General features: G+C 37.9%; 1 protein-coding gene and 1 non-coding gene across 2 annotated transcripts; both read left to right on the top strand.

Annotated features, from left to right (window-relative positions):
• Nucleotides 1-4702: 4702 nt before the first annotated feature.
• On the top strand, nt 4703-36906 carry LOC111166939 (NXPE family member 2-like). The gene is given in 8 exon segments (XM_089915555.1): nt 4703-4869; nt 5009; nt 5896-6000; nt 26864-27597; nt 32933-33002; nt 34663-34876; nt 35257-35559; nt 35716-36906. Coding segments are annotated over 8 exon segments (1752 nt in total). The 5' UTR covers nt 4703-4777; the 3' UTR covers nt 35949-36906.
• Nucleotides 36907-41486: 4580 nt separating this feature from the next.
• Nucleotides 41487-41616, top strand: LOC115801610 (small nucleolar RNA SNORA3/SNORA45 family). Its single transcript, XR_004021910.1, has one exon. It is a non-coding gene; the product is annotated as a small nucleolar RNA SNORA3/SNORA45 family (small nucleolar RNA).
• The last annotated feature ends 30473 nt before the right edge of the window (nt 41617-72089 follow it).

A 72089-nucleotide genomic window follows, 5' to 3' on the forward strand; every position in this document is an offset into this window, starting at 1 on the left:
GGAGATTCTCAAATGCCATCTCAAAGGTCTCCTTCCTATACATTCCCTTTAACAACAATTTTTTTTTGGTTAGACACATGCTTTTTTATTTGCTTGCAGATTCTCACTGAAGTTTGTGCAGGTGGAGCAGCAAATGCTGTGATGCTTGGTAAATGCCTTTTTGTTGTTATTGTTAAAATTTTAATTTTATGAGAGTATAATTGATTTACAATGTGTTAGTTTCAGGTGTACAATAAAGTGATTCAGTTATAAATATACATTTATTCATTTTTTAAGATTCTTTTCTCATATAGATTATCACAGAATATTGAGTAGAGTTCCCTGTGCTATACAGTATGTCCTTGTTAGTTATCTATCTTGTACACAGCAGTGTGTGCATGTTCATCCCTTGCTCCTGATTTATCCCTCCCCACCACGTTTCCCCTTTGGTAACCAGAAGTTTGTTTTTGATATCTGTAAGTCTGTTTCTGTTTTGTAAATAAGTTCATTTGTATCATTTTAAAAATTATATTCCACATATGAGTAATATCATATGATATTTGTCTTTCTCTGTCTGACTTACTTCATTTAGTATGATAATCTCTAAGTCCATCCATATTGCTGCAAATGGCATTATTTCATTCTTTTTTTTTTTTTTTTTTTTTTTTTTTGTGGTACACGGCCTCTCACTGCTGTGGCCTCTCCCGTTGCGGAACACAGGCTCCGGACGCGCAGGCTCAGTGGCCATGGCTCATGTGCAGCCGCTCCAGGGCATGTGGGATCTTCCCGGACCGGGGTACGAACCCGTGTCCCCTGCATCGGCAGGCGGACTCTCAAACACTGCGCCACCAGGGAAGCCCTATTTCATTCATTTGTATAGCTGAGTGATATTACATTGTATATATGTACCATATCTTCTTTATCCATTCCTCTGTCAATGGACATTTAGGTTGTTTCCATGTCTTGACTATTGTAAATAATGCTTCAATGTTCATTGTTCATTGCAGCACTGTTTAGAATAGTCAAGACATGGAAGCAATTTTAACAACAGTTTAAGTAAAAATGCCTAGAAATTTGTTAGTGATACCAAAGGACATGTCAGCTAGTAGGTCACTATGACCTCTGATGGCCTAACGTGGGTACTGAGTATCAGGTATTTCAATATAAGTGGCAAGGATCCAGCGGACAATGAGGGTTGCCATCAACAGAGCTGCTTTCAAATAATTAAATCTCCACCTTCTTCTGTAGAGCTCCTCCTCTTTTTGAGGATCATTCTCTTTTGCTAATACCCATCACCACTCTTTTTTATTTGCCATCTATCAATCTTTCCCTTACATTGTAAAAGATTTTAGTATTGAGTTCATGACCCTCTTTCCCACCCCAAATCCTGCTCTCATTCTATGTGTTTTTAATAGTCACATGGATGACACCTCTGACATCTAAATCCTCATAGTTTCTTGTCTTTTCAATCCAGTGATCTTCCTCTTTACACCACTGTAATAACAGCTTGTCATTAGCCATAATTTCTCTGCCACTTCACTACTCCCGTTAGTGAGTACATCCTCCTTTTCTTCCTGTAGCCTCCACACTTTTTCACTTTTACTAATCTAATAAGTTATTCGATTGCTTAGACTGGGGTTCATAGGCAAATTTTTCTGTCAAGGGTCAGATAGTAAAAATTTCAGCCTTTTGGGTCGTATGATCTCTGTCACAATTACTCAAATCTGTTGTTTCAGGGAAAAAGCAGCCCTAGACAATATGTAAGCAAATGGGCATGGCTGTCTTCCAAGAAACACTTTATTTACAAAAACAGGTCACAGATCAGATTTGGTCCATGGCCATGGTTTATATTCTTCTCCTCTGAGCTTAGACTCAGGCCTAGACATGGACTTATACAAGAATAAGCAAAAAAAAAAAAAGAAAGAATAAGCAAATTATTTTACTTTTCTGAGTCTCCCTTTCTCCATCTGTGTATTGGGGATGATGCTTTCTAACTCTCCAAGTTTATGAGAATTAAATGAGACGATGTACTACCAGCATCATGTAATCGATAGCACACAGTACTCAGGAAATCCATGTTTTTTAAAAGGGGTACTAATAAAATCTTTTTTGTAGGCTGAGTTCTGAATGAGTTGAGGAATTAGAAAAAAGCAAATGGAGAACAATGCCTCACCCCAAAATTCACTGTTACTTATAAGAATGCCGTAATTGGAGACGGCGTCTTATATCTGTAGGCAAGCGGCCTTTCTAATACTGAACCCCAGAATCAGAGAAGCTTACCTACACCGCCCAGGCGGCACTAGACCAAGTCAGGCTTTCTCGAACAGGAAGAGGAGACTGGCTACCTTCTTATAAAAAATCATTAAGGTCCGTCCAAATGGATGGAAATATCAGGAGTGGGTTCTTAATGTTCTGCCTAGAGCAAATGTTCGTTGCCTTCCCCCACTGTTCCCAGACTGGAGGTTTATGTTCATGAAGTCAAGGCAACCTCTCCCACAAGGGTGTTGGCAGCACTCATAGTTTCCTGAGTGTGTGCCAGGGGAAGTTCTCTGAGTTTAGCTCAAACTTCTCTGTGAATGTATTCCAAAAGCAGACTAGAATAGATTTTAACCTCCCAGGGCCTATGCATGTGGCTAAAAAAGACCCTGCTAAGGGATTAAGATTCCTTGGCCATCTTTTCTTTTATCTTAAAAAAACTTTATGCCAATGTTGCATTTCCCAAGGGGTATGCTGCAGTTTAAATTGACAAAGTTGTCTAAGTTATTTACCAATTAAATGGCTTTAAACACCCCCCCACACACAGCAAATCATTGAGTAAAATTAACACTATTGGAAAATGTACTCTTGGACTACCTAAGTACCCTCTTTCCCGCAAATGTGGCCTCATACTACCCACGCCTTTGGGCAATAATTTTTAATTTGAGAAGTAAAAGCCAAGACTGTTATGTCAACCAAAAATCAGTTTTCCTTCACTAAATTTATTTCTTCTCAAATGAGTCTCCAGGATGCGGAGCCATACCCTGAAACCACCATGCCCATTCCTGTGGGCTGCATGCCCTCACAAGTCAAGGAAGCTCTAGCCTCAGCTCAATTGCTGACACGGTGACCTCAGGCCACTTTTGTAGCCCTTCTCCATATCCCAGGCTCTTTGTTACACTGGTGTGGTAGTATTTGTCCTGACTAGCTCAGCAAGTCTTATGAAAACAAAATGAGTTAATTATGTATTTTAGGGGTACAAAGCATGTGTCTGTTTACTATGCTATTATCTATGGGGCTATGGTAATTATGCTGTGGCTCAGAGCACACATTTATCATCAAAGATTTAGGGAGCCAAGAATTTTCACTTAGTTCTACACAAGAGAGAAGGTTTTTAGGGTTTAGTTTAAGGATACTGGACCCACTGTTATCATTGTCACAATACAGTAGTACAAGGCAGTAGAGAGAAACATGCCTTATGTGGTGCGGGGAAGGACTGCCTGGATCTATATCTCTTTTCTTTCAATACATTCCTTTAGAAATTATCTACTGTATCTCTGTGCCAATCTTCTGCATGCTGTGATCACAGCCCTGATATCCATACAGTTATATGGATACGTGCCTGGACAGATTGGTACAGATGCAAACAAACAAATGTTATATGTACATACATATATATGTGAAATATACATATGTATATCTATATACATATCTCTACCTAGGTATCTCTATCTCTATAGCTATCTCCATGCAGAGCAATGCAAATTGAGCATGGCTGATATAATATGGTGGTAACAGGCCACCTGGTAGGTGGCTGCATTGTGACTACTTTACCACTGTTAGTGACAATGATTCCCCACGTCCATAGAATTTGCTCTTTTGGACTCTCTCCTATGCTGTTACAGATGCAGGGTGCAGTGAGATTTAGACCTATGGCTCCTCCTCTTATGGCCTGAGATTGATTTTATTCATTCATTCATTCATTCATGCCACGGCTGCGCCCCGCCCCGCCGTATGAGGGACCTTAGTGTCCTGACCAGGGATCCAACACACGCCCCCTGCAGTGGAAGCGCGGAGTAGGCGTAACCACTGGACAGTCAGGGAAGTCCCCTGAGATTTAATTTAAATCATCATTGCTGGAGTGCTTAATGGATGCAGTTGTTTAGACCAAGGGAAAGTGTTTACAAAGAACACACTACAGGGCTTCCCTGGTGGCGCAGTGGTTGAGAGTCCGCCTGCCTATGAGGGGGACGGGGTTCTTGCCCAGGTCCGGGAAGATCCCACATGACGTGGAGCGGCTGGGCCCGTGAGCCATGGCCGCTGAGCCTGCGTGTCCGGAGCCTGTGCTCCGCAACGGGAGAGGCCACAACGGTGGGAGGCCCGCGTACCGCAAAAAAAAAAAAAAAAAGACCACACTCCAAATGTTGAGAAGAACCAGCCAAATCAAATCTCAGTCATTCAAGAACCGTGGACGAGGATTTCTGTTTTCCTTCTTTCCAGTTTTTCCGATACTTCTGCTACTGTGGAAGTGACTAATTCCACATGACAGCGAAACGAGGGCATAAGCAAAGGAAATTCACTACGTAAATAAGTAAATAAACAACTACGTAAGACCTCAACCAAAGGTGACCCTGCGCTGGGATTAGATATGTCCGTTCTCTAAAACGAACTCCCTCCTGGCTTCTTTCCCTGGCTCTGTGGAGTGAGCAGGGTCAGTTCATCGCTGGGGAGGGCTGTGATTCTACCTGGCACACTCTGGCCACAAATGGCATTTCAGCTTTTGATCAGTGAAGCTTATAGGGAGACTCCAGTCCCGAAGTAAATGCAAAGACTGCTTTATCCAAAGAAACTCTGGCCGGCTGTAATTCCTGTGAGAAAATATGAGAATATGATGGAGGAGATATTCATCCATAGGTACCGTACTGACAGACAGGAGGGAGAACCATAGACCAGTCAGTGCTTTTCAAATGGCGCATTGCAACCCTTTAGGGGATAGTAAAATTATCTTATTTGGGCATGAAAAATACTTTAAAAATGGAATAGAGCAGTATAGAGTAAAATAGAATAACTAGAAAATATCACAGTACATTGCACGCAGTAAGGATAAGGATTGTTTTATGAAACTTTGGGGTGTGTGTGTGTGTGTGTGTGTGTGTGTGTGTGTGTGTGTCTGTGTTCCCTGAAACGAGATTTGATATGATGTTCTTACTGTGGGTCCCAGGAAAAAGAAGTTTGGGAAACACTACTGTAATTTAACTCTTTGGCACATACTTTTGGTATTCTGGGTTTGCAAAACAAAAACTAAAATTCTGGCCACTCAACAATGACCTTCTCTAAAGAATACACTCTTGCCCTTTATGGCAATGTTTCTCAACTACTTTAGCATGAGGTGATTAAAAACCTGAGGCGGAAACAAGCTGCCTAAGAAAACAAAGGGGAGATTTAGAAGGAAGCCCCCAGAAGCATGTAAGACCAGGGAGAGTGGATACCAGATAATGCATATGTGCGTGCATGCGTGTGTGTGCGTGTGTGTGTGTATCTGAGAGAGATTTAGAGACCAGAATTCATCAGAAGGCAACAGAAAAAAAGTGTTTCTTAGGGTAAATAGTCACTAAAACCTTACTACACCTGCTGAGCCCCCCATGAGAGAAAAGGCTCAGAGCCCTGATGTGACTCCAAACGGAAGAGTTCATCTGAGAGTCAGGAACCAGGAGTTCTTTCCTGCCTCACCCAGTTCAGCTCTCTGCTTTGGGGAGGACAGTTGTTTCTGATTTCTAATAGAACATATGATGGAATTTCCTGGAAACCCAGAAGAGAGCAGTTGTACAGAACATAACCCTATTCTGGAAAAGTACTGAGGAGGAACCTAGGTATACACAGCAATGTTATGTTTATTTGATTTTTTAACGTGTGATTATTTCTCCTGTCCTCTCTTACAAGATTCTTGCTTTGTTTCCAAATGCTGTAGCTCGTAAATTACTGCTAATGTTGATGTTTATCTTGGTTTTCTGGGTCATTTAGTTCTCTTCCAAAGACCTTGAAAAGGTAGGAATTGTTTCCTTTTTCAGAATTTCAGAAAGGGTGACTTTGAATGCTCAGTGTGATCAATGCAAGAATTAAAAGTTAAAAGCATGTTATCTTAGCAACAGATGTGGATGAGAGGGCCCTCTGTTCAGCAGTTATTCCTTTGACACCATGTATTCTATTATTATTATTTTTTTTTTTAGTGGCAGGTGGATTTACTGCTGTCTCTGTAGTGTCTGGCCCTGCTAACCATCCCTTCTAAACATTCTCTCCGACCTTGGCCTCTGAGCCTCCAATCCAATTAAATCTCTGTGTCAGCCCCTGCTTTTTTCACAGGGTTTTTAAAAATCCTTTACATAGTTCAGTTCACATTTTTTGATTTTCCCTTTCTGCAGTCTTTTTAAAAAACTGATTTTGCTTTACTTTCTCCTCTTCTCAACCATTTAGTACAAATCCAATCTTTCGAAAATTCTGCTTTCATCATCTTCTTGGCCTGATCAAAAACTTTCACCAATGGCTTTCACAGATGGTAGTGCTGAGGAGATCAACTCCTTAGTTAGCCATTCAACCTTCCTCTAAATTTGAACCCAACTTCTTTTCAAAGTATCTATTTCACCTTTGTCTAATACAAACCCTCAGCTCCAAACAAGACGGACCACAAATCTAGGATGTTCAGACAATGATGTGAACTGATAAATAGTAGAGCTCTCAAACCACAGCTCAGAAGCTTTCTCTCTGTGAGCCCTCTCTGTAAATATGTGTTTTCTAGATTTCTTCCATCAATCCTCTTCTCGTTCATGCTTATACCCTTTAATTCATAGGCTCAGGTCCCACCCACCAACAATATTAGTGTTTCTTAAAGTGAGGTCTGGACACTCTCTGCACTGGAACACCTGTGTTTGTGCATGTGTGTGTAAAATGCAGATTCCTGTGCCCTACTCCAGAGCTGCTAAAAAGAAATCTTTGGACTTGAGACTAAAATAATGAAGTTTTGAAAACTCTAATCAGAAAAGATACATGCACCCCGATGTTCATAGCAACACTATTTACAATAGCCAAGACATGGAAGCAACCTAAGTGTCCATCCACAGATGAATGGATAAAGAAGATGTGGCACATTTATATAATGGAATATTACTCAGCCGTAAAAAAGAATGAAATAATGCCATTTGCAGCAACCTGGACAGACCTAGTGTTTATCATACTAAGTTCACTTTAGCAAGTCAGACAGAGAAAGACAAATATTATATGATATCATTTATTTGTGGAATCTAAAAAAATGATACAAATGAAGTTATTTACAAAACAGAAATAGGCTCACAGGCATAGAAAACAATCTTATGGTTACCAAAGAGGAAAGTGAGGTCGGGGGTGGGGTAAATTAGGAGTTTGGGATCAACAGATACACACTACTATATATACAATAGAGTGTCCAGTGGTTAAGACTCTGCGCTTCCACTGCAGGGGGCACAGGTTTGATCCCTGGTCGGGGGACTAAAGACCCAGCATGCCGTGTGGCACAGCCAAAAAAGAAAAAATAGATAAACAACGGGACCTACTGTACAGCACAGGGAACTATATCAATATCTTGTAATAATCTATAATGGAAGAGAATCTGAAAAAGAATATCTATATATAACTGAATCACTTTGCTATACACCAGAAACACAACATTGTAAATCAACTATACTTCAATAAAAAAATAAAATGATCAAGTTTTAACAAGTCCCCCAGCTGATTCACACGTCCACTGAAGTTTGAGAATCACTGCCTATGTACTTCCAGAGCTGAGATCTCTTCTGTGCCCCACTATTCAATGCGTTCATTGGTTATCTCCACCTCAGTTCCACTAGTGTTACCAACACAAAGAAAAGCACACTGAGTTAATGCTCCTCTTCAACACCCTCCTTGGCAAAACAGGATCACACAGAAACAAATTCTCTGCTCTTTCTCTCTCTCTCTCCTCTGTTGCCACAGCCCATTAGTCAACCAAGCCAAAACTCTCTCCACAAGCAATCAGCCACTAATCTCACAAATTCTACCTCCTAAATCTCTCTCAAATCTATCCGTTTATCTCCATCCCCAGAGCCTTGCTTTAGCCCAGTCCTTTGTCATTTCTCATCTATGGTGTGGAAATAGTCCTCTAATTAATTTCCCTGGCTCCCAGTCTAGGCCTGCTCTAATCATTCATTCAGCAAACGTTTGTTGAGTATAGATTGTGTGTCAGGGCTGAACTAGGTATTAGGGATACAGAGATATAGGACATCATCTTTATGTTCAGGAGTCTAAGATTATATTTCTAAAATAAAAATGCCATGCTCCCCACTTCAGAGGGAACATGGCAGGGACCAGAATTCCTGGCACAGTGTCTCGGTCAGGCATTTTTATTAAAGGGTACAGAAAGCCTGGCCCACGGCATTCTTGCACTGGCTGTTTCCTCTGCCCGTTCTTCCTCCAGGTTTTCACATGGCTAACACTCTTCCTTCAGGTGTTTGCTCAAATGTCATCCTCTTTATTTAGCACTAGAAACAGCCCTCACCCTACCTCTTAGTGTTTCCCTCATTCTGTTTGACTTTTAACTTTCTAAAATACTATATAATTTACTTATTTATGTTCATTGATTATTGTCTATCTTGGCCTGCTATAAGGTGATCTCCATAAGGGAAGGATTTTTATCTAAATTTATTTGTTGGTATATCCCAAGTGCCTAGAACAATGGCTGGCACATAGTAGGTGCCTAATAAATAACTGTTAAATTACAAAATAAGGACTGTTCAGTGATCCAGGTGAGAGGTAATAGTGACCTGAAATAAGGTACTAACAATGAGGTTGGAGAAAAGTCAATGAATTTGAGATAGAATTGACAGAAATAGATTGACTGTGGTGAGGGGGTGAGGAGGTGGAATTAAGCAGGAATTATTCTAGATATGTACAAGTACATGGCTGGTGATGCCATTCACTGAAGTATAGAACAGAGTAGGGGAAGTAGTTTTGGGAAAAAAAAGTAAGTTTAGATATGAACAGTTTATGTTTGAAGTACTTTTATGTCATCTAAATGGAAATGTTTCTTCAGTAGACTTGAATATAGAAATTTGAAGCTAAGAAAGACGTGGTTTAGGAAAATGGATTTAGGAATCATCAGAATATAAATGACAGCTTAACTCATTGGTGTCTGTGACAATTCCTTGAGTGAGCTACAGAATGAAAAGAAAAGGACCTACTGTATAGCACAGGGAACTCTACTCAATACTCTGTAGTGGCCTCTATGGGAAAAGCATATAAGAAAGAGTGGATATATGTATATGTATAACAGATTCACTTTGCTGTACACCTGAAACTAACACAACATTGTAAATCAACTATACCCCAATAAAAATTTTAAAAAAGAAAAAAAAGTTGTTAGTGCTATTGCCCTGAAGAACAAAAAAAGCACTGGTCTGAGAAGTGAGTGGTAGGAAAGAAAGTGATTGATGAGAACTCCTGAGAAGTTTAACTGGGTAGGGATAGGGAATAAGCAAAAGTTAGTAGAGCAGTTCTTTTTTTAATATGAGAGATACGTGAATGCATTTAAATTCTTATGGAAAGAAGTTAACAGAAAAATATTGGAAGCAGAAAAAAATGCTATGGTACAATTAAGTAGGGCAGGGTGACAGAAAGTTGAATTGCCATATGACTACTTTTTTAGATTTCTAAAGCTGAGGTTAAGGATCAAAAACAATTAGGTATTAGAGGAGTTGCCTCCTGGACATTGAGGACTACTTGGAGGATATCAGGATTTTTAATGATGAAGACTATAAGTCAGTTTCTTCAAAATTTTCAGGCAATGAGTAGAAGGTACCAATGACTAGAAAATGATGGATAAGATTATGTAGTAATTAGTGATATTTGGTCAGATATATCATGGAAAACAAAAGATCTTAGAGTTTTCTGAAAAATACTGTATGTATCAGTGTCTATATATATGAAATATATACGTATTTGAATTATATATTTATATTTATATGTATTTACTATATATTTATCTCTAATATATATTTGAAATATATATACCTCTAATATTTATATTTGAAAAAAATATATTTGAAACAGGTTGTTAAAAGAATGAGGCAACTGGGCTAAGAGAAATTGAGCATTGAATCCTGATCTACTATTATTGAATTATTATTGAATCCTGCTACTACTATTTTGAAGAGACTTTCCCCTTTATATGACTCATTTTAAGGGTCAGGCACAAAATTATTTGTTTTTCTTCACTCATATTTATGGTTCATATACTGTGTGGTTCCACTGCATAATATTCTTGAAATAATGGAGGAATGGCAAACAGATAAATGGTTTTCAGGGGTTAAGGGATTAAGGAGGGGTGGGCCTGGAAAGGAAGTAAGTGTGACTAAAAAGGGATACATGAAGGAGGCTGGTGGTGATGGAAATGTTCTGTATCTTGACTATATTCAGTGTCAATATGCTGGCTGTGATATTTTACTACAGCTTTACAAGACGTTATCATTGTGGAAACTGGATAAAGGGTATATGGAGTCTCTCTATTATTTCTGACAACTGCATGTGAATTTACAATTGTCTAAAAATAAAAAGTTTAGGTTGTCCCTCATTGCTATACTACTGCTCAAGTTAAAAATCTCATTATACACTGAATCTTACACAAACCATATTTCCCTTAAGAGTTTAGAACCTCAGGTGGTGGTCAGCTTGCCTTTATCAGACCTTGTCCAAATGTTCCTGCCTGATCTCAGGTGCCACAAGAATTCTAGGGAAACACATTAGGTTTCCCACTCAGGCTGAGAAACCTTCTTCTTGCCCCGTTTGTCTGGCTGAAGGACCAAAAGTAGGGATCCCATAGAATGGGAAAGGTTTGGGGAGATTGCAAAGACAAAGCTCAAAAGAGTTATCCCATAAAGTGGTGGATGAACTTCTGGGCTCAACTCTGCGTTTAGCATGTGTCACTCTTACCCTAAATAGCACACTGAAGGCTTAAGGAATTCAGTTACAGACTGGACCATTGCCCAGGTCCCGGAATGACCACTGGATGTTACATGCATGGGACAGATTCAAACAGCACAGCCAAAGGTTTTGAGAACTGAACAGACCTTGAAACTAGAGCCCACAAAAGGTGGGTTGGAACTTATGGCTTTAACCTAACTAGGTCGATTGCCTGATTTAAAAAAATCAACATTATCTTTAGGGTTTAAACAAGATCCAGGATCTCATAGCACAGTAGTTAAAATATCCAAATATAAGCCAAAACTATTCAACATATGAGGAACCAGGAAAATTACAACTTGCAGGAGAATAAGCAAAGTCACCAACCATTAGATAATGTAGATGTTGAAATTATCAAAAACTTTAAAACAGTAGTTATAATTGTATTAGTTTTCTACTGCTACTGTGACAAATTATCACAAACTTGGTGGCTTACATGATACAAATGTATTATCTTATGTTTCTTGAGGTCAAAATTCCAGAATGAACCTCACTGGCTTAAAATCAAGGTGCTGGCAGTGTGCACACCCTTCTGGACACTCTATGGGAGAGTTCATCTCCTTGCCTTTTCTAGCTTCTAGAGCTCGTCTGTTTTCTCTGACTCCTTCATCTTCAAAGCCAGCAACTTTGGGCCAAGTTCTTCTCACACCACCATCTCTTTGGTTCTCCCTCTTCTGCCTCTCTTTTTTACTTTTGAGGACTCTTGTGGTTACTTTTGACCCACCTGGATAACTCAGGATAATTCAGTGTTCCCTATTTTAAGGTCAGCTGATTAACAACCTTAATTTCACCTTTGATTTTAATTTCCTTTTGCCATGTAACCTAACAGATGCATAAGTTTTGTGCAATAGAAACACAGATACCTTATTCTTTTTCCTCAATAGGCAGGATTTTTTCTCCCTCTGGATTCTATCATGATTTTTCTCTTTGTCTTTGATTTTCTGTAGTTTGAGATGATATGCTTAGGTGTAGATTTTTGAAATTATTTATCATCTGTGGTGTTTTCTGTGTTTCCTGGGTCTATGGTTTGGTGTTTGTTATTAATTTTGGATAATTCTCAGCCATTATTATTTCAAATATTTCTTCTGTTCTTTTCTCTTTCTTTTGCTTCTGATGTTTCCAGCATGTGTATGTTATACTTTTTGTATTTGTCCCATAGTTCTTAGGTGTTCTGTTCCTTTTTGCCTTTGCTTTTCAGTTTGGGAAGTTTCTACTGACATACCTTCAAGCTCACTGGTTCTTTTCTTGGCTGTGTTTAGTCTACTAATAAGTTCATCAAAGTCATTCTTTGTTTCTCTTACAGTGTTTTTGGTTTCTAGCATTTCTTTTTGATTCTTTCTTAGAGTTTCCATATCTCTGCTTACATTACCTATTTGTTCCTGTATGTTGCCCACTTTTCCCATTAGAACCCTTAGCACATTAATTATAGTTATTTTTAATTCCTGGTCTGATAATTCCAAAGTCTCTACTATAGCTGAGTCTGGCTCTGATGTCCATATTGTTGCTTCAGACTGTGTGTTTTTTTGTTTGTTTTTTGCATGCCTTGTAATATTTTATTGAAAGCTGGACATGATCTATTGGGTAGCTGGATTTGGGTATTTTCCTTCCCTCAGGTTGATTAGGCTTTGGTAAACCCAAGTAATTTAAGTTCTGGTGAAATAGTTTCCCTTGAGGGCAAAGCTTGTTAAGGAGAAGAGAGTACTCTGGGTGTATTTCAAGATTGTTATAGAAGAATTAAAAAGAGAGAAAACAAATAAAATGGCAGCCCTAAGTCAAAACATATCAATAAATACATTAAATATAAGTAGTCCAAACATACCAATTTAAAGACAATGACTCAGAATTGATTAAAAAAACAGTGACCCAACCATAAATTATTTATAATACACCCATTTTAAATACAAGTAGGCTAAAAGTAAAATGACGGAAATAGATATGCCATGCAAATATCAACCAAAATAATGCTTGTATGGATTTACTAATAACAAAGTAGATTTCAGAAAAAGAAAAACTACCAGAAGTAAATAGGATCATTACATAATGATAAAAGAATAAATTCATCCTAAATTTATAACCACCATACATTTGTATACATCTGACAGCTTCAAAATATTTCAAGAAAAGCACATAAAAATGAAAGAAAAAAAGGACAAATCCAAAGTTAAGTTGTTGACTCCTACATTGCTCTCAGTAATTGATAGAACAAGTAGACAGAAAGTCAGTGTAGTGGGTTGAAAGGTGGCCCTCCCTTCCAAAAGATATGTCTGCCTGAAACCTCTGAATCTAACCTATTTAGAAAAATACTCTTTGCAGATGTAATTAAGTTAAAGATCTTGGGATGAGATCATCCTGGATTAGGGTGGACCCTAAAGCTAGTGACAAGTATCTTTTTAAAAGAGGAGAAGGGAGAAGACACACAAGGGGAAGGTGATGTGAAGATGATGGCAGAGATTGCAGTGATGCATCTATAGGTCAAGAATAGCAAGGATTGCTAGCATCCACCAGAAGCCAGGAGAGAGGCATGGAATATACTCTCCCTCAGAGCCTCCAGAAGGAATCATCTCTGTTGACATCTTGATTTTAGAATTCTGGCCTCCATAACTGTGAGATAATAAATTTATGTTGTTTTAAGCCACCAAGTTTGTGACAATTTGTTTTGGCTGCCCTAGGAATCTAATACAGTCAGCAAAAATATAGAAGAACTAAGGAATTCAATAACTGGGTCTGCTTGACATTTGTATAACATTTCACCCAACAACAGCAGAATACATGATTTTTTCAGTGCACATGAAACATTCATCAAGACAGAACATATCTAGAGTCATAAAACAAACCTTAACAGATTTTAAAATAATTGAAATTACACAAAGTGTGGTGTTTTTGTTGTTTTTGTTGTTGTTGTTTTTTTGCGGTATGCGGGCCTCTCACTGTTGTGGCCTCTCCCGTTGTGGAGCACAGGCTCCAGACGTGCAGACTCAGCGACCATGGCTTGTGGCCCCAGCCACTCTGCGGCATGTGGGATCTTCCCGGACCAGGGCACGAACGCATGTCCCCTGCATCAGCAGGCGGACTCTCAACCACTGCACCACCAGGGAAGCTCCAAAGTGTGTTTTTTGACATAATGAAATTATACTGGAAATCAGCAACAGAACAATAATTGGTAAATCTCTCAACATTTGGAAATTAAATGACACACTTCTATATAATCAACGAATCAAATAGTAAGTTTCAAGGGACCCTAGAGAACATTTTGAACTAAACAAAAATGGCAATATAACATTAATATTTGTTGTACACAGCTAAAGCAGTACTTAGAGTGAAATTTATAGCATTAAGTGGTTGTTCTAAAAAAGAAGAAAGGTACAAAATCAATAATCTAATTTTCCACCTTAAAGAACTATAAAAAGCAAGCAGAAAGAAGGAAATAATAAATATTGATATTACAGTAGAAATCATTAAAATTGAAAACAGAATACAATAGAGAATACAATAGAGAAAATCAATAGAACAAAAGTTGGTTCTTTAAAATGATTATTAGAAATGATAAAACTTTAGCCAAACTTATAAAGAAAAAAAAAAAAGAGAAGGCATAAATAACCAATATCAGAATTGACAAATGGAAGTCACAGACATTAAATGATGATATGGGAAAACCACAAAGAACTTTATGAATATAAATTTGAAAACTTAGATAAAATGGATGAATACCTTAAAGACCACAAACCACCAAAAGTCACCCAAGAATAAATAGATGTTCTGAATAGTCCTAAATCAATGAAATAAATAGAATTCATAGTTAAAACTCTTCTGAAAAAGAAGTGTCTAGGCTCAGATAGTTATATGGGAAAATTCTATCAAATACTTAAAAAATAAATAACATCAATTTTACACAATCTCTTTTTCCAAAGGATAGAAGAGAAAGGAAAGCTCCCAAATTATTTTATTAGGCCAGCATTATCCTGATGCCAAAACCAAAGACAGTACAAGGAAATAAAATAACAGACCAATATTCCTTATGAACATAGGTGCAAAAATTCTCAACAAAATACCAGCAAATCAAATATAGCAATATATAAGAAGAATAATATAGCATGACCAACTTGGTTTTATGCCAGGAATACAATTGCTGGTTCAATGTTTTAAAAAGTCAATCAGTATAATCAACCATGTCAACAGGCTACAGAAAAAGAAATACCTGATCATATCAATTTATACAGAAAAAAATATTTGACAAAATTCACAGTCATTTGTGACAAAACCTTTAGGAAGCTTGGAATGAAAAAGAGCTTCCTTAATTCATTAAAGGACATCCATAGAAAATATATAGCTAACATCATTCTTAATGGTGAAAGATTGAATATTTTATCCTTGAGATCGTAAAGAAGGCAAGGATGTTCCTTTTCACCACTTCTGTTTAACATCGTACTGGAAGGGCTAGCCATTGAAGTAAGAGAAGGAAAATGAAGTAAAGCACATGTAGGTTGGAAATGAAGAGCTAAAACTGTCCCTATTTGTGGATGACATGATTGTCTACATAGAAAATCCCAAAGAACCTACAAAAAAATTCTACAAGTACTTTGCAAGTTTATCAAGGTCATAGGATATAAGGTCAACTAAAATTCAATTGTATTTCTATATATTGTATTTTCAGCAATGAAAAATTAGAAATAAACAGTAAAAAATATCCCACGCAATACCATTTACAAGAAATTAAAAAGTGAAATCCTTTGATAAAATTCTAACAAAATGGGGCAGAATCTGTAGTCTGAAAACTATAAAATCCTGATGAAAAAAATTATAGACATATAAATGGAGAGACATATTGTGTTCATGGATTGGAAGACTCAATATTTAATATGTTAGCTGTCTCCAAACTACAGATTTTACACAATTTGAAACAAAATATTCACAGGAATTCTTGTTGATCTAGACAAGATGATTCTAAAATTTATATGGAAAAGCAAGGGAACTAGCATAGACAAAACAAGTTTTAAAAAGAAGAATAAAGTTGGAGGCCACACTAAAAAATTTCAAGACTTACTATAAAGCTACAATAGTTGACACAGTACAGAATTAATGAAGGGATGGATACAAAGACGAGTAAAACAGAATAGAAATTCCAGGAATGTAGCCATACAAATATGGCTACTTGATTTTTGATGAATGTAGAAAGGCAATTCAATGGAAAAATGAAAATTTTACAATATGGTTAAAACAATCAGCCATCCATATGGTAATAAATGAATATCAACCTAAACCTCACACCTTATACAAAAATTAACTAACTCAAGTGGATCAGAGATCTAAATATAAAGTCTAAATCCACAAAAGTTTTAAGGAAAACAGAAAATCTTAACAACCTGTAGTTAGTCAGATTTCTTAAGTATAAAACTAAAAATGCAACCCATAAAATTAAAAAGTGATAAATGGGACTTCATCAAAATTAAAACATTTTCCTTTGTGAAAGACACTGTTGAGAGAATGAAAAGACAAGCTACAGACTGGGAGAAAATACTTGCAAATCACACAATCAACAAAGCACTTGTATCCATAATATACAGCGAACCCTTAAATAACATGGGTTTGAACAGCACAGGTCCACTTACATGAGGATATTTTCAATAGTAAACATGACAGTACTACACGATCTGCTGTTGGTTGAATCCATGGATGTGGAACCAAGGATGTGGAGGAATTGCATATACCAAGGGCTGACTATAAGTTATACTCGGATTTTCGATTGTGTGGAGGGTTGGTACCCCAGCCCCCACATTGTTCAAGGGTCAACTGTATAAGAAACTCTCAAAATTCAACAGTAAGAAAGCAAACAATTCAATTAACAATTGGGCCCAAAAACTTGAATAGATCCTTTACCAAAGAGGATATATGGCTAGCAAATAAGCAAATTAAAACATATATAATCAATATGGTTTGCCATTAAGGAAATCCAAATAAAAACTCTGATGAGCTGTCCCTATGTACGTAGTAGAATGGCAAAAAATGCAACTAAAGAAAACCCTGCAATATCAACTGCTGGTAAGAATGTGGAACTCCTGGAACTCTCATTGCTGGTGAGAATGCCAAAAAATATACCCACTCTGGAAAACAGTCTGGCTGTTTCTTGTAAAGTTAAAGATACACGTACTTACCATATACCCTTGTAATTCCCACTCAGGTATTTCCTGTAGAGCAGGTCTCTCAACTGTAGAACTATTGATATTTTGGTCCAATCAGTTTTTGTTGTTGGGGGCTGTCCTGTGCATTTTCAGATAATGCACCTTGACTTCTACCCACTAGATGATAGTAGCAACTCTTCAGCCTCCCCACCCCGCAACAAACTCCCACTCTGCTTTAGTTGTGACAATCAAAAATGTCCCTCAGAGATAGCCAAAAATCATATGAAAAGATGCTCAACATCATTAATTATCAGAGAAATGCAAATCAAAACTACAATGAGGTATTACCTCACATTGGTCAGAATGGCCATCATCAAAATGTCTACAAACAATAAATGCTGGAGAGGCTGTAGAGAAAAGGGAACCCTCTTACACTGTTGGTGGGAATGTAAATTGGTAACAGCCACTATGGAGAACAGTATGGAGGTTCATTAAAAAACTAAACATAGAGCTACCATATGGTCCAGCAATCCCACTCCTAGGTATATATCCAGAGAAAACCATAATTTGAAAAGATAAATGCACCCCAATGTTCATTGCAGCAGTATCTACAATAGCCAGGACAGGTAACCAACCTAAATGTCCATCAATGGATGAATGGATAAAGAAGATGTGGTACATATATACATTGGAATATTACTCAGCCATAAAAAGAACCAAAAAATTCCACTTGCAGCAGCAAGGATGGACCTAGAAATTATCATACTAAGTGAAGTAAGTCAGATGGAAAAAGACAAATATTATATGATATCACTCATATGTGGAATCTAATTTTTTAAAAAAATGATATAAATGAACTTGTTTACAAGACAGAAATAGACTCACAGATTTCAAAAACAAACTTACAGTGACCAAAGGGGAAATGTGGAGGGGAGGGATAAATTAGGAGCTAGGGATTAACATACACACACTACCATATATAAAATAGATAACCAACAAGGACCTACTGTATAGCACAGGGATATTCTGTAATAACCTATATGGGAAAAGAATCTGGAAAAGAATGAATATATGTATATGTATGACTGAATCACTATGCTGTATGCCTGAAACTAACACAACATTGTAAATCAACTGTACTCCAATAAAATTAAAAAAAAAAAGACTCCCCCAACAAAACCCCCCAAACCCAAAAATGTCCCTCAGGCATTGCCAAAGCTTCCCTTCAGGGCAAAATCATAAAGCAATGAGAACTCATATTCACACAAAACCTGTGCACGAATGTTCATAGCAGCTCTATTCATAATTGCCCCAAACTGGATACAGCCCAAATGTTCTTTAGTAAGCCAATTGATAAACAAACTCGTACATCCATACAATGGAATGTTGCTCAGCAATGCAAATGAACAAACTACTGACACACAGCAATATGGACAAATCTCAAGGGCAATACGCTGATGGAAAGAAGCTGGTCTCAAAAGGTCACATAGGGACTTCCCTGGTGGCGCAGTGGTTAAGAATCCACCTGGGTATGCAGGGGACTCGGGTTCGATCCCTGGTCTGGGAAGATCCCACATGCTGTGGAGCAACTAAGCCCGTGAGCAACAGCTACTGAGCCTGTGCTCTAGAACCCACGAGCCACAGCTACTGAGGCCATGCACCACAACTACTGAAGCCTGCACTCCCTAAAGCCCACATGCAGCAACTACTGAGCCTGCGTGCTGCAACTACTGAAGCCCTCATGACTACACCCCATGCTCCGCAACAAGAGAAGCCACTGCAATGAGAAACCCATGCACCACAACGAAGAATAGCCCCCGCTCACGGCAACTAGAGAAAACCCGCACACAGCAACGAAGACCCAACTGCAGCCGAAAAAAAAAAAGATCACATACATGATTCCATTTATGTGACATTTATGGAAAAAAGGTGAAACTATAGCTATGGAGGATAGATCAGTGGTTGCCAAAGGTTAGGGGAGGAGGGAGCATGTTATTACAAAGGGCCAGTGTTTGGGGATGATGAAACTGGTCTCTTTTCTGATTGTGATGGTGCTTACACAAATCTAGACCGTGTCGAAACTCATAGAATTGTACATTAAACAAAGTCAATTTTACTGTATTTTAGTTAAATGAAACAAAACAAAAACAGCATATATACCTGAGGTCTGCTCACACCAGTTCCTGTCTTACCTAAATTTGGTGAATCTAGTTAGAATCAGGATGTACTTGAAAATGAGGTGATTGGAAACAAGACAAAGGTGTAGAATCTGCCCTTGTCTCTCAACATCATGCCTTTCCATGACTCTTGCCTCTAACACTTCCTTTGTTACTCCAATGCCTTATGCAAAATACCAAGGTATGCTTGAACTAAAAAGAGAAACTGTATCCCAATTTCCAAAGAGATGATAGTTAGGGGTAGGTAAGGCTCTCATTCTGGAGTAAAAAATTTTTAAAGAGCCAGTGATTTGCTATTTTTAAAAGGCACACCTGAAACTAAATAAGTTTATTCTATTATTACCTCTCAACACAAATGTCCCATGTGTAAAGAACCCTACTTTAAGAGTGAGGAAATGAGGCTTCATCGAATGCATAATCACAAAAGTAGTAAATGGTGATACCAGGAATCAAGACTTACTGCTCTTTTTATGGTAGTATGTAATCACTGTATCAGGGTTGAAAGAGACGTTTTAATTTTCTAGGAATATCTCATGTCTTATTAAGCTATCTATCCTGAGTCCTCAGCAACCTCACTCTCAGAGTAATACTAAGCCTGGGTTCCAGCGTCTCAGGCATGACCTCCGGCTAGTGGAGAAGATCCCCACCTCTTTAACTTCAGAGTTTGTCTCCTCAATCATTAAGCACCCAGTGTTGGGAAGTGAATCCTGAAAACAAGAATCCTGATAAAACCAAGAATAAACACACCTTAGCCCTGAGTAATCAGATGAAAACTCCGCTCTGGAAGTCCCATGTCAAGAAGAATAAGTTACAGTTCTTCAAAATCTTCCACAATGTCTTTATCATCTGTTAGCCTAGACGCTCCTTTAATTTGGTTGTTATTGGGATCTTTTTAACATAAGAACTTTAGGATATTTGTTTTTATAAAGGAATCAGGAAGCAGAATTGCATAGCTATAATTAATGAAAACCATTGTCAGAAAGAAGGAAACCAGGATGGCTGATTCTGCTTATTATTTTGTTCCTCAGAGCTGCTCCAAGCCCTTTAAATATTTAGGTTAGACTTTTTGCTCTTTTTTCTTTTCTCTTTGACATTAATTTCTTCTTGACTCAAAGAATTGTTCTTGATGGAAGGTTAATTGTTCTGGACGTATGGCCACAGTTTACAAATATGTAGTAAAGATAAAGTTTTTTTTCTGAAAGGAAAAAAATCTCAGTGCCAAGAATAGCTCTGCCTAAAAATCCTCCTATTCTCTATCTAGTAATCTTCCTCTCATCTTTTGAGAATCAAAATGTCATCAGCTGTGTGAAGCAATTCTTTTAAAAAATTATTTATTTATTTGTTTTTTTGTTTATTTATTTATGGCTGTGTTGGGTCTTCATTGCTGTGCATGGGCTTTCTCTAGTTGTGGCAAGCGGGGGCTACTCTTCATTGCAGTGCATGGGCTTCTCATTGTGGTGGCTTCTCTTGTTGCAGAGCACTGGCTCTAGGCATGCGGGTTTCAGTAGTTGTGGCACGTGGTCTCCGTAGTTGTGGCTCACGGGCTCTAGAGTGCAGGCTCAGTAGTTGTGGCGCATGGGCTTAATTGCTCCGCGGCATGTGGGATCTTCCTACACCAGGGCTCAAACCCGTGTCTCCTGCACTGGCAGGCGGATTCTTAACCACTGCACCACCAGGGAAGCCCCCGTGAAGCAATTCTTTAAGGAAAAAAAAAACTTTATTGAGATATATCTTACATAACATACTATTCATCTATTTAAAGTATATAATTCAATGATGTTGGGTACATTACATTATTAATTGTAAAAATTGTGGTTAAATATGACATAAAACTTTAACATTTTCACCATTTTAAAGTGTATAGTACAATGGCATTAATAACATTTATAATCACCACTATCTATTTCCAAAACATTTTCATTGCTCCAAATAGAAACTCTGTGACCATTAAACAATAATTCTCATTTTCCCCTCACGAAGCCATTTTTAACAGTCTGAGGCCAAGTTTGCAGCAATCTCTTTTAGATGCCCATGGAGTTCTACTTATATATCTTTCAAATTATTCACTTTTTGTAATAATAAGTTTACACATTTGTTCCTTTCACTAGATTGGTTTTTATGGGTATATAATCATATCAGCTGCAAATAATAATTGTGTACTTCCTTTCACAATTAATCAGAAATAATTAGTTAAATTAAAATTATTATTAAGATCAGTAAAGAGGGCAAAGAGTATCTTTACCATAAGAACCAGTAGAGTAGATCTTTCTATCCACTTGATTGAATCTAGATAGACAAAAGAATGACAAAATCCAGTCATATAAAATATGAAAAACGGATTCTAAAGTTTATATGGAGAGGCAAAACCCCCAGGGTAGGCAAATCAATATTAAAGAACAGTCAGAGGACTGACACTACCTGACTTCAAGAATTACTATAAAGCTACAGTAATCGAGGCAGTATGATATTATTGGTGAAAGAATGATGAACAAGTCAAGGGAACAGAAAAGAGACTCCAGAAACAGACCCACACAAATAAAGTCAGCTGATGCTTGACAATGGAGCAAAGACAGCCTTTTCAATAACTGGTACTGGAACAACTGGTCACCAATCCATACAAAAACAGTAAATAAATCTAGACCCAGAGCTTACACCCTTTCCAAAAGTTAACTAAAAATGAATCATAGACCTAAATGTAAAATGCAAAACTATAAAACTTCTAGGAGATAACAAAGGAGAAAACCTAACTGACCTTGGGTATGGAGATGACTTTTTAGATATCATACCAAAGGCACAATCCATGAAGGAAATAACTCATAATCTGGACATCTTTAAAATTAAAAGCTTGTGCTCTATGAAAGGCAAGGGAATGAGAAGAAAAGCTGCAGACAGAGAAAGTATTTGCAAAAGATACATCTGACAAAGAACTGTTATCCAAAATATACAAAGAACCCTTTTTTTCCCCTCTAGGATAATTTGGCATATTTTCATGTGGAAAAAAATTAGAAACCACTCGATACATACATAATACACACACACACGGAAACTGACGCATCTACCTGTAGAATCTGAAATATGAGCTTTTAGATAGGGCTGTAGCTGTAGATAGCACATCAGTTCCCACACTGAAAGATTCCCTTATTTATCTCAAAATTGCCGTGGGAAATGCTAGCTGTGCAATACTCACCATCTTCTCCCGAGGGAAGAGTCTACCATTGCTTAAACATGAAATTTATCTTTACTACACACATATCCTTTGCCAAACCCATCTGAAAAGCTATTTATTTGGAAGGTTTATTTGATCAATCTACTTTGTAGCCAAAACAACTTCTAGTCCTGCAGTCAAATTTTGGAGCATATTTTCAAGCAGAACTGGATTCCATACGTTAAAAGATAAATACGAACTAAAACTTAGTAAAACAACCCATAGTAACCACATCAAGATGAAAGTTTCACTGCTAAGCTATGTCAAAATTATACTTATGTAAAAGGCACAAAATACACATATATTAAAAATTTATGGTCAAAATAAACCAGCTAAGCTGTTTAATTTATTCCCTTCTTGTCAACCAAAGAACTTCTCTAGTGTGTAGTACAATTTAGTGGTTAAGACTACAGGTTCTGGAGCCCACCTCCCTGCTTTTGAATCACACTTCCCACCACTTGCTAGCTCTGCATCCCTGGCCAAGTTATTTAACTTTCTCAGGGCCTCAGTTTCACTTTCTGTAGAAGAGGGGAAGCAGTTCTACTAGTTTCATAGGGTTGTTGTGAGGATAAATTAGAAAATACAATTAAAATGGTTAGAACAGCATCAACGCATAGAAAACATTTGCTAATCATTATTGTTAATAATACTATAATTTTTCATTTTATTCCCCAATTTCCATCTAAGTCTTCCAACTTAAAATATAAAATTGTTGTTAAGGGGAGATTGGGTGTGTCTTGCTTTTGTCTCCACATGTCTCCACAGCTAACACAATACAGGGTGCATAGCATGGATTCACTACATATTTTATGGAAGAAGAAAGGGAGGGAAGGAAAAAAAGAGAAATGAAGGAGGAAGGGAGCAAAGGAGGGAAAAAAGAGGAGGGGAAGGGAGGGGAAAGGAGAAGAAAGGAGAGGAGAGAAAATAAAGGAGTAAAACTGAAAATGTATAGTCAGGAGTAGAAAACCAATAGTAATATGGCATGAGTTCATGTTTGGTAGTAGAACTCTCTTAATAATTTCACAGGTAACTTGATTGTTCTTTATCTAAATCTACTTATTTAATACTTTTGATATATATGTACGATCACAACTGTTTGAATACATTACAAGTGTGCTTTCTGGTTAACTTTCCAAATATTTTAAAGCATTTAGTTCATTTGGTTTATACACACACATTGAAAGGTATGAGGAGAAACACAGAATGAAGCATAAATTCATGTACACAGGCTAATTCAAAGTTAAGCTTTTAGACTTGTTTACCCTAAAACCCACTTCCGGCTTTCCGACCAATACAGAGGTGCCTGAAGGCTGGTTGGATTGGTGAGGACTGAGGCAGCTTCTGGAATTTCTGAGCAGCTCTAGTCAGTACAAGATTGCTCCAGTAGTCTTCAGTTACATGGACAGTCTGCTGTGGCAAACAGATGTCTCACTATTGGATCCTCCAACCTGGCTCAGTGACCATATTATTGGGTTTGCCTTTGAGTACTTTGCCAACAGTCAGTTTCATGACCGCTCTGACAACGTCTGCTTTATCAGCCCTGAAGTCAACCAGTTCATCAAGTGCACGGGCAACCCAGTTATTTTAAAAAAAAATTTCATAGGTAGATATTAACCAAACCATTAGGTGTTTAATTTGTTAATTTAAATATGCTATGATCTTAACAAGAAGTAACAAAATTGTTATTCTATTTAAGAGAAAAAAATTTTTTGGAAGCAATTATTTACCAGATAGTGAAATTATGATCATACATGATAATAAAAAAGGATGACAATAATGTAATAAAATGTAAAAATAAATTCAAAACATGTAATTATCCTGCTAATTTAACTAAATCTAATTAGAATGAATTTGGGTAGTCTAAGTGATCTAGTTTGGCTGACCAGATTTTTCCTTAATAAAATAGTCGATTTCTCTCTTCACTTTGTACCTGATAAACTTAGTACAAATATACTTGTTTATAATTTGAAGTGATGTATTTTCATGATTTCCCGGTAGTGCTAATTCCTATAGAACAAATATTTTCTCAAAATATTTCTCCAATATTTTCTCAAAATTGATAGTGTATTTTTATCCACTAAATAAACATTTTCTTGTTTAAAAAAATAGAATTGAATACTTAGATAATGAAAGTTTGGAGAACCGCCTAAGATTAGAAGCAATAGAATTATGTCACAAAGGAATTTTTCAGTGGTTTAACTATAAATTTAAATACTTTTAAAAATGTCAGGATATGAACTGATAAAATATTTTCTGCAAAATTGAGAGACTAAATGTTAAGATGTTTGTTATATAAAGAATTGATGTCAACCGAGAAATTTAAAAAACTTTGAAATCAAAATTAAAAAATCAACAAAGGAAATAAACCATATTGAAGAGAAGAGATATATTAGTAAAACCAGTGTTTGAGGGAAAATAAAGTTGAAACACACTAGTATTAAAATAAATGTAATTTAAAACAATAGTACGTCTCCATTTTCACCTGTCACATTTGCAAATAATTTATTTTATTTTTTAACATCTTTATTGGAGTATAATTGCTTTACAATGGTGTGTTAGTTTCTCTTTATAAGAAAGTGAATCAGCTATACATATATATATATATATATATATATATATATCCCCATATCGCCTCCCTCTTGCATCTCCCTCCCACCCTCCCTATCCCACCCCTCTAGGTGGTCACAAAGCACCAAGCTGATCTCCCTCAGCTATATGGCTGCTTCCCACTAGCTATCTATTTTACATTTGGTAATGTATATATGTCAATGATACTCACTTTGTCCCAGCTTACCCTTCCCTGTCCCCGTGTCCTCAAGTCCATTCTCTACGACCGCTTCTTTATTCCTGTCCTGCCCTTGCAAATAGTTTTAATGACAATGTTTTATAATTTAACCACCAGTATTTAAAGTGATGAATTTTGTAAGGGAGACTTAATTGAGATATCCAACTCCTTTCTCTTGGTGAGCAGACAGCTATCCAAACTCCTCAGTCAGAAAATGGATTTTGTATGACTCTTTTATTCAGGCAACGATCCAATTATTAGAATATGATATATGTGATGTTATATAATTGTTTTGGCATAACTAAATATCTTGTTCCAGAAAAATCTTTGACTATAGTTATGACAGGGGAAATAAGACACCTGGGCTTCAAGCCTTTCTGTATAAATATTAAACAGCAGTCGACTTAAAAAGCAAAACAAAGCAAAACACAAACAAGCCAATTAAGAAACAAATAGGGGTGGTTTCCAGACCCAGCTTCACCTATGTCATTTTAGGCCATGGCTAAATGTACTTCCATGGAGCTTGAGAGATTCCTGGGACCTGAACAGACTTAAATTGGTAGTAATATTTCCTCCAATTACCTCATTGTCCAGGTGAATTCATGGCATTCATTGTCAGCTAAACAAACTTTGGATATGACTAAATATGTCTCTCAGTACTCTTGTTAAGGAGCATTATACATAACTCTTACACTTTGCTGCAATGATAAAAGAGACACTGGTGTGGCATGACAGCTAGTCTTACATATTGCTGGTGGCAATATAAACTCTTGAGAATATATTTGACAGTCAAGAAGAATAAAAATGTTTATATTTATACTTTGGTTGATTGATAACTTAATTCAATAATATATGATCTGGTACTTCCATCCCTAGGAATCCATCATAAGGAAGTAATCCATCATAAGGAAGTAATCTTGTACATGAAAAGTTGGAAAATATCCAAATGTGATGTAAAATGGAGATGAATAGCTATAATCCAATTGTCCAATATCATTGGCCACACAACCCATTTTACATCCTCTTGATGGAGTATCATGTAATCATTAAAAATGATCATGAAACGTATGTAACAATATTAAAACGTTTATAAACCATGGTATTATCTGCGAAAAAGTATTAGAACTATATTTTTAGTATGATTACAACTAGATAAAATATATGTATAGAAGGAAAAAAAAGGACATAATAATTAAAAAATACTATAAAGATAGCAAAGCTTATGTAGGATCATATTTTTAAAAATATGCTGTTTTCCATATTGTCTATAATATGGCTATATGATTTGCATAAAGAAAAATAGGCCAGATAAGGAGATGGTGAAGGGAAACACAAAAATCCAATCATCAAATAGTATATAATTATTCTATATATTTAATTTTTAAGCCAATGACTTCTAGAAGAAATCATCAGCTGGCAGCACAGGAAGTCACATTTCATGGAAATTGATCCTGTGATTCCAAAACTGAAAACTGGTTAGAATCCATTTTTGATATGTGATTGCATCTACTGAAATGTATGTAAACTAAACCATAATAATTTATGTTGAAAAACAAGCCATATTATTTGCTGATAATATAACCCTTTTCTCTTAGTACTTCAGTTCTTGTTCAGCTTGAGAAACCCTATCTCTCTGAATCATTGGAACACCTTCAGAAAGTCCTTCTACCCAGAAGCACCACTGGATCCAGAATTTTCACCAACAGAGACTGAGCTGAGAATAAAGGGGATCATGGAGAAGCTAGACCAGCTGATCCCACCCAGACCCTTCTCCCACGTGAGCTCCACCACCAGCGCCACACACAGCAAAGCCACCCTTCTCAGCCCTCAAGACACATACTGCAGGGAGGATCAGCTAGACGTCCTGCTGGAGGTGAGGGACCACTTGGGACGCAGGAAGGAATATGGCAGGGATTTCCTGAGGGCCAGGATGTCCTCCCCAGCTCTGAAGGCAGGCACTTCGGGAAAGGTGACAGACTTCAACAATGGCACCTACCTCGTCAGCTTCACCCTGCTCTGGGAGGGCCGGGTGTCTCTGTCTGTCCTGCTCATCCTCCTCAGTGAAGGGGTGTTGGCTCTCTGGAGGGCAAGGAACCAAGGCTATGACAGGGTGATCTTCACAGACCAGTTTGCCAATGGCACCTCCCATGTCAATACTGATCACGCCCTGGTTTTAAATTCAAGTGCTGAACTGTGCGAGAACCTGAACTATCGTGACCAGTAAGCCTTCTACTGCGTGAAGCCTCCATGTGTTCCCTGTGAGGCACTGACCCACGTGACCACCAGGAATGCAAATATTTCCTATCTTAGAGAGAAAGAATGGATCATTTTCCGCAGGTAAACGGGCCTTCAAACACAATCATCAATACAAAGAGGGAGACTTAGTTTCAGAACAACACTGCCTAATAACTTCTCTTAATCAAGCTCCCTTATGTTGACTAGTTTATAATCAGAGATTCAGTGCAGATGGTAATATATTCACAGGGTCCCATACAGGTCACCTCTACAACTGTGGTTTTATTCATCCTGAACTATTTGCTAAAAGGAGTACAACCAATGAAGCAATTCATGTAGGTCTATAGTTCTCCAGAGTTTGTAATACTTCCAGATTCAGGAATTTTCTGGAGACCAGTATTTTCTATAATGTGTTCCATGGAATACCAATCCTATAGAGTGTTAATGGATGCTATGCAAAAATAATAAAAAAGAACAACAACAACAACAAAAAACCCCAAAACAAACAACAAACCCAAGGGGAAGGAATGCTATCATTATTTAGTCTACCTCACCCTTTACATCAAATGAATCACCAAATCCTGTGAATTGTACCTCCCAAGTATCTCCTGAACCAAGCCATTTCACTCTATTGCTGTTGCCTCTATCCTTGTATAAACTATCATCCTACCTCAATTAGATTATTACAACAATCTCCAGAGATGTTTCCTTGCTCACAGCCTTGTTTCCTTCCTATCCACTCCACACCCAGACTAATGTTTTACTTGCTCAAAACAATATGATCCCATTGCTCTAAGGATGAAATTCAAACTCTTTAATATGTTTACAAGGACTTACCTAGCTCTGAAGCCCCTTATCTCACCTTTCTGCTGTCTTGCTCTCTGTCAAATTGAACTCCTTTAATTTCACAAACGGACTGTGGTGTCTCTCAGCTCTGGCATTTCACAAGCCTTCATCTAAACACCATTTCCTCTGTGTTTGGGTAAAATGCTAGTCCCATACTCTTCCACTGAATTCTATTCTTCCCCAATCATAATACTCATTACACTATTAAATTTCAGATATATATTTTATACCCTCTGTTAAATTGTAAGCTCTGTGAGGCAATAACTGTAACTATTTTTTTCACCATTCATTCATTCAATTTATAAATAGCACATTTTATATTCCAGACACAGCTCTAGGGGTTGATAATTTAACATTGTAGTTGGGTAGAAAGACAACAAACCAATAAACAAATAGATTTGTAGTATAAAGTCGTCAGAATAAGAAGAGATCTGAATGTGATGGTGAATGCTATTTTAAAAGTGTGGTCAGGTAAGACCTGTCTTGAGCACCAATCTGAGGATGGGTCACTTGAACAGTAACCTGAATGAAATGAAGAAGAGAGTCTTGTGAATTATGGGGGGAACACTATTTCAGGAAGAGGAATAGAACCTGAAGCAATGGCATGCTAGAATATTCCAGGAACCATGAGGAGGACCAGGGAGGCTGGAATGCAATAAGAGAGGGAGAAAGGAGGTCAGGCGAGTAGGCAGAGCCTTAGAGTATCCCTTAACTTTAGTCTCTATTCCTTCAAGTGGGATGGAACACAAATCATTTCCCAAAATTACTTGACTGTGGACCACTTATTTATTTATGTATTTATTGGCTGCACTGCGCGGCATGCAGGATCTTAGTTCCCCAACCAGGGATCAAACCTGTGCTCCCTGCATTGGGAGCACAGAGTCCTAACCACTGGACTGCCATGGAAGTCCTGGACCACCTATTTAATGGATCATTTTCAGGGATTGTGGTTACATAGTCGGTAAATGCTGCTGTAGAAAGGCCTTGGTTTTCGAGAAGAGCAAGTTGGATATCACAATATCCTGGAAATTCAAGTTCAAACCCAATTCAAACATTATGATGACACAAGGGGAGGGGGTAGGATACAACAGACTTTGCCTGGCTACAGGATTGCCTTTCCACTCCTAGGTCACCTTTACTTCTTTTTGTTTTCTTGGTCAAGGTGTGAAAAAACCCATTTATCCTATGGCTCAGCCAAAAGAGGCTGGACTTTTTCAAATAAATATTTTACTGAAAACTAAAGGAGACATAATCATGGAGACATAAAGGCCTAAATAATTGCAAAGACAGAGACCTCCCTGTCTTGAAGGTCTCAGAACCATGTCTTAACGCTATGGGCAGAGACTACCTGTGCTGATTCCATATTCCATGTTGGCCACATCTGCTCCCTCTTGAGATGGTCCTCCTTGCAGCTTGGGTTGGAGGAGCTCTCCTTGCACACTCTCCTGGCTGCTCTCAGGAAATGCTAAGTCCCTGGTCTGGCAGATCTGCAGATCTGTATTTTGGGTCTAATCATGCTTCTCAAGTAAGCTATGTTCCTGACAATAATCTGCCTGACCCCATTTTACTTCCCAAAAGACACATTTACTTCCTGGATCCCCTGCTCTATACAAACCATCTATTCTCCCCTGCCTCCATACCCCCCCTGCCTGTCCCCCCCCCCACCAATGCATGGAAGTAGATATCTCAATCTTCTCAAAGGTGATTTAGTGCCCACACAAGGAACAGTTGGCTTCATTGGTGATTCTGGATCCAAGAACTCTCACGGATCATTCTATCACTAAGCTCTAGTGCCCCTTCTTAGGCCCACGCCAGGTTCTGTGGCATCTTTCTTTCCCACAAGTCCAGGGACTAAGCCTGTTTCTCTTTCACTTGTCACAAAGTAAATACATTTTCCTACCAGGGTTCTCTCTCCCAACCCTAACTGCAGAGTCAATCAGATGCTACCTCCTCAGACACTCACTTCTTCAAAGTTAAAAAAGTCTTTTTTCTTCTTAATTTAAGAGTTTTATTGAAAATCATGATAGGAAAATAAACAAGGGGTATCACATGAGAACACATCACACAGGCAACAAGTTGTTGACAATTCTTTCCGTTTCTGTTATGTTTCTAATACTATGGACCCCTTCTGAAATGTGATACACAAGCACACTCAATACTAAGACAAGACACATTGAAATGATTGCCTTTATACCACGAGTATATTTTTTTTTGTTTTTTTTGTTTTTTTGTTTTTTTGTGTGTGTTTTTTGCGGTACGCAGGCCTCTCACTGCTGTGGCCTCTCCTGTTGCAGAGCACAGGCTCCGGATGCGCAGGCTCAGCGGCCATGGCTCACGGGCCCAGCTGCTCCGCGGCATGTGGGATCTTCCCGGGCTGGGGCACGAACCTGTGTCCCCTGCAAAGGTGGGCGGACTCTCAACCACTGCGCCACCAGGGAAGCCCCATGAGTACATATTTTTAATCCTAATTTTAAGGTCCCATCAAAGTTTGGCTTTGGTAACCAAATTTACGAGGTAGCTGGCTATTGGTCTCTTTTGTCAACTTCAACCTTACCTGGAATGGATGTAGAAGAATCAATGTTTCAAGTTTTAAAGTTCAAGTTTTCCACTGAGACAAATTTTAATTTGTGCCAAATAGAGGTCTGATAGGCGCCTCAGTAAGATACTCTGGAGCGACTATGGTTGGCCAGTGTCGGTAGCGTCTAGTAAGTGGCAGTCAGAACTGGAATCCTATCCCCTATTCTAAAGTCGGTAGGCTGTAGCACAGTCTCCCATGACTCCATCGCTCTATGCAGCCATCACTGTCCAGATACCCCAGCCTCTCTGCTTTCCAGCCCTCAGATGCCCTTGATAAAGAAAATATTTTTCACTTGACCTAAAAAAATCCTTTCCTGGGATTCCAGCAATCCCTCTCAATTTTTGAAAATGTGTCCTTTGTCCCTCCTGGAGATCTCTGTGGCTCTGGGCCTGGAAGTCCTTCCTTCCCCCAGATGGATTTCATTCTGATGAAATGAATTTGACTGATCAGTAAAGTGACCATCTTAATTGGTAAGACCTATACCTTGAGGTGAAACTCACTGTGCCAGGGCCTTGAAATATTATAGTGAATAAGATTTGACCTACTTATTCACTATAATATTTCAAGGCCCTGGCACAGTGAGCTCTCAAGGAGATAACAGAGAACAGAAAATAGACTCCTGGGGGGATTTGTGAAGGAGAGTGCAGGGAGGAGAGGCTGGAGAAGTAGATACTCGTAGGAAGTGTTATGCCAGTTGAGGACCTTGGTCCTTATCCTGCAGGTTGATGATGGAAAGTTATGGAAAGATTTGGTGTGGGGGAATAAAACAGGCAGCACAGAGGATGTATTTAGGTGGGATAACCCAAAGGCGCAGAAAGGCAATATTATAACAATCTAGGACATAGTTCTCAAAGTAATGTCCTTGTATCAGCAGCCTCAGCATCACTTGAGAGTTTGTTGGAAACCCAAATTTGTGGGCCCCGCCCCAGAACTAATTTTTTCTAGCTTTATTGAGGTATGATTGATAAATAAAAATTGTATATATTGAAGGTGTACAACATGATGTTTTGATACACATGTACGTTGTAGAACAATTACTAAAATCAAGCTGATTAACATATCCATCACCTCACATAATTTGCATTTTTGTGTGTGTGGTGAGAACTCTTAATATCTACTTTCTTAGCAGATTTCAAGTATGCAATACATTATTATTAACTATACTCACCATGCTGTACATTAGATCCCCAGAACTTAGTCATCTTCTAACTGAAAGTTTGTACCCTTTAACCAACATCTCCCCACTTCCCCAACCTTCAACTCTTGGCAACCACCATTCTGTTTCTACTCTCTGAGTTCAGATTTTGTAGATTCCACATAAAAGTGAGATCATGCAGTATTTGTCTTTCTATATCTGGCTTATTTCATTTAGCAAAATGTCCTCCAAGGTCATCCATATTGTTGCAAATGGCAGGACTTTCTTAAGGCTATGGTACATATAAACCATATTTTTCTCTACCCACTTATCCATTGATAGACACTTAGGTTGTTCCCATATCATGGCTATTGCGAATAATGCTGCTATGACCATGGAAATACAGAGATCTCTTCAAGTGCCCAGAACTATCGAATCAGAAGCTCTGAAGAGGAAATCCAGCAATCTGAGTTGTAACAAGCACTCTAGATGATTTTGATGCACGGTCGAGTTAGAGAAGTACCTGCCTAGGAAAATGTCCATGAAGAACTGAATTACTACGAGTGGTAAATGTGGAAAGGGTGGCTTGTGGTAGAAAATCATTTGGAAGGTAAAATCAAAGAGATATATATTTGATTAATTGCACAAAGAAGGTGAGTGACTCTCTGGATCTCTGCATTCTTGTCATCAGTAGGAGAACAGTTTTATAGAATCTTGGACCGTCTGTTTCCTGCAAAATATCTAAAATATATCAAAATAAAGAAAAAAGTATTTGTAGAGAGTTGAGAGTGGTTTGATCCCTCTAAGTCCCCCATGATTCATTGTTACTTTAATGTCTGGACAGCTATCAGGCTATTTTACTTTCCCATTTCTTGAAGGTCCAACATGGGGCTTGAAATAATGAAGGACTTTACCTCCATTGAGGTCTTGCCATGTAACAAGTCTATTGTGTTCATAATTTATCCATTTAAAGGACATTCTTACTTTAAGAGCTATTTCTTGAACATTAACCTTTTCAATCTTTCATTTCCTGAAATAAATAGTATTAATCATCTTGGGTTTTGCAGAAGGGGTTTTATTCTTGGAAATATTTTCATATCAATTTAAACCAATTTTCATCTTGAGTCAGATATAAAAGGCTAGGTAACCCTTCATTTCAGCTGCCTTCTCTCAAAATGTACAGGTTATTTGTACTTGTATTTCAATTTGGGATTTGTTCCTGAAAAGCCAATAATTGGATACTGGTGAAAATGTCTCAAATGAACTACAGAGCTAGAAAATCTCTCTTTCAGCCAAACCATCTCAGTTAAAGTTCTATGAACTAGCAATTCCTGTGAATATTTTAAATTTTATCACATAAACTTCAGTGGGCAATACAAAGCCATCTCATTTATCAAAGTGATGTTTCTGCTATCCTGAAAGTAAAGTCAACTTCAGGAAAGCAAATTACTTCTGTTTTAACAGTCAACGGGGTATGCATTTATCCATTGCCCTTTTCTCATATATTTAGCACATGTTTATTGAGGACCTACTATAGGCAAAGAACTTTGCTAAATCCTGTGGAGATATAAATGGATCAGGAAACCAGACCTAAAGCTCACAGTCTATGGGAAAGACAGATCCCTTCTCTGCCATGGCAACCATTGTCCATACCCAGCATTTACACCAAAGAAAGTTCTTTGACCCTTGAAGCCACTTGAGTCCTCTTAACACCCCTGTGGTGTCTCTCTTGCCTGGACAGTAATTTCTAGTAAAGTCAGGCAGTTTCTTATAAGACAGTGCCAGACTTATTTTAGGAGCCTTTTATAAACCTGATATAATTCGATATGGATAAACTTAAGTCCCTAAACATATACCCCAAATCTGAACAATGTAGGTAGATGACAAAAAGATGTGTTTTTAAAGTGGCAAAATAAAAAATGGCCTGAGCCACACATGGATGGAAAGCTTGATACGAGTCAGTGAATTCAGCTTAGGGCACTTCAAAGTGGAATATCCAGAATAAGCAGATAATGTTTCTCTCTTTTTCTGCACTAATCAGACCACACAGAATATTAAGTTCAGTTCTGGGCACAAGAGAGAAACATTGAAGGAGTTTTCCTATTAACTAGAAAACATGGTTCTGATACATACAAAATAAACAACGTGTAATAGTCATTTTGTAAAGGTGTTCAAGCTTTCTCCATGGATAAGGAGTTTGAGGAGGAGAAGATGTCCAGTCCCCCCTGGCCAGTGTCATGGGTATGATATTCAGCTGGGCTACCGAGTCCTGCTCTTTTGCCACCACACATTTCCCCCTGATTTTGGCTAGCTGTCTCACAACTGAGTGACATTAGGGACAAGATGAAGCCCCGGGAAACATTGCAAATGCACAAAGAAAAAAATTTAACCCCAGTCTAGGAAATACCATTCATTATTGGGATTATTCAAAAGTGAGAAATTTTAATTCATCCCTTAACATGAACTTATTAAATAAATATTTGGGAAGAGAGGATGGCAGAGACAGAGAAGGGTGGAGGGAAAAGGGGAAAAAGAGGAAAGTGTTTCTGAAATAATTTGTGATAATAAAAGTTGCTGACTGTGGGAGTTTTTATTGCCAGAGAATGAGAACATAGAAGCAAAATGTCAGCTTGGCAAGAAGACGACTTTTCCCAGCGGTAGCGGTTATACTGTAAAAAGAAGGTGGATTGCAGCATTTTGCAAACAGATCGAGTTAAATGAAACAAAAAATATAAATGACTGCTTGAAGAGAAAACTTACTTACCTCATGGGAGATTCAACACTGCGTCAGTGGATTCACTACTTACCAAAAGTGGTTAAAAAGTATGTATTTTATTTTTATTTTGAAACTATAGTTGCCTTCAGAGGTTATTTTTATAGTAGAATTCTTTGCTTCCCTTTTCTGATGTTTATTATTTTTCAAAATTTGCCAAATATTTGGATTTGGGCTTTTAATAAAAAGTTAAATTTTATTTTCTTCATTCACAAATATTAACATTTTCTTCCTCTTTCTCTATGCTGATAATAAGTTCAAAATTTTGCTAAGATTTGAATGCATCTGTTAAAGTTCCCTTCCTCCCACAGGCAGCAGTGCTCTTAGAGTTAGAAGTGACCTTGGCTAGAATTTTACAAATACGTGCATTAAAAATGATATCATTATTTTCCTTTTGCTAAAAGATTTATTGATTTTTTTTCCCATCAGCCTTAAAATGTTTTGATCATCATGGAGCTGGGATCTTTAAAACACATGTGCTTCTGGATGCTGAAAGACATATTTTGATTCAGTGGAAAAAGCATGGTCATCCATTTATTACCAAAAATCTGTTCTCAGTGAAGGATGAAAATTATATCCTATGGGAAATTGACTGGGTAGCAGGAGACAATGACACAGCCATTGTCATCACTCTCGGTCAGCACTTCAGGCCCCTCCCCATCAAAATCTTTATCCGCAGGGCCCTCAATGTTCAAAAGGCCATTGAACATCTATTCTTGTGAAGCCCAGAGATCCTGAAAACTGAAAACTCCAGGGGGATGTCTCAAAATGCAGAGATGTTTAGTGACTTTGAAAACTGAAAACACCAGGGGGATGTCTCAAAATGCAGAGATGTTTAGTGACTTTGAAAACTGAAAACACCAGGGGGATGTCTCAAAATGCAGAGATGTTTAGTGACTTTGAAAACTGAAAACACCAGGGGGATGTCTCAAAATGCAGAGATGTTTAGTGACTTTCATGGTTATATTCAGAATCTTATCATGAGGGATGTTTTTGTGGATCTCAACGTGGGTATTATTGATGCCTGGGACATGACTATTGCATATAACACTGATAATGTTCATCCACCTGATTATGTGATTGGAAATCAGATTAACATGTTCTTAAACTACATTTGCTAGAGGAAAAATACAAAAAAAGCCAGTACCAGCCATTCTCTATAGATGACCTCACTTATACTGCAAGGATGGTTTAATGAAATCCAAGGTAGGAGGAAAGAAAATAAAAATAATTTCTGTTAAAATATAAATTACATAAAATTACATAAAATTACGTAACATAAAAATTACCATTTACGTAACATAAAAATTACCATTTAAACCATTTTAAGTGTACAATTCAGTGGCACTAACGACATTCACAATATTGTGCAACCACCATCTTGATCTATCCCCAGAATTTTTCATCATCCCAAACAGAAACTTCGTATCCATTGAACAATAATTCCCCTCCCCCCAGGCAACCACCATTCTACTTTCTGTCTTTATGAATTAAACCATTCTAGGTAGCTCATATAAGTGGAATTGTATAGTATTTATTCTTTGTACTGGCTTATTCCACTTAGTATAATGTCTTTAAGGTTCATCCATGTTGTAGCATATGTCAGAATTCCCTTCCTTTTTTAAAGCTGAATAATGTTCCATTGTATTATGTGTATATCACATTTTGTTTATCCATTCATCTGTTGATGGACACTTGGGTTGTTTCCATCTTTTGGATATTGTGAATAATGCTACTATGAAGAGGAAACCAAATTTGAAAGATTGTTTCCAGTACTGAGTATGATGACAGAACAGCAAAACATCATCATTCATAGTTTGATTTTAAGAAATGTAAGGCCTGGAAAGGAGCAGTCTAAATGATTCAAGTTTACAGAAAATGTGAAATGTAGGAGAAAACTTAGTGAAATCATAAAAACAGTCTTTGTGCTTAAGATAATTATTTGAAATTTGGTAAACAGTTTTTCTCTAGATTTCAGTAAGAATCAGAGATCACAGTCCAAACCCACAAACTCATTGAGACAAACCAACTAGTATTATGTCAATGTACAGACCCTACAACCCTGGTTCTAGCTGATCTTAAAAGTATGAGATGAGATCCCCTCCAGAGGACCTCAAACGACTTTATAAGCTTTGTCTCTAAACTGTCCTCTCAGAATAAAAGTATCCTCCATTTCTATTAATATACTTGAGGTCACATGAGTGGAAATATTGTTACTCCAGGGTGATTTCTTTGTTTGGACTGTGTTTCTTAGGGAGAGGAAGTGAAATTATAGTACTGTAACATCAGTATAAAGGTCAATCCATACAGCTTAGGACAAGGCTCCTCTAAATAAGGACACACACATTAGAAATCTTTTCTTTTGGTTCTAATTCTTCACATAGGAAACTTTCAAAATAAACCTAATCGTTCTTCCAATCATTGCACTCTTAAATGTTTATATGACTTATCATTGTCCCACCAAAGTTACTTTAAGTTCGTTTAACCTAGTTCTGAGTTGATAGAGTTTCCAGTTTTGTTACCAAAACACTGAAGTGTGTCTGTGTCATTCCACAGCATGTTTCTACCCCATTTCTCTCCTCAACAAATTGAATGCTCTAATTTAAATGTGATAAATCAGCATCGAAAAATGAGGGTCTATTACTTCACTTGTTCTAAAGCTGAACTGTACAATATTATAGCCATTAGTCACATGTGGCTGTTTAAATTAAAATTAAATTAAATTAAAAATCATTTCCTTGGTTGCACTAATCATATTTCATGTTCAGTAGCCACATGTGGCTAGTGGCACTGTACTGACAGCACAATATTTACTTACATTTGTTTCTGGAGACTATTTTTTAACGTTTTGTTGTAGTATTTGAATGTGTTTTTAATAATAAGGCCAATGATATATTGTAGTTTTTTACGGTGAGTAAAAGAATTATTAAATGTTGCTAAGTGTCAAACTCTTGACTTTTAAGCCATTTTCTTCTGGTTCAGTCTTTTAAAGAAATCTTGGTATCTATATAGTTCATAATTCTTTGGCCTTGAAGTGATAGCCTCAGATTATTACAGATATTGACTATGTTGCTTGTGTATTTACAAGACTTGTGCAAGCCATTTGAAATGTAAAGATGTTCTTTACTGGTATTATCAAGTCTCTTTCAAAAGCCCATGTATGTACAAGGAATGAAACTAGAAATCAATAACAAAAGGAAAACAGGAAAATTCACAAATACATAGAATTAAACAGTGGACTCTTTTTTTAAACATCTTTATTAGAGTATAATTGCTTTACAATGGTGTGTCAGTTTCTGCTTTATAACAAAGTGAATCAGTTATACATATATATATATGTCCCCATATCTCTTCCCTCTTGCATCTCCCTCCCTCCCACTTTCCCTATCCCACCACTCTAGGTGGTCACAAAGCACTGAGCTAATCTCCCTGTGCTATGCAGCTGCTTCCCACTAGCTATCTATTTTACATTTGATAGTGTATATATGTCCATGTCACTCTATCACTTTGTCCCAGCTTACCCTTCCCCCTCCCCGTATCCTCAAGCCCATTCTCTCGTAGGTCTGCATCTTTATTCCTGTCTTGCCCCTAGGTTCTTCTGACCATTTTCTTTCTTTCTTTCTTTTATTTTTTAGATTCCATACATATATGTTAGCATGTGGTATTTGTTTTTCTCTTTCTGGCTTACTTCACTCTGTATGACAGTCTCTATGCCCATCCACCTCACTACAAATAACTCAGTTTCATTCCTTTTTATGGCTGAGTAATATTCCATTGTGTATAAGTGCTACATCTTCTTTATCCATTCATCTGTTGCTGGACACTTAGGTTGCTTCCATGTCCTGGCTATTGTAAATAGAGCTGCAATTAACATTTTGGTACATGACTCTTTTTGAATTATGGTTTTCTCAGGGTATATGCCCAGTAGTGGGATGGCTGGGTTGTATGATAGTTCTATTTTTAGGTTTTTAAGGAACCTCCATACTGTTCTCCATAGTGGGTATATCAATTTACATTCCCACCAACAGTGCAAGAGGGTTCCCTTTTCTCCACGCCCTCTCAAGCATTTATTGTTTCTAGCTTTTTTGATGATGGCCATTCTGACCAGTGTGAGATGATATCTCATTGTAGTTTAAACAATGGACTCAAACAATTACTGGATCAAAGAAGAAATCACAAGGGGATTTAGAAAATATTTGGAGGCAAGTGAAATAGAAACCACTATATGTCAAAACTTATGCAATACAGTGAAAGCAGTGCTAAGAGAGAAGTTTATTGTGGTAAATATTTACACTAAAAAAAGAAGGAAGTTCTCAAATCAACAAACTAAACCCAAAGTGAGTAGAAGAAAGAAAAGTATAAGGACTAGAGCAGAGGTAAATGAAAGAGGTAAAAGGAAAACAATAGAGAAAAAATCAACAAAAGCAAGAGTTGATTTTTTTTTGAAAATATGAAAAAAGTTGACAAGTGCTTAGCTAGGCTAAGAAAAAAAGAAGAATCAAATGAAGTTAAAAAGGAAAGAGAGGACACTACAACTGATGTTACAGAAATAGAAAAGATTATGAGACTGCTATGAACAATCATCAACCAACAAGTTGGACAACCTAGAAGAAATAAATAAATCCCTAGAAACATACAACCTACCAAGACTGAATCATGAAGAAATAATAAATCTGAACAGACCTGTAACTACGCTGAATACAAACAGTTCTTTAAAGCAGTAATCAAAAACTTCTCAACAAAGAGAAGCCCAGGACAAGATGGCTTAACTGGAGAATTCTACCAAAGATTTAAAGAAGAAATAATACCAATCCTTCTCAAATCGTCCCAAAGAATAAAAGAGGAGGGAACATTCCCTCTGAGTGTTCAATGAAGCCAACATTACCAGATACCAAAACCAGACAAAGACACAACAACAACGACAACAGAAACCACTACAGATCAATATCCTTGATGAACAGTAATACAAAAATCCTAAACACAATAGTAGCAAACTGAATTCAACAGCATATTCAAAGAATCATACATCATGATCATACATAATTTATATCTGGAAACAAGGATAGTTCAACATACAAAAATCAATCAGTGTAATGTACCACATTGATAAAAACTTGATTTTCTCAATCAGTGCAGAAAAAATATTTGACATAATTCAACACCATTTCATGATAAAAACATTAAACAAACTAGGAATAGAAGGAAACTACTTCAACATAATAAAAGCCATATTTGAAAAGCCCACAGCTAACACCATATTCAACATGGAAAGACTGAAAGCTTTTCCTCTAGAATCAGGAACAAGGCAAAGATTCAACATAGTATAGGACATTCTAGCCTGAGCAATTAGATAAGAAAAAGAAATAAAAGACATACAAATTGGGAAAGAAGAAACAAAATTACCTCCATTTCCAGGTGACATGATCTTATATATAGAAAATCCTAAAGATTCTACAAAAATACCTGTTAGAACTAATAAACAAATTCAGCAAAGTTGTAGTATACAAAAATCAACACTCAAAAATCAGTTGCAGGCTTCCCTTGTGGCGCAGTGATTGAGAGTCCGCCTGCTGATGCAGGGGATGCAGGTTCGTGCCCCGGTCCGGGAAGATCCTGCATGCCGCAGAGCGGCTAGGCTCGTGAGCCATGGTCGCAGAGCCTGCACGTCCGGAGCCTGTGTTCCACAACGGGAGAGGCCACAACGGTGAGAGGCCCGCGAACCTCCCCCCCACAAAAAGAAAACAGTCCTATTTACTATAGACTCAAAAAGGAATTCAATATTTTGGAACAAACTTAATCAAGGAGGTGAAAGACTCGTACACTAAAAAATACAAAACATTGTTAAAAAAATTCAGAGAGGTTACAGATAAATGGAAAGGCATTGCATACTTGTGGATTGTAAGACTTAATATCAAAATGTTCATACTTCCCAATGCAATCTACAGACTCAATGCAATACTTATCAAAATTCCAATGGTATTTTTTTGTGGAGATAGAAAAAAAGTTCTAAAATTCATATGGAATCTCAAGGGACCCTGAATAGCCAAAACAATCTTGCAAAAAAAAAAAGTTGGAAGACTCAGACTTCCTGATTTCAAAATGATACTACAGAGCAGTAATAATTAAGGTGGTGTGGTACTGGCATAAAGATAGATATATAAGCCAATGGAACAGGATAGAGAGTATAGAAATAATCCCTTGCATATATGGTCAAATGATTTTTACCAAGGGTGCCAAGCCTAAACAGTAGGGAAAGAACACCAAGGGTGTTGTGGAAACTGGATGTCCACATACAACACAATGAAGTTGGACCCTTATCTTACACTGCATACAAAAATTAACTCAAAATTGATTAAAGACCTAAACTATTATCCTTCTAGAAGAAAACATAGGGGAAATCTTTAGGACTTTAGATTTGCCAATGATTTCTTTGATGTGACACCAAAAGCACAAATAACAAAATAAACAGACAAATGGGACTATACCACGAACTTAAAAACTTATGCATGCCAAAGGAAACAATGCATGAAAAGATAGTCTAAAGAATGGGAGAAAATAATTGTAAATCACACATCTGACAAAGGTTAATATCCACAATATATAAGGAATAGCTACAACTCAAAAAAAAAAAAATACCCTGATTATAAAGCGGGCAAAGGATCGAGGCTAGAGTCACGCTTGGGTATCAGCCATTGTCTTAGTGTGCTAGAGTCCTCAAAGAGTAGCTGCTGACCTTATTCACTGGCTGTGGCCCTCATGGCATAGTCAGTCACCAGTTTAGTGACATGCATCAGAGAAAAAAAATGGGCAAAGGAATCGAATAGATATTTCTCCAAAGAAGATATACAAATGTCCAATAAGCATATGAAAAGATGCTCAACATCAGTGATCATTAGGGAAATGCAAATCAAAACCAAAATGAGACATCACTTCACACCTATCAGAATGGCCACTATCAAAACAAGTGTTGGTGAGGATGCAGAGAGAAGTTGGAACTCTTGTGCACTCTTAGTGGGAATGTAAAATGGTGCAGTTATTGTGGAAAACAGTATGGAGGTTACTCAAAAAATTAAAAATAGATTTACCATATGACCCACTGATCCTGTTTCTGGGTATATCCAGAAGGACTGAAATCAGGATCTTAAAGAGATATGTGCACTCTCATGTTCATTGCAGCATTATTCACAATAGCCAAGATGTGGAAACAATCCAAATGCGCACCAGCAAATAAATGAATAATGTGATATATACATGCAATGGAACATAATGGAAGTCTTAAGAAAAAAAGGAAATCCTGTCACATGCTACAACATGGATGAACCTCAAGGAAATTATGCTAAGTAAAATAAGCCAGTCACAAAAGGACACATAGTGTATGATTCCACTCATATGAAGTATCTAAAGTAATCAAAATCATAGAAACAGAAAGTACAAATGTGGTTACCAAGGTGGGAGGAGAGGGAACCAGTATTTAGTGGGTGTAGAGTTCTGGTGTTGCAAGACAGAAGTTCTAGAGACCTGTTATACAACAATGTGAATATACTTAATGCTACTGAACTGAACATTTAAAAATGGTTAAGGTGGTAAATTTAATGTTATGTGTTTTTTATGTGACGTATATTCTTTCCCTTTCATAGCAAATAAACAACAATGTTGAGATCCAGAGCAGTTCATTTCTTTGCTTAACATGTTAAAATGAAATAGTCTCAGTTGCTCAGTAGCTGTTAGTGACTTGAATTCTTAATTTTCTTTCATAATAAGTCAACATTAGGAGGCATATTGTTAAAAAAGAAAACTGTCCTGTTAGTAAAGCAGCATGTGAATTGGCTTCAGGTAAAGTCTTACTGCACACATAGCTGATGTCTTAGTAGGAGTAATCCCAATGCCCTTTTCCATTCTACACCACAGCTCACAAAATAACATATGAAAATTCTTCCTCTACAGCACGTTTTCAATGACAACCAGAAGCAAAAAATCAAGTGCTTCAGCCTCTTAGAAATGCTGCACAGATGCCAAGAGCTTATCATACCCTACATATCAATCACTTCAACTTACTGTAAAGCAAAATGTGTTCTAGTATACACCTTACAATTCACATTATGTGCTATTGATATTGTGTTTGCACAACAGTATCATTTGACAAAGGAATTTTGCCCACAGTTCCATCTGATTTAGCACTAACCGTATTTGTCATTAACTTGTGGTTGGCTTTATAAACTTCTCATCAGTGGTTTGACATGTACCTTTTTTCATTATCAGGAGTTCAATGCTGAATGATACCTTAGTAATTCTAATCTTTCCTTTGACTTCATTGATAGAATTCATCAAGTTTGTACTGGAAGGCAATATTTTGTTCCTACTCTGGAAAAAAGCAGATTGCTTTAGCAGAGAGGTGACTGTGCTTTCTCTGACGATCATATAAAATCTTTAATGGCTTTAGTCCTCTGTGTTAGACAGGAGCTTTTTTTTTTATATATATAGGTGATAGAAATCCACCTCAAAGTAGCCTAAGGAGGGGTGGGAAGGAACGTATTGACTCATAACTAAAAAGTACAGAAAAGGCAGAAAAATTGAGGAATGTTGCCTCCAGATGCTAAAAGAGCATTGTTAGGACTCTGTCTCTCCCTTACCACCTCTTGGCTCTGTGTTTCTCTGGCGGTTTCATTTTCAGGCAGGATGTTTACATGTGATAGCTGAAAGGTTGCATGATCCTTGTGACTTGGGATCCCAGAAGAATAGAACCCTCTTCTAGTGCCTATATATAGATAAAAAACATAGAGAAGACTCTGGTTTTCCTGTTTAGGTCACATGTCCATGTTGGGCCCAATGACAGTGGCCCAGGGTATAAATGATTTTGATTATCAAGCCTAGACCATATGCCCACACCTATGGCCAGATTCTATTGCTAGAAGTGAAGGAAAGAATATAAACATGGGCTTCCTGGTGGCACAGTGGTTGAGAGTCCGTCTGCCGATGCAGGGGACACGGGTTTGTGCCCCAGTCCGGGAGGATCCCACATGCCGCGGGGCGGCTGGGCCCGCGAGCCATGGCCGTTGAGCCTTCACGTCCGGGGCCTCTGCTCTGCAACGGAAGAGGACCCTCTCACAACGATGAGAGGCCCGTGTACCGAAAAAAAAAAAAAAAAGAATATAAACAAAGCATATTTTTCTTTTACTGCAGATGTATTTTTTTAACATCTTTATTGGAGCATAATTGCTTTACAGTGGTGTGTTAGTTTCTGTTGTATAATAAAGTGAATCAGCTATACATAAACATATATCCCCATATCTCCTGCCTCTTGTGTCTCCCTCCCACCCTCCCTATCCCACCCCTCTAGGTGGTCACAAAGCACGGAGCTGATCTCCCTGTGCTATGCAGCTGCTTCCCACTGGCTATCTATTTTACATTTGGTAGTGTATATATGTCCATGCCACTCTCTCACTTCGTCCCAGCTTCCCCTTCCCCTTCCCCGTGTCCTCAAGTCCACTCTCTACATCTGTGTCTTTATTCCTGTCCACTGCAGATGTATTTGATGAAGTCTCATAAAAAATAATAAAAATAAAAAATAATACCCAAGGGGCAAATAGATTACTGATTTTGTAAAATTTAATTATCAGAGATTTGTGGTTGTATTTTTTTGTACTTTCTTTTTTACTTAATTGCATAAAATCACCACATTCGCAGACATTTGGAAAGAAGCTCTTCACTTTATGTCTAAAATTATTTTGAGTTGAAGTATTTGTCACTAATCTTCCCACTACATTTAATTTCAATAATCCACTCTTAAACCTTTGAGTTATTTATTTGCGTAGTGAGAATCTAAAATTATATAATAGAAACCAATAAAATATAAATTTAACATAAACAAAAATACCCTGAAATGATATAAAAATATGTTTGCGCATCCCAAACTGCTCCATGTTAACTGAATACTAGTCAAAATTAAGTGACCAAACAGACCTTATGACTCATGCACCACCTTTGAGTAAGAGATTTTTATTAAGAATATGGAGAAATTTGGGGAAAATCATAATTTTGCCTGATAATTATATCACGTCTTTCATGGCTTTAGTCCTCTCTATTAGACAAGACTTTTTTTAAACGGGTGATAGAAATCAACCTCAAACTAGCCTAAGGAGGGGTAGGATAAAATGCATTTCATTTCAAATCTATGAAATATAAGTAAAGAAAATATCTAAGTGTTTTTCTTTGAGAACTACTCAAACACCTCCTGACCTCTTGCTAAACTACCACAAGCCACACTCTGAGAATTAGTGCTTTCTCCTACAAGGGTATTTTCAAAGTCACCTCCTCCAAGAGCTTGGGTACCACAACTATCTGTGAAGCTTATAAAAGACGTTGATTGACAGACTTAATTCTGACTAACCAAATAAGGCTTTTCCTGGGTGATGCTCAGAAGTCTCTATTTTTAAATAGTCACTGTAACATACCCATCTTGGCATCTGGCAATGGGATTAATTTAGGAATCACACCCTAAAGTATTCTCTCTCCACTCTATTCCCTGAGGTCAAGCAACTTAACTTGTCCATTTGCCCTGTCTGTATCCCTCCTTGGTTCTCATCTAAACCTATCACATGGCTGAGTCCTCACCACAGGATACTGTGGGAAGCAGCCCCCCAAAGAGGGGGGGCTCATAATCCTTGTGGAAGTTTTATCAGCAGGTAGGACAAGGAAAAGCAGCTTTAGTGGGGCCTGATCACCAGGCAGTTTGTCTCCATCCTCACCTGTTCTGGATCCAATAAAACTAGTTGTCTATGCCTCCTCTTCTACTGCACTTCATGAAAAAAGGAATTCTGGTGCTCAAGGAAGGTCACTCCATTTCCTACATAAAAGTTACCCTAGGAATAGGGGAGGGGTGATGAGGGATGAAATAAAAATGCTCTGAAATATAGGTGGGTATATGTTTCTTGTCTCTTCTATTCATCTCTGTCTTCATTATCTGGGTCTCGGATATATTACACAGTATGTCCTTCCTGCAAAGTACAACCTGGGCAGAGAAATAAGTAAGTGGCACTTTTCAAGGATTTGGCCAGCATATATTGAGATGCAAGCTGAGGGCTTCCTGGTGGCCAAGCAGGGAATGGTCAGTGCTGCTTCTATAGTCTTAAGCAATTCAGCCCTGACCCCCAAGCTGCAAATCTCACTAAGCCAAATGAGAGCTCTGTGATTGAAAAGATCTGCCCTACTCAGAAGGCTGTTTGGTATCAGGTCATTGTCACTAGGTTATACACTTAGGGAGGAGGTAGGTGGTGTTCCATACTTTAAGCAGTTGGTGAAAGTATTCCTTCCACCTGCAAAGAGCACTTTCAATAAGGAGAATGGAAATAAATCAATAGGCTCTGCCTTTTTGCATATCTGCTGCTAGTTTAGGAATCAGCAAATTGATGGCTGTCAGCCAAACCCAGCCTGCAGCCTGTATTTATACAGCCTGGGGGACAGCGGCTAAGTGTGGTTTTTGCCTTTTTAGGTTTGTAAAAATAAAACAAAGAAGAATATATGACCCACAAAACCTAAGATAGTTACCATCTGGCCCTTTACCGAAAAATTTGCTGACCTTTGGCTTAGAGTCCTTTTAGACTGGTGTACCTGGTAACTTCCTGGCTGGCCCTGCTCTTAATTGGACTCTCCCTGGACCTACCATGAAGACCAACGGAGAGTCATTTCTGACCTAGTTCACATACCTGTCCTCCATTTACCAAATCCCACTGGTGTGCAAGTAAATGTTCAACAACCAGCAATCAGAACAAAAAAGCCCTGATTTGTAGCATCTGCCGGTTTCTGTGGTGTAAATACTCCCCTCCATGGCTGGTTTCAAGCTACCAGCATGATGTTACTGAGCACAGAATTGGGAAGAAAGGCACACATCACATCTCACTAGATGGTAGGAGCTGACTCCAGCAACCACTGCCCAGTCCTGAGAGGTGTGAGGCATCTGGAGTACTGGAAAGAGAATCATTCCCTGGTTAAATATTCTTAAATTCAAATCAAGTCATCACTACTTAACTAGTTGGATGACCTTCAAAAATTCACTTAACGTCAACGAGCTTGTTTTTTCGTGTGCAAATTTGAAATAATGCTACATTATTATCTCAGAGAGAAGGATTTGGGAAGAGTGAGAATAGGTACAAGCAAACATACCACACAGCTTTTGGGACACACCTTCCCCACTTTTCCTCCACTGGCCCCATAGTAGGGTGGAGGTTTCCTCTTCCCTCCTCCATCTTCTCTACAGCTCACTCTGCTTAGGCCAGGACTGGATAGGAGTCCAGTGGACCCTCCTTCTGGGTCTGTTGTGGAGGTGTTTGGGCCCCAGGAAAAGTTTGAGGTCTGAGAGAGTTGGCTGGGGCCTTATGAGCAGGACAAGCGCAAAACTTTGGGTGGGTTGTCCTGAGGATGTCCTTCAAAAGAGAAAATAGTCACTGGATTCCACTTTAAGGGCTGAGTTCCAGTCTTATTTTGCTCTGTATCTACCATGGCTGGCACAATTGCATGGAAATAGGAGCCATTCAATATATAATTGCTGGATGAGTGAGTGAATGCTGATTGTATCTGCCAATAAATGAAGGCAATCCTGATCAAATACTGATTAAGAGACTGGGCTGTGAACAGTCTGAATTTGAATACAGCTTTGTCCCTTACAAGCTCTGTATCTTTGGACAACTTACTTAACCTCTCTGGACTTCAGTTTCATCATCTATAAAACAGAAAATAGTATCTACTTTCAAGAACTGATTTAAAGTATTTACTAAAATAAGTCTGGAACAATATAAGTGCTCAACAATGTAAGCTATTATTATCTTTCTCATCAAAGTCAATGTTAACAACTAACACTCATTGATACCCCCTATGCCTCATGCTCTTCTTTTAATCTATTAGTCGGTTCATCATTTCAAGGAAAGGAGGCCACAATACAATAGAACCACTCTAATATGTCATGATGCCTAATTTTAATAGAACAGATTCATCGTTGCCAAATATTTCTATTCTTTTGGTCTCTCATGCTCATCCGATTTAAGAAGCAAAGGCTGTGATGAAATCAAAACAAGTCTGAATTATAGCAGCAAAAGATGTTAAATCCTGATGCCCACTCTTGCCTCTGAAATGTTCTCTGCCTCACAGACATGTCTGCTCTTATCTCATCTATGTCACTATTCTTAATTCTTAGACTTTATACCTTGGGTAAGATATAGGAGAGATAATGGTTAAGAAACAGAATGTTCTTCTGTAAATATTATGATATGGTCATTTTGATGCTTTGTGGAAGCGGTAGTATGGGGTAGCATTCGACTTTTAGCCTTTATTTCTCCCAGTAACTAATGTGAGAAATGAATCTTCTCCCAGGATGGCCAGCCTTCACCCCATACCTGGACATAGTCTCATTCCTGACCCGTAGTCCAAATATTTTACTAATGCCAACTTTATTGTGGGCAACTTGCTGTTAAATCCTGCAATTAATCTTTGGTTTATAATTAAGTAACTGGATTTAGATTTTGGCTTAAATTTGTGGCTTTCTTGCTTTTGAGTTGGGCTGTACCTTGTGTAACAACTGGCACCATAAAATACCCAATGTCTTGAACCACTTTGGCTTAGGACAGTTGCCTTGCTCCATTAGCAAAACAGTAGACAATATTCTGGGAAATGTGGCATAATTCTTCAAATTTTCATCCATAAAAATAGAAGAAATAATCCTTATTGATGTCACTAGTGGAAAAAAGTATAACAGAAATCAAAGGCCATTTCAAAACTAAGAAATGAATCAAGAGTCGGACATGGAATAAAGTAAGGGCAAGGTAACTCTCAGAGTTGGGACTTGCAGATAGGTTACAGGTGATGGATGAATTTGGTAGCAATTTTACTCACACATAAAAGCTTTTGAAAGAACCAAGCTAGTCTGCCTCTGTTTCTTTCTTTCTCTCTCTCTCTCCCTCACCCCTTTCCTCCCTCCCTCTCCCCTCTCTTTCTCTGTTTCTCTCTTTTCGTCTCTGTCTCTCTGACTCTCTCTCTCCTCCCTTTTGGTGGACAGGGATATGTAAATGTCAAAATGTAGCCTAAAACCAACTTTTAAAAATTTTATCTACATTCTAAAAATGGTCCTGAGGTTATTTGTGTTTGCCTTTTGATTTACTTATATCCAATACTTTTCCATCCCTGCAATGTCTGACATTTCTTAACAGTTTTTTTCCTAGTCCCCTACACTCGATATCACACACTATTCTTTTTACGTTGGAAGGTAATTCTGAGTTCACCTCTCTCCTGATTTTTTTTTGCAGGCTTCTAGCAGCCATGAATAAACTTTCACATGTAATACTTAACTCTTTTTATAAACAGAAATTGTACAATAAAAACTGAGGTCCCCTTCCATTTAGGGGTCCGAAAAGGAATTCAAGGGGCTCTCACTGGTCAAATATGGGGCAATGTGAACTCCGAAAAGAATGACTGCAATTGTTTGAAGCACATTGAATATATAAAAGTCTCCGAGTTTATGGGACAGAGGGAGAGGGAGTGAGAGAGAGAAGAAATCTCATTTATCATCACTGGAGGTAGGAAGCACAGAAACACCTTACTCTAAATGTTGATAATTAAAGTTAAAGAATTCGCATTCATCTTGCTTTTCCTGTGTGAATTATATTCAGGGAAATCAAAGAGCTTGAACTGATGAAGGAAAGTTCTACTTAACAGAATTGTTCCAGGGAATAAATGTGGAAAGAATTAGAAAATCACCAGCTTTTAAGCTCCTAATGAATTTGTCTATTTAGATAATAATTATTAATAGATGCTAAAGTAATTACAGATATTCACAAAGTGCCCAAACATTGCCCCACAAATTACTTACTGGCTGTAAGAGGAAAGTGCATCTACATAATGGCGAAGTCAGCCTGCCACCACCCAAACCCACTCAGCATCACTACAAGCGGGACAGTAGGCAACTACATGCCTTCTGAACACTTCATGCAACATGAAGTGTTTTTGTCCAAAATGTTGAACCAGAATCTAATTGAGCCTTCAGATCTATTTCTAGTTTATAGGAAACCTAGAAGTGTAATGAAACAAATTAACTAACACCTTGGGGAAGCAATAAGAAAATTCAGAAGATGGGTTATTCTGCAGAACAACTGCCTCATTTTTCAACAAGTCAATGTCAAAAAAGCAAAGGAAGTTGTGAGATAACTGTTCTAGACTAAAAGAGATTTAAGAAGTAGAATGGTGGTTGCCAGGTGTGGGGGGTGGAGCAATGTGAAGTTGTTCAGTGGGTATAAAGTTTCAGTTACACCAGATGAATAAATTCCAGAGAACTTCTGTACAATATCATGCCTATAGTTAATCCTACAACGTGCAATTAAAAAATTAAGAGAGTAGATCTCATGTTAACACACACACACACACACACACACCACAAACTAAACAAAAATAACCAATTTGCACAAGGAAACTTTTAGAGGTGATGGATATGTTTATTACGTTGATTTTGGTGATAGCTTCATGAGTGTTACATATTTTGTTCCAGATAAATTTATAAAGTCTAGTCGAAACAACCCCCATTATACTCTGATCTAATTCACTCTGACTTGTTTTTTAAAGATGACTTGTTTTTCTGCTTAGTTGCATATCCACACCTGGTATTTTTCTCTTTTAAGAACACTCCCCTTTACACTCCCTTCTTTGTAAGCATTCTTCATTCCAGAGAGAAGGTCACAGTTCGATAATCTTGAGAACCACAGAAGCCCATCACAAGACCAAGTCCTGACGGTCTCCAGATGATCTCTGGATGGAAGGAATGCAGGCCCTGCACGTACCCTGATCCTAATCAACAACCCTGTTCCCTGAACCATTACTATAAGACTCCTCAAAACAGCCCCCTTCCCCGGGCTGGGACACACAGTTTTGAGTGCATTATCCTGCTGTGGCCCCCCTTTGCCTGGCAAAGAAATAAAGCTATTCCTTTCTGCTTCACCCAAAACTTTGTCTCCGAGATTCAATTTGGTGCTGGTGTACAGAGACCAGAATTCCGTCACAATATGTCCAAGCTCAAATTGTATACATTAAATATTTACAGTTTTTTGTATACCAATTATACATCAATAAAACTGTTTAAAGAAAGAAAAATTTAAGAGTTGTAAGATCCAATTATTAAAATGTATGATTATTTATTGAATCCTGGCTTGAACTTGTAAAAGATGTTTTGGGGACAATTGGAGAATTTTGAATATGAACAGGATACTTGATAGAAATAAGTTAATATTGTAAATCTTGTTGGGAATGATAATGGCATTGATCTTAAGTAAGAAATGCCATGTTTTAAAAAGGAGAGGCATACATACACATTTGGAAATTAAGTTTCATTTGTCTGACATTTACTTTAAAATACTTTTGCCAAAACAAAACAACTGGAAAACAAATGGGACAAAACTAAATAAATGGAAAAAATATAGTAAAATTCTAATCATTGTTAAAACCAGATGACAGGTACCTGAGAATTAATTATATTAGTCCATTCTACCTATTTATATAAATGTTTGAAAATGTTCAATAAAAAGTGAAAAAGAATATGAGGGTCCATAATCCCTTTGTTACAAGGAAATGGATGAAGTCACATCCATCATTGCTTTTCTCATGGTGAGTTGAAATCCACAATAAAGGTAGTAAATCTGGCAGAATTTCCAATGAAATTGCTGTGATTATAGGTACATATAGTCATTAGTGTAACTGAGATGTTCAGGCTTCATTTATCTGTGACAAAAATTACATGTCACAAATCCTATTTTTAAAAAATTTGAAATAAAGATATATATAAATATATAACACATATATACGTTAAAACAAGGCTAAGTACAATAGAATGGTATCACATGGAATACCACTCCCTCCAAAGAGTTAATTATTTCTGTTTTAGGTTGGCAGGTGGTATACCATACATTTAAGTTCATACTTCTTATTGATTATACTGACATTAGATGGAATTCATTGAGTTGTTATTGGGAAAGATGAGGAATCTAGATCACTTCCAGCTTCTTTCTTCCACTGTAAGATTTGTTCCTTATATTACTACTTTTAGTGCTTCTGTGGATTGTTTTTTTTATTACGTTAGATAATACAGTCAAACCTCTATTTCATGTTAGATCACCTGTAGTCAGTATGTCTTCACTGCCAGCAGGTACGATAAATAATAATACGTCACTACTTCTTCCTTCCTTTCACCCCTCTCCCAACCCAACCAAAGAAATGGCAGAAATAATATTTTTAATGAATAACTTAATAACAATTTTAGGAAACAAGGAAGAGAACCAATAGCAGATGGAAAATTTTTGAGCATTTTCTGAAAGTCAGAAAACAATGTCACTCCTCAGGGGTATGGGAGGCAGCAGCTTAGTGCAGGAGAAGCTTGGGTGCCATGGATCCTGGGAGGTGGGGGAGCTGTCTGGTTGTGCCTTTGTTCTTCTCCACATTGCTTTGGGTGGACTTTTGCCCATTCTGTCATCACTACAGGTATGAGTCAGGGGTGGCAGTGCCCATAAGAACCATTGGATCCACTTGGTCAGGGAAAGTGTTTAGAAGAGTTACACACAGTTTCTGCCTCCCCAGACCTGGTGGAGGGCCTGCAGAGTGAGTGCATCCAGCCTCATGTGACCACCAGACCCAGGGCTCAGCCTGCTTCCGGTGGCTGTGGCTGCTGGGGGTCTCGGGCCACAGCGTGCATGTCACGTGTCTCCTCTCAAGCAGTTTTCTGGCCTTGTTCCTCGGCTGAGAACCTCTCAAGACAAGTAGTCTGTGGTCCCAGCCCTCTCTGATGCCATCCCCCCCCCAACCCCAGGTCCTTCTGGAAACCCCATACTTCTCATTGGTATCCGAGTGGCTCTCCTCTAATGAAGAGACAGCCTGGCTGTGACAGCTATGAGTGAGCCTGTGCCCCGTGTCTGACCCCCCATGGCTTTGCACTGTTCCTGACAAAGGAGGAAGCCTGCAAGGTCAAGTGGCTGCCCAGGATGCCCAGGGTGAGTTCAGGCCATGGGGGGCCTGGGGAGTTGACTGCATACCTACCACTTATGAAAGAATTTTAGTATTGATATTATTTCTCTTCCCATAATCACCCCTGAGGGAGGTAGTAAGATCATCCCATTTTACTGATGAGAAAACTGACACAGAAGGAGGTTAAATAATCTGCCCCAAATCACAGCAATGATCAGTAGCTTGGACCAGATTTGAGAAGTCTGACTTTAGAGTGTTTTCCTTTAACGACTGTATTTCCTGCCCATGAATAGAATTAGGTTAGAGGATTAAGTAGAAAAGAGAAAGGCATGCCAAAAGAAAAAGGAAATAGAGGGTACAAAATAATGGTATCCCAGAAATGTGAGCAGCATAGAGGAAAAGTTTGACTAGAAGGAGATAGTATTAAAAAAAGGAGGAGATAGGAAGGAAGTGGAAAGAAAGTCTGCAGTTTCAACCCTTGTTTATATATTGTACCTGGAAGATCCCTGTTCTTGCATTTATCAGCAAAACTTCTATTTAAGCTTAATTTTCCTACATAGTTTAAGGAGCTCTGTTTATGAGACAACACATCATTCCCTAACCTTTATAGAAAATTTGCAATTTATTTAAGAATTGCGAGGAGGAAAGGAAGGAAAGAAGGAAGTGAAAAGAAGAAAGGAAGGGAGGGAGGAAAAAAAAGGAAGGAAAGCATGGAAGGAAGGGGAGAGGGAGGGAAGGATTACTAATTTTTGAAATCCCAAAGTGTGGAAAGCATAGAGTTGGAAAAGTGTTACCAAAAACACAGTAATAAATGATCCATTTGGTCAGGAAGAGGGAGAACAATTCAAGGTTACATCATATGGCAAGATTTCCTGAGGGCTTCAGAAGGAAAGAGTCTCACAATGGATTTTGTACACAGTTATTAATTCCCCTGGGCATGTACCAGCTATATCCCCAAATCTGAGTTATCTTCATAAGGTGATTTACTTTGGCCTGCCCAGAGAGATTGCTATGAAACTGGATTAAAACATCTAATATAGTGAGTAAGCAAACATTTCCTAGCTTTACAAAGTCTTTGGTGGGCAAGGAAGGGGTCACAAAAATGATCCGGGCAACTAGTACAAACATCAGTATGGAAGATAATGTATGTTTCCTTCCAGTGTACAATACATGGTATGAATCTTATTATAGGTAAATATGAAAGAAATTTCATGAACAATTACAAGTAACATGACACCCCTTGGTGCTGACACTGCCCCTTTCCATTAGATCTCTTGTGCTCAGAACCCTCTCCTGACTGGTTCCAAGTTCTTCCCAGTTCTTCCCAGCTGTCATCTCTTTGTAGCTCTGAATTTATCAACAATGCTTTCTATAGAAGGGGAAAATGAGAAACAAAGAAACTTCCTAAATTTCCTCTAGAAAAATAAAATGTCAAACTGGTTGGAGACAACATACACAATCCTAAGGATGAGAGACCATTATTATCTCCATTTGACAGATGAGGAACCGAAAATTCAAATAGGATAAATAAAATAGTCAAGGTCACATGAAGGGCAAGTCAGTAACCTGAGATTTAATCCCAGATCTGTACAATTCCTAACTCAGATCTTAACCACAACACTGTTCTGTTTCTCATGCCATTATGACAGCCCACTTCCCAGTTACACTCTCAACCTTGAGTCAACTGCAGAGTGGAAGTCTCTTTCCCCTTATCCCACCAGAGTGTGTGACACCATAGATCTTCAACATGTTGACATTGAAAATATTCCATTCACCTCTGCTTGTAATGTTATAGCCAACAGCTAGGGTCTATCTTTGCATTCTTTTTCCACCATCTTTTTCCTACCACTCGGCCAGTCTTTTGCCATACACAGGCCTTTGAAGTCCAAATGTTACCTGGCTACACCAAATGAAGAGACTTGCATACCCTGTTACCATAGTTAAGTACCTCTGAACTTTGTACTAGTCCAAGCAGGAACTTCATAATCCTCCATTGCACTACCTCTGAACAAAAAGTCTTCCCATCTATTTCTGAACATCCCCGAATGGGTGCCTCGTGTGTGCCTATGAACCATCTGCTGGTCTTTTCTGTGTTTGCCTCTTCCACCCCTCTCTGTTTTTGTTCATGCCTGCTAACAAGCAATGCTTGCAAAGCTACTTGAAGGAGCATCATTGGGACTTACATGGCTTTATTTTACACTCTGGGTAATGTTGCCTTCAGAAACTGTCTCCTCCTAATGCTAATAAAGCTAGTGATCCTTGGCTTGCCGCAGTTGTGCTAGATTTCAGGTTACAGGTCAGGAGAATACCCTAAAACTCTATGCTACACTTTTGCACTGGGGTCCTGTAGAAGCATTGTTTGTGCCATAGCTCACAAAAGTATTTTGTCCACATGACAACATCTGAGGTCTAGCTCAGCCAGGCAAAATTCCTTGCTGCATGTTATTAAATCATGCAATCATAGGACTCAGAGTTAAAGGGGATGGTGAAGAGCTTCTGTGTTAACCTCGTACGTGGTGCCAAATTCCCATTTAAATCAGTGGTTTTCAAACTTTAATGTGTATCAGAATCACCTGGAAAGCTTGTTAAGTCACAAATGTTTCTTGCAGTGTGTACCGACAACAAATTTTCTTAGCTTATTTTACCTGAAAATGCTTTATTTTACCTGAATATGCTTTACTTTACCTTCATTCCTGAAGGATATCTTTTGACTGGTATAGAATTCTGTGTTGACAGTTGTTATTCATAAGCATTTTAAAGATGTTGTTCCTCGGTTTACTGGCCTCTGTTATATCCAATAAGAAGTCAGCTATCATTTGAGTCATTATTCACTTTTTATGTATTGTGTCAGTTTCCTCTGTCTACTTTCAAGATGTTCTCTTTATCTTTAGTTTTCAGCAGTTTATATCTAATGTGCTAAGGAGTGTTTTTTTTCAAATCTATCCTGCCTGGGGCTCTATGAAGTACTTGAATCTGTAAGTTTATTTCTTTTTCTAAGCTTAGGACATTTTGGGTTGTGATTTCTTTACCACCCCCCCCCTTATTTTCTTTATTCACTCTCTCCTTTCCTTATGGGACTTGTTAAAATAAAAAGCAAATGGAGACCAGCCTTGAAAATTCCCTGAGCAGACAAAACTACTTTAGTCATACAAGCAAAGTTTAATTTAGCTTACTTTACAAGAATAACTTGACCTAGGTCATTTCTTGTTTATGACTCTGGAAATCATAAGCAAAACTTAAACTGTTGATATGAGGTAACCACTGACCAATTCCCTATCATTTAAGAAAATTCTAATGTTATAATTAATCACTGTGAAGAATAAACAGTCACTGTCTCCTTACCCTGGAGCCTCATTCCATGTTTGATTTGAATGCTCCAGGTTCACAAACAGTCTTTTTGCTGTGTACATAATAAACTTTTACTAATTACTACTTTGGTGATTCATTGGTTTTACCTTGGCTGTTTCTGAACTTTTGACAGATTCCAACTGCATCTATGTTAAACTTTATGATACCGTCCCTGAGTCTTGGTTCATCTAAAAATTTTTTTTAATGTACTGGATAACTATTGATTTATCTTTAAGTTCACTGACTTTCCTCTATAATCCTCATCCTGCTTTTGAGTACATCAGTGACTTTTTAAACAAATCTTAGTTCTAAAATTTACATTGAAAAATTAGTGTCTATTTCTCTGCTAATATTTCCTATGTTTTTATGTATTGCAAGAATTTTTTCTTCATGTCATTGAGAATAGTTTAAAATCTGCTCATTCCAACATCTGAGTCATCTTAGGGTTAGCCTCCACTGAATTTTTTTTTCCTCCTGAAAATGAGTCACATTTTCCTGTTCTTTCATGAATAGAGATGTCTGGGATTGAATTCTAGATATTGTAAATATTATGTTGTAAAGACTATGGATTCTGTTATATTCCTCTGATAAGTATTGCTTATTTATTCTTATTGTTTTAGCACTCAGTTGACTTGGTTGGATTCACACTGCAAACCTGTTCCTTGGGAAGCAGTTCAAATCTCAGTTCAGTTCTTTATCCTTTGCTAAGCAGCTTGGAATCTGCCTTGCACATGCATGGTCTGGGGACAGCCAGAGATTTGTTTAAAGACTGTACACAGCATTTGGGGATATCTCCCTCTATCTCTCTTATTTCTAGGGTTCTCCTCTCACTTTCCAGTTTCTTTCTATTGGCTATCTTTTCTGCCTCTTCAAGTCAGAAACGTGGAAGATTTGCTTTAGGGGTTTTAGATGCCCTGTATAGTACAGTCTAAAATTTTCCTTAGGCTCAAAGCTGTGAAGACAAGAAACACACCAGTACTGTTCTTGCTTTTCAAATATCAACCCCTTTCCAGAATCTGCCTACTTTTAGTTTCTCTTCCTTCCATGCTAGATTTTACAATAGTTATTTGTGTGAAAATCAGCTCATTATAAGCTTACTTAGCCATACTAGAACTAGAACCTCCTCTAGTGATTTGAAAGGTATGCATTCTATTTCTCATTTTAATATTAAGACTAAAAATGTTAATATACCTTTAATTTTTATTTAGGCATTAATATCTAGAGTTAATCAGTATCTATGGCTTGCCAAAACCAGAACAAACAAACACCAAGAACCTTAGCAGGGCTTGTTTCTATCTTCTTTCCTTCACCATCATCTATATTGAGATCATCTGAGATTCTCAATATAGATTATTAACCTTTTACATTTAGGCTTCTTTAGTTTCTTTGCTTGCCCTTGCTTCTTATAACCTGTGTCTTCTCAGAATTCATTTATTTCTCCTTTTGGAGTATATCCTCTAATAATTCTTTCAGAGTATGAAGTTGCTAACCTTTTTGATTTAGTTTTATTTTAATTTTTTAATTAAAATTATATAGGTACATAGATTAATGGCATTTGTCTGACAAAGCTTGTAATGCATAAGAGCAATCCCCTACATCCTTACTACTTAAGTTCTGCTTTCTAGACTTATTATCTATTTTTGATATATTCATTAGCTTATTATATAGGGAGATAAGTGTTCATTTCTCTTACCCTACTGCCCTCCCATACACACACACACACACACACACACACAGACACAAACATCTTTCCCCTTCTCTTCTGCTCAGAAGACTATGATTTTGATTAATTACTCAGGATTTCATATTACTGGGTGTATTAGTTTCCTATTACTGCTGTAACAGATTACCAGAAGCTAGTGGCGTAAACGAACACAAATTTATTACCTTACATCCTGTAGGTCAGAAGTAAAATACCAGTCTCACTGGAGTAAAGGGAAGATGTTAGCAGGGCTGGTTCCTTCTGGAAGCTCCTTGTGTTTTCCAGCTTCTAGAGACCATCTGCATTCCTTAGCTCATAGTCCCTTCCTTCATTTTCCAGACCAGCAGTGTAACATTTTTAAATCTCTCTGACTCTTTGACCTTTGCTTTAGTTGCCCATCATTTTCTCTCATGCCAACCCTCCTGCCTCCCTCTTATAAGGATCCTTTTGATTACTTTGGGCTCACTTGGAAAATCTCCCATTTTAAGATCTTTAACTTAACCACATCTATAAGTCCCTTTACAGTGTAAGTTAATATATTCACAGGTTCCAGGGATTAAGATGTGGCCATCTGGGGCAGGGGCTTGGCATAATTTTGCCTACCATACTAGGATTATATAAATCTTTCTATAAATGAATCACATGGTATACTATGATTAAATTTTCATTACGTATATAATTTATTTTGATGTTGATAATTATCTTTTGTTGTTTGCTTAATTTTCTATGTACTTATACATTTTTTTCCTATACTCTATGTTAGAATAATAAAACTCTCTTTAATATGTCAAACACTTTGGGTAAACTACTAGTTCCTGTGATGGTTAATTTTGTGTCAGCTTGACTAGGCCACAGTACCGAGGTATTTGGTCAAACATTATTCTAGATGTTTTTTGTAATATTTTTAACATGAAATTAACATTAAATCAGTAGACTCTGATTAAAGCAGATTACCCTTCATAATATGGGTGGGCCTCATCCAATTATTTGAAGGCCTTAATAGAAAAAGACTGACCTTTCCTCAAGAAGTGGGAATTTTCCAGCAGACTACCTTTGTCCTCAAACTGCAACTCTTCCCTGGGTCTCCAGCCTGACAGCCTACCCTGCAGATTTTGGATGTTCCAAGCCTGTACAATCTTGTGAGCCAATAAATCTCTCTCTCTCTCCCTCTGGTTATATATACATCCTCTTGGTTCTGTTTCTCTGGAGAATCCTGACTAATACAGATTTTTGTATTGACAAAAAAGGTTCTAGAGAACAGAATCTTAAGGATGAGTCTTCTGAATTGGTTCTGGGGTATCTGGAATAGGTTCTCTGATCTGATTAGATTTAAAGACACTAATGACTCTATTTCCAGTAATAAAGAATGATGTCTTTGTAAGAGGAGACTAGGACACAGGTTGGTATGGAGGTAAAACCATTTGAAGAGTCATAGAGAAGACGGCCATCTACAAGCCAAGCAGAGAGGCCTTAGGGGAAACCAACTTTGCCAACATTTTGACCTTGGACATCTAGCCTCCAGAATTTTGAGAAATAAATTTCTACTGTTTAAGCCACCCATCAATTAGGTCTTTACAGCAATTCTGTAATATTATTTCTTCATTCATTATTTTTTAGCCTGTTCTTATTTAATTGATATAATATTCTGTCATGTTCCTCTGAGGATATTACCTTGATTTAAAAAAAATTTCCGGTTCCTTTAATTATCTTGTTGAGTGTCCTGTTTGTTGAATTTGGTGCTGTTTTATGTAGTGAATTTCCAGAATTTTAGGTGCTTCTTGCTGCATACTCATCTTGTATGAGAGTTTCCCTATTCTAATTTCAGTGGATGCTAATTTTGGGGGTGAACAATGCTGCCTTAAGCGATTGTGGTACTGAAACAGTAGGCTATATTTCAAGGAGGTAAAAATATTTATTTGGGGGACATGGGTTTCCTGCTTCTTCCTGGGTGCTGCAAGTAGCCTAATATCTTGTCCTTTCTCTCTTGCCCAGGTACCCATATTCATAGTTTTAGCCCAGAGGCTAATGTTCTGTTGGCTGTTCCTTGGTATAAATGGACATGGGATGTCATTGTCCTATGGTGTCAACTCATCTGGATGTTCAAAATATATTTCTTTAATCACCTAGGTGTTTCGCCAGGGATCCTTCCTGACCCCCGTGTCTACACCTTCAACTTGAAGTATTGATACTTCCAAAGTCATTGCCACCTTTCCTAAGAGTCCTCTTATATGTTTTGGACAATGATTTCTTCTGTTGATCCAACCCCATGTGTATATTCTAGTTTTCATGGCTTCCTCATGATCACTGGTATACATTTTTGTTTTATAGTGTGTTTATGAATTTATTCCTTTAAACAATATCTTTTATGCCATTTTTAAGGATTTAGGTCAGGAAGTGGAGACGGGAGTTTGTGGTCAATCCATTCTGCAATTTTTTATCTTTTACTATGCTCTGGAATAGTTTAAGTAGCACCAGAGTTATTTGTTATTTTAAGTCTTGATAGAACGTGTCTTAAAGAAACCCCCTGAACCTGAATTAGTGGCAGAGTTTTGACTATCTATAATAATTCTTATCTTGGTCAATTTTGATCATTTGTATTTTTTTTAAAAACCCATCTTTTCACATAGATCTTTTAATCTGATACAAATTCGACATAGTAAATTCTTATTATAACTTTAAAACTCCCCTATGTATCTACAGATATGTCTTCCAAATACTGCTTCCTTGTGTAATGAGCAACTTTTAGGGCAAATCTAATTCATCTTGTTTCCTCCACAGTGTGCGAGCACAGGGCTTTATATATTTGTTTAGTTTTCTTTTTAATCCCTTTCAAAATGTTCATTGTACTGGCATTGGTCATGGTTCAGGGGACCAAGGCTTTGGCCAATGCCAGGTGTGTGGCTAATAATTCACTTTCCTATACACTGCTCATCTTTAAAGTTATGGCTGTCAGTAGGAAGTAATGAAAGTTAGCATGATCTTCCATTTGCTTCATTTCACAATTACATCATCTTTTGAATATGTTATTTGTACCCTCATAGGGTTGCTAAGACTCTTCAGCTTCTCTTGGATACACGCTCCAGGAAAAATAAGCACATGTCCCTGTGTAATTCAATGGTTGCTTCTCTGAAGTGTAGCAGGGAGTTTTGCATGTCTCATCCTCCTGTGGTGTTTAGGAAGTTTTTTCTTTTCTTGGCATTTCTAAAAGCATAGTATAGTTTTTCTTTTTTTTTTTTAGCATATTCAGAATAATCTTCTACAAAAGAGCCTCAACTCTATATTTATAAGAATATAAAGGTTTCTCTTTTTTTACCTCTGCTGTTTGGGATCTTTCCAAATCCACTTCTTATGAGTTGTTTCCTTCTATCACTGTATTTTTACAAAAGGATTTCTTATATCTTATGTGAGAATTTTTCTTCCTCACTGATAAGCCAGGTTTGTAGTCCAAATCTATGAGTTTCTAGCTTTGTGAATGTAGGCAAACCCACTTAATTTCTATGACCACAGTTTCCTCCTTAGAAAAATGGAGGAGTTAAAATTATTTCCATCTCGTAGGATTGTTGTGAAGATGAAATGAGATAATGAATGCACATTGCTTAGCGTGGCACACAGGAATCAATAAACATTAGGTGGTACTGTCAGTCATAATCATCATCGTTGTTGCCATTTATATTTCATTTACTTTCCTCTGATATCAAGCAAAAACTCCAGCTTAAACTTGCAAGAGGTATCTGGAGTGATCACCTGCAACAGGAAAGTAACCATGGCACACTGTCCTACAGGCCTTTGTTACAAATATCTGTCTCTCTGAATTTGAGCTTTATCTAAGTGGTCGTATGTGGTCACCATCTGTGTCTGTTTGTGGTGTTCCTGGAAAGCGTGCCTCTAAAACCTACTTCTTCCCTTCTCTCTCTGGAAGTGATAAACTGTCAACCTCTGAGTGCTAACAATTTGCAAGGTATTGATTTCCCTGACTCCTGCACTCCCTCCTAGAACAGACATACACATGGTAAAACTTGTTTCTTCCTTTACACAATTGGATTTCTCTTATTTTCTGTGTTCTGACAATAGTCTGATTTCGATCTTTTCCCCAGAATTTTAGTGCTGTGTTTTCCTTTTAAGCCAATTCTTTCAGCACTGATATTGGCCAAGGCCCCAAACTCATCTCTGCTGATATCAGTAATATCCCAATCCCATCTCCACCAACATCAGTTAATGCTCAAACCCATCTTCACCAATATCAGCTAATGCTTCAAATTCCTTTCCACACGGATTGGGTGCAGGTGGGTTTGGGGCGTTAGCTGATATCAATGCTGGAAGAATGTTTTTAAAAAAGAAACAGAGCAATACATTTCTGCAGCAAAGACAAAAATTATAATAATAAAGTATGAAATGAATTAAAATATTAAATTATAAATATAATAGTAACATTTCTTGAGTGCTTAAAATGTGCCAGTCACTCAGCTAAACCCTTTTTTTGGCTTATACCTTGTCATCCTGCCAAACAATCCTTTAAGTAGTTTCTCTTATTTTCTCCATTTTACGGATGAAGAAACAGAACTGTGGATGGATTAAATCGCTAACTCATGATCACACACATCTGTTGAGCAGTGAATCCTGGACACAAGTCTAGGTTTTGAGGGCCTCTAATAATTTGCTCCCCTATGCTTCCCTCTTGAATTCTAAACCGAGAGGAATAAAATAGTCAGGAAGATGGAGATCAAAGATTGGCTCTTTTACTGATATAAGTTGGACTGGAGGGCATGTCTTGTGCAGCAAAAATTGGCTTCCCACTTCTCAGTGCCCCTCAAGTAAGATCATGGGAAAGTTTGATTCTGCAGGGCAGACACACCTGACCAGCCTGCTACCTTATATCACTGTAGGTTGGAGATGGGAAAAATAGAGAGTAACTTCTTGCATACTATTTTTATTACTAAAGAAAATTTGATCTTGTCAGTAAATTATGTGTTATGATGCTTCCTAGCTATGTAATCTTATCTCTGTGCCTCAGTTTCCTTATCTGTAAAATGAGAATTATGGTCATATTTTCTAATATTGTTTTTATAGTGTAACATGTAAGCATGATTGAAATAGTACCAATCAAACTGGAAAGGTGAGGGAGTAAGCAGAAGAGAATAAGAGTTTTTAGTGAGGAGCTTACTTGGATGTTTAAAATCCATTTATTTTATGCAGAAATTTAGAATTGACAAGACTTTCATCTTTCTAATACCTTTACCAATTTGTAATGTAGATGCTGTTACCTACAATTTATAGATGGGAAACCCAGGCTCAGGTGGATTAGGTGGGCTAAAGTGGAACAGTCAATACATAGCAGAGGTGGAAAGATAGTCCAGACCTTTGCCTCATCATCTATTTCCTTTTTTTTTTAAAACATCTTTATTGGAGTATAATTGCTTTACAATGTTCCTATTCCTTTTTATTTTTCTTTTTGGCTGGGCATTTTAGATATGCTTTCTATTTAGTTAGTGTAAATATTTTTCTTTACCAAAGCTAGGAAAGAGTGTGTTTCTCCATCCTTTCTTTGTTTCTGTGGATTTTGCTTTCTTAGCTGCTCCTGGAGCCCTTTGTACATGAGCTGATTTGCTGAGAGAGCAGGAGTGCTTCCCCTATTAAATTGTGCCTGGTGTGAATGTGGTCTTTGGCATTCACTTTCCTGTAAATTCTAGATAGAGACTTTGTCTTCAAAGTAGCATTTGTACACACTAGATATACACCAAAGTTTGACTTTACCCTAGGAATCTGGCCAAAAAAACTGGTATTCAGCCTTGGCTTCATCATTAGTCTTAGCCTTTGTATGTTAGAGTAGACTAGATATATGTTTAAATGTAACTTTTGCCACCTTTAACTTGTCCATGATCAATAACAGCTTCGTCCTGTGGTTTACTATTATGTCTAAATGGTTTAGCAATGTGAGTAATACAAACATGACATGTTATTCAGATTTTTCGCTGATACCTTTAAATGTAAGTGAGCATTCTAGATGTTACGTAGAATGAAAATCTCTTTGTGTATTTTATATACGAACATTCTCAGCCCATTAAAGTTATGAAGGCATATTTATTATTGCAATTATAAAATGGAACAATTATGAAGGCTGTTCAAAGTTTTTGTACAAAAATAATTAAGAATGTTTAAATATAAGGATATAAGTTAGTAGTTAATACAAAAATTAAGGGAAGCTGGGTAACTTCAGGAAGTTATCCTTGGTCAGCAAATAACTATTTATAAGAATTTAAATAATACAAAGCAGAATAATAAAAATATGATTATGTCATAGTTCTAATATTTATAACATGACTAGATATTAAAATAGGCTTTAAGAACCATATTTAAATCTTAGTTTTGTAATTCCATTTAGGCCATGATTCTCTCAAGGAAAGTTTCTTTTGGGAATTCTTTATGTCTTGTGAGAATGAAGTATGAATGTCAACCTTGTGACCTTCAAATTTCATGAGAAGAGAAAGCTCCAAAATCACATAGAAAAACTAGTTATAATAAAGAATAATAGAGTAGAATACAAGAAGGAAACACTAGGGAAAAATTAGGTGCCTCTCAATTTCTTGTTCTTTCACCTTATTTTTTTTTTTTGGCGGTACGCGGGCCTCTCACTGTTGTGGCCTCTCCTGTTGCCGAGCACATGCTCTGGACGTGCAGGCTCAGCGGCCATGGCTCACGGGCCCAGCCGCTCTGCGGCATGTGGGACCTTCCCGGACCAGGGCATGAACCCGTGTCCCCTGCATCAGCAGGCGGACTCTCAACCACTGCCCTACCAGGGAAGCCCTCTTTTACCAATTTTAATGAGTTACTTTATCTCACAAATGTGCTATATAGGAGCTGACCACGCTAAGCAAATACTGCTCCTGTAGTCACATGATAAGCTTAAAATGTCAAATTTCACTTCTACATTTAGTGATAAAATTGCAATAATAATATTTTTTCTATATTATAAAAATATAATAGATTTTGTATAAATATAAATTTTGTGTACACATAAAGTAATATATTTTACATCCCACAACTGCCTTCTATAAGGTCTATTTGGCTTGGCTTTAGCTGAATAGTGGTTTTCACACTTGACCTTTGGGCATTTGGTTAAAATCTATATTTGGTGAACTTCTACTACAAACTATCTTGTATAATTTTGGCAACCATGTTGTACCCTTAGCAGTGGGGTGCTGAACCTCATTAAGTGAGTATTCCTACTATGTGCAGTAACTAGTTATGATGATGGATATTATTATAGTATCTTTATTTCTGTTAACTGAGCCAGAATTTTTTGTCAAGAACATCAAATAAACTAAAAACAAAACTAAAAGCAAACCTCCTAGTAGGAGTTAAGTATTGTAAGAAATTCAGTATGCCAAATCCAGAGATATAAACCATTTGAGGATTGTTACCAAGACCAGAGATGGGTGAGAGGACAGAAATCCTAAAACCAAGAACTAGTAGGAGATCCACTTCAGGTGCCAAGAATCCAAGCATTTAAAGGACCAGGAATCAAAAGAGTGCATTTTCCTCTTTTATCACCCTATGTCTAAAGATAGCAAATTTTTATGTCTTGTTCCTATGTTATCATTGTTATGTCCATCAGAAAATCCAGATTCTCTATCTCTTTGGTTGATTCATAGTCGTATTCCACAAAGATATCACTCTGACCCCTTTTATCTTCAAAGTGATGCTCATGTCTTTTCCCTTCCCTCTACCCAGGTTCTTTCTAGGAATGAAGTATCTATGTAGGCTAGATTACACTACAGTAATGAACAACCTCTAAACTTAGTGGTTTAATCCCCCACAAAAGTCTTTTACTTGCCCTACTTGCCTCCTTTATTTCTAGGTTCCATTAGGTGTCTGACTCCATGGTGACACTCGGATTCAGGCTGGTAGAGAATCTGTCATCTTGTAGCTGCAGCATCTGAGCACATACCTTCTTCAATCACCACAGCAGGGAAAGAGAGAAGGGGGCAAAGCATCTGGACCCTTTACTGCATCTGTATAGAAGTGGTATGTGTTATTTCTGCTCACCTTTCGTTGGCCTGAAACAGTCACAAGTCACATGGGCTAATAATTGCAATGTTTTGTACACACAGAAGGGGAGGAATGTCAGATTTTGGTGGATACGAATAATGGCTACCACTGTCTCTCTTCTAGTCACCAAATATTCAGTTCACTCTTCTCTAACAACCCTCCCCAAGGGAGACAACCTGAAATGTTAGCCAGTTATGGTTTTGAGCTCAAAGCCCAGGGCCTCTTCAGGAAGGATCATAGCCTCTACTTCAGATCCAGGCCTGGCTCCTCTTTATCTGGAAATAATGAATGAGAAAGGCTAGTTATCTGTCTGCCATGGACCCAAAATCCAGGAAGGGGAAGAAATCCCCGGTCTACGGGAATTCTTCAGTCTCACTGGCAGGCGTTGTGAGGGTCTTCTACCTTGGAAGCTTCCTAGTCCTTTGCTTTTTTGGCCCCAGTCTTTGGGAGATTTTCCTTTTACTGTTTTCTTCTTTAGCCACAGCCAATGATGACTTTGGGAACTAGGCGCTCTATGAGGGCTATGCAGATTTCACAGCCCATGTTCTGGCTAGAAAAGGTCAGGAGCAAACGATTTCTCACAATCTTTCAAAAACGTATAGAGCTTCTTGCCATTTGATTCCAGTCATCTTCATGTGCCAGAAACCACACCCATATTCACAATTCTTTTTTGCTTATTATTACTTTATTTTAAAACAATCTCAAGCACATAGAAAAGCTGCAAATATGGCCCAAAGAACTTTCTTTTCTCTGAGCCATTTGACAGCAAGTTGCTGATCTGATGCCCCCTCGTCCCCTTGTGTGTGCATTTCCTACTAACAAGGATGTTTTCCTACGTAACCAAAATAGAATCATCAAAATCAGGAAGTCAACATTGATATGTTACTACAAGAGGGAGGGGATATATGTTTACATATAGCTGATTCACTTTGTTATACAACAGAAATGAACACATTGTAAAGCGACTACACTCCAATTAAAAAAAAAAAAGAAACCTCAGACACATTCACATTTTGCCTGATATTTCAAAAGTGTCCTTTATAGCAAAAGAATTCAGTTCAGAATCATGAGTTGTTTTTCATTCTCGTAGCTTCTTAGTGTCCCTCACTGTGGCCCAGCTCCTCAGTCTTCCCTTCATTTTCATTACGTTGACACTTTGGAAGATTATAGACCGATCAGTTTGTTCTGTGTCCCCTGATTTGCATTTGTTTCATGTTTCCCCATTATCAGATTCAAGTTGTACATTTTGTCAAGAATATCACAGAGATGATGCTGTGTTTGTGCCATTGGGTGACAGTTTGATTTTTTCACTTTGATCACTTGAATGAGTTGATGTCTACCATGCTTCTCCACTGTAAAGTTATTCTTTTTCCATTTGTAACTAATAACTATTGTGGGAAGGTACTTTGGAACTATGTGTATACCCCATTTGTCATCAAACTTTCAGTTGATTCATTTATTAATTTGTATTTAGAATACATATGTTTTCCATTTTATTTAATGAATTATAATCCATTACCATCATTATTTTGATAATTAAATTGTCCTAGATTTGATCAGCAAGTGCCCCTTCAAGCAGGCATCTGTGTTCTTTTGACATGTCTTTATTATTCTTTGAGCTACTCCTTGTTTTCTAGGACAAGAAGGTACCCAAGCTCATTTTATACTTTTCTTGCCCCAGCTCTGGAATCAGATGTTTCTCCAAGGAGCCCTGGTTTCTTTTGGTAGAGAATGAGTATATAGAAACCATGATCTAGGCACTGGTATGTTCATTGCAGTGTCGCTCTTCCTAAGCTCTCTCAGAGGATAGAGTTAGGGAATCAGTGTATGTATGTATACACACACACACACACACACACACACACACAAACATACACATTTACTTCTATCTATCTATCAACTATCTATCATCTATCTAATATTACATATAACATATATATAAAATCTCCACAAGCTCATATGATGTATCACAGGGCTGATTCTAATTTTCTCCCTTTTCATATTTAAAGTGCCCTTCTCTGACAATGAGAAACCCATCTCCCATTATCCTTATTTCATCAATCCCTTGGTAATCATCCATTTCTACTGCCCCTTCCCTGCACAAATGCCCTCCTCACTGCACTTAGGCTCTGACAGCCTGACTCGATCTGCACTTCTCGTGTGGATGCCACCCTCAGCCAACTCAAGAGCTGATACCCATGCTAGGCTGCTACTCCACAAAGACCCCTTCTTAACCCTGCTGGGTCTCTCACTCCCATACTTGGAATGTCCTTTTCACTCTGGGCTCCAAAAGCCCATGACAAGCCATCCTCCACGTGGGGTCTTCTGCACCCAGCTCAGGGTTTGCCATCTTGTGTCTGATGTGCCAACTCCCCCATCCCCCTCACCACGGATGGTCACCTCGGTTCCCATGGGTCTCTGACTCTCTTTGCTAGTGTGTGCTTCCCACAGGGATGTCCTCCGATACCCCACGCCAGCCCACTCCTCCAGCAAGACTCTTCAGCCTCCTCAGGCTCTGATGCCACTTGCCAGGACACTTCCCTCCACAGGGACACCCTCCTCACCATTCTGAGGCTCTGACGCTGACACTCCCTCCTCCAGGTGGACAACCTCCTCGCCACAGTCAGGCTCAGACCTGGGCAGCTGTCCTATGCAGATGCCCTCCTTATTCAGCTCAGACTCCAGTACCCTCCTCTGGGCCACTGTGGCTGCCCCCACCCCGTACCAGTTATGGATGGTCCACCTGCCTTTGCCCAATTTGGCTTTAGGGCCAAATTCTTCAAGAAGGAAAGGAAAGAGAAGAGAAAGATCGCATTGTTCCTTTCGGGACAAATTTCTCATATCTGGTATGTTTCTTTGCATTTTCCTTCCCAAAGCTCTCTTTCTCTATTCCACTTCTGGGGGCAAGTTTTACCCTTAATATTTGACATGAGTAATTTTATAAAGCTGAGAAAGATTTACTGAGCAATATATCTGTAATCTGATCCTTGTCCTTAGGTAATATAATCTGTTGACAGATTTTATCATCTTCCTTAAAATTGCTTTCTGACTCTTATATTTTACTATTTGGAACCTAGAAGCAGTTGGGTTTTTTTGACCTTGCAAAGCCCCAATTCCTAAATCTCTCAATTTCCTTTCATTTGTGCTTTCAAATTAAGCAATTTTCTCCTGGGCTTATGTCTTTATTATAATACCTAGCCAAACATGACAAATATCACTAAACAAACATTCTAACGTATTTCCCCCTAGAGCTGTAGGTTCACTCAAATCACGATCTATTTCTCAAGTTACATGAATGACAGTTCTACGAAATATTTGGTCACTATAAAACATGGTTTACAGCCTTTCTAGCCTCTGTTATCAGTGTCCTTGCCAATGGCCATCTAACTGTGAAACGTGTGCCACCACATATTTTGAGTTATTATTATTTTTTTTTTTACAAAGGCACCCAATTTCTGGCAGGAAATTCTGCATTAATAGGAATGGGTGAGGTTATGTTCTGATAACAAACAATCCAAAGTTTCAGTGTCTTAATACAACAAAAGTTGATTTCTTGATCACATCGTATGTCCTGTTCTGGTTGGTGGGGATAAAGGGAAGGCTCTGTTTGGCATAGCCACTCAGAAACCCAGTTTGTCAGATGTTCTGCCATCTGTATCTACACCATCTGAAACAACTAGCTCCCTAGTTGCCTCAACAGGGTAATAGGGAATGTTGAAGTGTGCATGGACTTTCCATCACCTCACACCAAATATGACATACATCACTTATGGCCACATTTCAATAGCCAGAATTAGTCATAGGGTCCCAATCAACCATGAAGAAGCTGAAAGTGGCCCTTCATATGCCAACAGGGGCAGAGCTAGATATTGGCAAACACTAGTATCTTCTGCATGTACATTTCACTAGCAGATTTCAGTTGTGTCTCATTCCAACATGGTTATTATTTATGAAGTGTCCTTCACACTCATTCAGCAGACATTTATTGAGTTCCTATTATTTTCTAGGTACTCTTCTAGGCACTGGTCATATAGCAGTGAACAGAAGAGACAAAGCCCACTTACCCTTATTCTAGACAGACAAATTTTAAATATACAATGTGTCAGGTGGTGATAAATGCTGTGGAGAAAAATTAAGCAGAAAAGGAGGCTAGGGCTTTCTGGTGGGGGAATGAGATCTGTAAGCTTGAATATTTCAGTTGGAGAAGGTCTACTAAGAAAATCACTGTAGTTGGCTGAATAATGGCACCCAAAGATGTCCACGATTTCATTCCCAGAACCTGTGAACATGTTATGTTTATAGCAAAAGAGACTTTGCAGAGGTGATTAAGGATCATGAAAAGGAAAGATTATCCTGGATTAAGTTGGTTGGATCAAGTGACAAGGGTCTTTATACGAGGGTGGTAGGAGGGTCAGAGTCAGAAAAGACAATGACAGTGGAAGCAGAAGTCAGAGGAAGGGAGATATGAAGATGCTATGTGGCTGACTTTGAAGGGGGCAGGACTCAAGGAATGCAAGTGCCGTCTAAGGTTTGGAGATGTGGAAGGTGAGGTGATCACCTGGGTAAAATAAATTAATGTAAAAGTGCATATATAACAACCAAAAAGAAAAACCCCCTTTATCCTTAAAAAAGCTAAGCTAAATATATTATAATTCCATCATGTGCCATAGTCATGGTGTAAATTGTTCATCAAATTATTACAATAAATTCCAAATCATTTGTTAACGTTTAGAAATTGTTGTTGTGATCTTTCATTTGAAGAGGTTGTCATTAGCTAAATGATGCCCCTGTCTGTGAACTATGCTTTAATAAAAGAGACTAAATCCAACACACAAAAACTTCCCCGCTAAATTAATAGTCATTGGTGACTTAGAGTGTCAAATTAACATCAATAGTATAGATTATGATGCCAAATCCTCTCAGCTTCTATTGAAATGCAATTATATTAAAAATGTTCTACCCTCCTAAATGTTTTAGTCCTTATATTACTGAGATTTTGTGTATTAAAAATCTATATTATCAACTAAATCAAGAAAAGCATTTTGGAATGTCATATTTAATTGGGTGGAACGCAATCCTTCCAGCCAAACAAGAGGCAAAGCACTACAGCAGTTAAGAGCATTGGTTATGTGCCAGACTAAGCTTGAACCTTAGTTCTGCCATTTAAGTTTTAAATAACCTCTCTGTGTCTCAGTTATCTTATCTGTAAAACTGGAGATGATAATGAGCATTAAGTACCTAAATGAGTTGATATTTACCAGACAAAGCAAATATTGTAAGTGATTGCTCTCATTTTTATTAATAAAATTATTGCTGCTAATTCTTGGGATGGATGAGTGTTTGATGGATTTTAATGAGCTGATCCAATTAGATGGAGGTGAAATTCAACAGTGATCTATACTCTGGGTATCCTAGGCCTCAAACTGTCCCCAAGTGTCCCACCCATTCCTTCCTGCTTACCTGTTCTCCCAGCATCTCCCAGATCCTTTCTTTCTTTTTTTAAAAGAGTTTCAGTTTTATTATTATTTTTTTCAGTTATACATATATATATTCTTTTTTTTTTTTTTTTTTTTTTTTTTTTTTGTGGTATGCTGGCCTCTCACTGTTGTGGCCTCTCCCGTTGTGGAGCACAGGCTCCGGACACGCAGGCTCAGCGGCCATGGCTCACGGGCCCAGCCGCTCCACAGCATGTGGGATCTTCCTGGACTGGGGCACGAATCCATGTCCCCTGCATCGGCAGGCGTACTCTCAACCACTGTGCCACCAGGGAAGCCCATACATATATATATTCTTTTTCATATTTTCCATTATGGTTTGTCACCGGATTTTGAATATAGTTCCCTGTGCTATACTGTAGGACCTTGTTTCTCCATCCTATATATAATAGTTTGCATTCCAGATCCTTTCTGAGGCAAAGTCCCATGGAGGCTACAGTCCTAGTAGCCATGTGAAAGTGACACCAGGATAAGCACCAGCAGCGCTAGGCCAGAGCTTTTGGGGCCAGATGGAGCTTTAGGCATTTTCTTACGTGAATACCAGTGCCACCAGGGACACTTCCTACAAATCTCTGGGCCAACTAGAGCCGGAATCTAAGGTTGGCTCACGGGAGCCATGGTGGGTGGGCTGGCATTCCAGGAGCCTCCCAAACATTATCACTCAGAGATCCTCAGGCCTGTGCACA

The sequence above is a fragment of the Delphinapterus leucas genome, chromosome 7 (assembly GCF_059928025.1).
Source record: "Delphinapterus leucas isolate spDelLeu-1000000601 "Yukka" chromosome 7, BTC_Dleu_Yukka2, whole genome shotgun sequence".
In the NCBI taxonomy this organism is placed as follows: Eukaryota; Metazoa; Chordata; class Mammalia; order Artiodactyla; family Monodontidae; genus Delphinapterus; species Delphinapterus leucas.